This window comes from Xiphophorus hellerii, chromosome 17 (assembly GCF_003331165.1).
Source record: "Xiphophorus hellerii strain 12219 chromosome 17, Xiphophorus_hellerii-4.1, whole genome shotgun sequence".
In the NCBI taxonomy this organism is placed as follows: Eukaryota; Metazoa; Chordata; class Actinopteri; order Cyprinodontiformes; family Poeciliidae; genus Xiphophorus; species Xiphophorus hellerii.
In genome coordinates, this window is record NC_045688.1 from 13,869,293 (window position 1) to 13,939,776 (window position 70,484).

Consider the following 70,484-nt stretch of genomic DNA (forward strand, 5'->3'; position numbering starts at 1 on the left):
AATTATTTTTGTTCCACAATGAGCCTCCACTTAGATATCTCACACATTTCTAAGGAAAAAAGGTTGACTTAATTGGCAAAAGCTTCCAGAATGAGTTCAATGCTTTCGGTGTTATATTTCAACGACGCAAATACATTTTGATCTAAATTGTGAAAATCATTTTGTTTTGGCCCATCACATGAAAATGTCAAAGAATGCAAGTTGTAGAGACACTTACAAGGCAAACAGACCAAACACAGCTATACGTAATTCCTATTGCCTGAGCCAGATGGAACCAACGGTTGGAGATTTTAAACAATCTGCGTCACCAACACTTTGAAGTTACACGAGAGTGGGTAAGGTCAGATGATTCTTAAGTGAGATGAGGACAAAATTTCTTCACTAAGCCAGGAACAAATAAGATAAATTTCATTCAAGAGAGATGCAGCAACTAGACCCCCCATGACCAGCAGTCAGAGGTCTGACTCTTACATCTAACCGTGAACAACATAAAGGAGCCATTGTTTAGAGTGCAATTACCATCCGAGATGATTGTAAAACTCACAAGCAGCCACAAACAAGGTGAGAGAGAGGGACGACAAGAAAACATTGTCTGAGCGTTAGTGCCTGCTCAACAACACCATTGTATTGGCTTTCGTTTGATGGGTCCAGGTAGGGGGAGGTAGACGGACAAAGAGGGAAAATCCACTTCTAACAGCAATTTACCATGTCATGCGCTTGACAAAATCCACATTGTTCAACATTTAGACAGCTCTTAGAGATGAACTACAGAGAAAAAGAGAGAGAGTAGATTGACAAGGAATTGAGTTTGATGTTCTAATGGGTCTCAAAGGTGGCCATAGCTACTGGTGGGGTGGCAGAAAGTAACGCCGAACACGCAGTTTAGATCCAAATCCAGAGGGCTGATAACCTCCCTCACTAAACCTGTTGTTTAACTTAGCAAAACTACGAGGAGAAATGGGGAAAAAATTGACAGAAACCATGGCGTAAGGGAAGAACATGAGTCACCGAAGATTAAGAGATGTGTACGTGGCAGAGGTCTCGTCTGTTCTCAGTTACCCCAACCTCCAAGCCCTTTCCTCCGCAGCTTGTAAATGGTAGCATTCTGCCAACAATGTGGGGTTGTGAGGGACAGTGGGCTTGACTGCCTGGCAGGGGAAAGAGGCGAGATGAACCCGATTAACAGTCACATCTTGTTCTCTTGTGATCTCTAGTTGCGTAAGCCTCATCTTAGCAAAATGACAATTCGCAACCATTAGCCACAAGTCATGTTTATTGATTTGTTTCAGTGTTAGCCATGTATTAATCAGATTAGATATACATTTCCTTTTATGAAATACTCTAATGTACTGGTAATAGACATGTTCTGTACAAAAGTAAATATAAAACGACTGCTGTATTTAACACATATTCTTGAAAAAAAGATTCACGCTTACTAAGTTACAACAATAAACTTGTTCAGATTTTATATACTAGACAAGTAAAACTAAGAAATGGATGAAGGAAAATGATAGGTGGCGTTCAATGTTTGATTTTAGGGTATGTCTGTAGCAGCTTTGCTGCCAGATAAGGACACCTGATGTTTAGCAGTAAATAGTAAAATGGTGGTTGGAGAATGATGTACATGTTCAATTTAGGTCTTATTTGAAAAACTTCTTCTACAAGATTACTGACTGCCTACATCCCCATGTCTGGCCGACCATGGAAGCAGACACCAGGATGCTAAGAAGTTTTACAACACCCTAAAATGCAATTATAGGACTTTGAGGCATAGAGTTGGAAGACCTGACTAGCTCACAATCAGAGGACCCACCATGAGTTGTACTGTGTCTCACAAGGTGTTTAAAATGTGAAACCATCTGGAAGAAAAACTCAAACTTAAGCAGAACTGGACCCTGCAACCTGAGAGTGAATCAAAACATGCCAGTAAATCCACCAACAACTGACTCAGAAGGATGAAATGGAAAGTCCTGGACCGAGTCAAAGCCCAGATCTTGATGTAACTGAGAGGACATGGGTTGACCTGAAACGGGAAACCAATCAAACATCTCTGAGCTGAATGTAAGGAGTGTGTTCTAACCTTTTCTTCAGCTAAGAACTTATTTTATATCTGCAGTTTAATCAGTAAAACAAAATTAGTTTAGGTTGCCTACTTGCAAGTAAATTAATATGTATTTGTCAATGATGTCTGAATATTTAATGAGGTATCCAAACCTTTCATGTGATTGTAACAAATAGTCGACTCAGTTTAAATCCAGTTGTTCTTGGAAGGCTTTGTAGGATGGTTTGAGACTATTAATGGAAGAAAAAAATGAGAGATCAAGTATAGAGTTTTGGAGAAGTTTAAGTGAGGTTGTTCAATCCATTCTTCAAAATAAGAAAAGGACAGTGGCACAACTGCAAACCAACACAATGGAGCTGCATTAATTGTGGTGGAATCGTGCCTTTCTTCAGCGGGGAGCTAAATCCTGGAAGAAACTATGTTTGATGCTTTCAAATTAAAATTGATTTTAATCCAAAGAAACACCAACAAAATCCATTGAAGTTTGTGATTGTAGTGTGATAAAATGTGAAAAATATCAGGGGATATTAATAGTTTTGCAAAACACACTGACAAAATTAAAGCCATACATCCCAAATGTGTTACCACAACTGACATAAATGAAAACTGAAGGTGTGAAAAATAGAAGTTTATGTCACACATAAGAAAAACCAGCCAATAGACTGATGCTCTATCAGCCACGCAAAGCATCGGTGTCTTAACATCGTCAAAAATCGTCTTGGTTCTCGCTTTAAAGTTTGCGGCTTGAAAACAGGCCTTTGTTATGCAACTGCTGCTCTGGTAGTAGTCCATCTGGGAGTTCTGTCCTGGCACGTACAAACATGTGTGATAGCGTGTCGGTGTGTAGGCGGGAGAACAAGATGGAAAGAGTCAAAAGATTGTGTGTAGCCCTTTGTATTCGGCGTCAGTTAAATTCACGTGCGATTTAAGGTTTGCCGTTTACGGTTCTCCACCTGATGGCTTCGGAGGTTGTGCATCAGCCGTCATGGCTGCCAATATGTTCATATTCCTCACTACGTGCGGGGGTTTGTGTATGTCTGCGCGTGGGGGCCGCAGCAAGCTGGTGAGTGGGCCGCTTCGCCGCCTTTTCCTCCTCTCCGCAATCGGAGACGCTTCCACCGCGTTTCTCAACCGGAGCCATTCACAGCCGTGGCTAAATAGCCCCAGAAACAGGATGTGCGCCAAGTTGTAGCTGCTAGTGCTTGGCTACGGGAAACCTGACCAGCTTCCAGCATTATGTAAAACCTGCCAGATCAAGCTGTGTAGTCATTTGGTCACACGCTTAATTTACATTTTCTGCAACAGAATGAAAAGCACCGGAAGCTCTTTTTCTCTTTCTCTCTGCTTTTTTTTTCTTCTTCTTCCTCCTTGCTTGTGTAGGGACAAAAGTTTGGAAGGAGGCTAATTTCCTGATCAAATCTGCACATCAAAGACTGACTGAATGTTATGTCACCATCACTTAACCGATTCTTGGTTAGATTTTAGACCAGAAAGAATCTGCAACAAGGAAAGAAGGTTTTTATTGGACAATAAGTGTTAAAAGAATCCACCTTGCTGTGTTCATACCCCAGATTACAGGATCACTGTCCTGCTGGAAGCTGAACCTCAGTGCCATGTTTTTGTAGCTTCTAGCAGGTTTACTTTCAACTCTGTCCAGCTTACCTCTCCTTACTGAAGAAAGGCATCAGAGTCTGATAATGCCACTGCCATGTTTCGCCATGCCGACAGTCAAGTGGATATGAAGTGGTTATTTTTCCACCTCAAAATCGTTAAGCCAAAAAGTCCAGCTGAGGTCCCATCTGGCCAGAGGACTTTGTTATGCATCAGTCTTTCCAAAAATGCGTTTATTTGTGAATTATTAGTCTGTAAATTACTGATTACTGACTAATAAGTCTACCATAAAGTTTGTGACGTTTGTGCGATGATGTTCCCACCTGAGCCAACGTTCTCTGCTCCTCCTCCAGAGTTACCGTGGTGATCTTAGTTGCTTCTCAGATAGGTGATGGACTGAACAGTACTCTGTGAGATGTAAAAGTTAAAAGATATTGTATACGCTAAGATATTGTTTTATACTCTAATCCTGCTTTAAGCCACTCGCTGATGCCGTTTGTTCTGTGATGTCCTCAAACAATTTTCTGAGGTCCTCACAGAACAGCTGTATTTATACACAGATTACACTGCAAACAGGTGGATTTCATACAAACAAGGGGACTTCTGAAGGCATTCTTTTGAACTTGATTGATTTGCGTCATTTTCCTTTTTAGTTGGCACTGTCCGGTGTTGGTTTATCACATAAAATTCCAAAAGATACATAAGATTTCTGTCTATAATGTCACAATAAATGAAAAGGGTATTTTTAGTAACTAAACATATCTAAAATTACACATACACTTCTACTTTACCCAGAAACAAGGCCTATGTGACTAATGATCATTACCCAAAGGCCATATAAGAACTACAGTGAAGTTGTTTGCAATGCTACACCGAGGATCAGCCTCTTTAACACCATAATAAAAGATTCAAGTCCTCAGGAGAAGAGGCCCATGCAGCTGAGGACTGTAAAACAAGACAGACCACCCCTGCTGGCTGATTCCCGTCCACAGCTGTCTCTGGCCTCTTGACTTCTCGTGGGTCCACATGTTTTCTGGCCAGCAGCTCGCCATGTGTGGGCAGCCGTCTGAAACCTGACGGATCACCTCTTGCATGGAGGGTGACACCTAGTGTTCAAAGATTAAAAGACATACAGTAGATCATCGAAGTCAGAGAAAAGCCACTTACTGGTGGTTTTATATGATTGAAGGAACAGTCCTCACTTTTTTTTTTTTACATTAAATTGCATTTGGTGCAATAGCATAATCTCACTCAAAAAACAGCCTTAAATTTGAGTTAATTTAATTAGTGAGAACATTAAGTTTAAGTAAGAAAGTAAATTGTTATAAGACAATTGCTTAACTTGCCTGTGTGAAACTATGTGAGCACTAGCTAAAAACTTAAAAACCACTGAGGCAGTGTCAAACAAAGCTGGATGATGAGGAGACAAGTGGATCTCTGGGAGGATGGTAACAGAAAAACAGCAAAGTTCCCTAGTGGAGAACTGGAGTTAAGCCAAAGGAACACAAAGTCTCCTTTATAACAATTTATTTATATGGCTTCATATGGAGATGTGTGAGATATTGAAGGGTGGTATACTTAACTTGATTAACAAAGACAAAAAAATACCATGTTGAATCAAAGTCTTTTGGCTAATTTATGATTTCCTGATTTTTTTAAAGATTTGACCTGCTGATTCCAGCTCTAGTTGATTTTGATTTCATTTCAGTGACAGAAGAGGGTAGAAGAACAGTGGTCACTACGTCTTTGCATTAGGAGCAGTGGCGACATCACATGCTTTAAAATAGGCTTTATAGGGTAAACTCGGATTCAGACCAATGTTTGCTGTCACTACTGGTGATCAGAGGTGGGGACTCGAGTCACATGACTTGGACTCGAGTCAGACTCGAGTCGTTAAAATCACGACTTGAGACTTGACTTGAAAAAATGCTCAAAGACTCGGACTTGACTTTGACTTTCATGCCATTGACTTGGGACTTGACTCGACTTGAAGCTGTTTACTTGAAAAGACTTGATATTTTTTACTCAAAGTCTTAAAATTTAAAACACATTATTTATAAAGTGGCGTCATTAATTAATTTCACTCATTCCGTATCAATATGCGCAGACCGTCACTATGTTTTTCCTCTCTCCTTATGTATGTATGTGTACGTAGCTGCAGCACAACCAATCAAATTAACAGGATTCGGACGTTTAAAAAAAACGCGGCAAAGCTACAGAGCTCAGGGAACGAAATACGAAATAACCGCTCGAATATGCTTCCGCGAGTAATTTCTTTTGGCTACGTAGGTTATGAACTTTCGACTAAAAAACGAACTGCAACTTGTAAAACATGCAAGAAGAGAATATCGGATGGAGATGCCACGACGTCCAACTTTGTCCGGCATTTGAAGCTTCACAGAGATCGGTAGGTGGCACTTTTCTTTTGCTGTTAGATAGTTGACTTTAGCTAACTTCGTGTTAGCATGTGTACTCCGGGTTAAATTGGTGATGATTTACCATAAATCCGGTCCTTCAAATGCCTCCACAAATAATGTGCACCGTGTTAGCTCAGGAAGCCGGTGGATAGTGAGCGGGGCTCCGGAACAGAAAGCAGATTCTGGACCTGAACACAGGGAACAGAGTCTCTCTGTCCCATCATGATGATGAGCCGGGTCTAGTATCATCTAAGGATGGTTGGTGTATTTGAAGACATCTACGTTGGGAAATTATATTGACAATATATTGTTTACTGCAGTCAGTGCATTAAGTCAACTGTTTTTGACTTAATGCACTGACCGGCGTGACTGTCACATGTCGCACAGAACCCATTTCCAAGTAGTATAGCTTTGCTGGGAAAAAAAAAAAAAAGACCAAATACAGTGACTGTCCCAAATAAATTTTGTGTTTAGAATATCTGTCCCATATTTACGGAGGACTGAAACTAACATACTTAGAAATAAAAGCAGAAAAATGAATGCACCAGACCTTCCTGAGTTTACTTGTGATAACTTCATTTATACTTATTTCATTTTTTGAAAACTATGATTGTTGTAGTGTTGATGTTTATTTATGAATAGAAGGAGTAAACTGAAGTCAAATGTAATTCATGAAAGGCTGTAATTTATTTTCTGACATCTGTTTACTTCTGACAGATTTGAAGAATACCAGATGAATAAGAGGATCACAAATGAACCTCAAATACATATTTTAAAAAGAACAAATGGTCTAATATTTGAATTTTATGTATAATTGCAAATTATTAAAAAAATAAAAATAAAAACGACTCGAAATGACTTGAAATTAAAGGTTCCTGACTTGAGACTTGACTCGACTTTTGCGTGTCTTTACTTGAGACTTGACTCAGACTTGAGGACAGAGACTTGAGACTTACTTGAGACTTGCAACACAGTGACTTGGTCACACCTCTGCTGGTGATACTACAAAGATTCTTTCATATCTTTGTAGTATGTGTGTTGGCTTTGATGTGCTCCCGCTGTGAAAGGTTTGTGTATATTGGGATCAGTGGTGTGGAACTCACAGAGTTCTGCTGTATAATGACCAAGTAAATTACTTTTCTTTTGTATCTATGATTTTTTTTCCCACATTAAAGGATCATTTATCTATTTGGAAATAAATTTTCAGTGATCATTATCATTGCTCTCAGATAATTATTAGCCTAAATAATCAGGCACCATATGATGGCTAACCAACCATGTTTATTTTAGCTAAAACAAAAAACATTCTGTCCTATAGTCAGCTTTTCAGTGCATCACTAGATTCCATTAGAATCTTTAAAGTTACGTATTTAAGATATGTTGGATTCAGTCTTTAATCTGTTTTTGATTCTTTTATGTAAACCTGCAAATCTGAAAAGGCATTTCAGAAGCACTTTAGCACTTAACTTGAAAACCGTGAATGTGAATAACAGGATGCGTCGGGTACGCTTCAGTGCGGGGAGGTGCTGTGGGGAATGCCAGCGGACCTGCAGCTCTACATGGCAGATATATGCCCAGAAGTGCTGAGCTGTCAGAGAGGTGACAGGCAAGGCTTAGCTGACCCAGCAGTGCTCACTCTGACTGCAGAATCATCAGCACAGACTTCAATACGGACCACACTCTTTTTTTTTTTCCTTCAAAGCCGACCCGCTGAGACGCTCGGAAGAGACAGAAAATGCCTAACTGGTGCTCAGGAAGAAGGCTGCACTTCGAAACGAGGCTTCATAAGAAAAACAGCAGATTTTGTTTTTCCCCGAAGACTGTTGAACTGAACGCGAATCACCCTTTGTGCTGACCGAGAGTAGCCCTTTCCGTTGCATAACCGCCATCAGTGTGGTGGTCAGCGAGGATAAGCTGCTGAGCCCTCCTGTGATCGCTGCTCTCTCTTCTCTGGGGTCCCCGTCCAGAAAAAACAAAGCCATATGCAGCGATAGCGGCCAGGAAATGAGTTCCACGCCGAGCGACACAGAAGCCCGCGAAGGGCACGTTGTTTGCTGCTCGCAATAGACTGCGCTTCGCTTTCATGTGGCTTTTGAAGGTTCATAAGAGAACTGCGTCCCCTCTTATTATGTTGCGATGGAACACGTCCACTAAACAATTCAATAAAACGAGGATCAGAGTGAGCCACGTTTAGGAAGCTGGAGGAAGATGAGAGAATGTTTTGGAGCTCCAGCTGTAGTCTGTTGTATTCTGAGAGTACAGCTGACTGGGTCATGAAGTTGGCGTTTGAGCACATGCTGCTTAACACAACAAAACAGTTATTACAAATTGGATTGGAAGAGAGTAACTTTAAATACACGTGAATTATCTCCAGAGTTAGTCAACAGCTTGACCTTTTGGCCTACGTGTAAAACACAATGTGAGGAGGAAAAGCAGCACTACTTGTCAGCTTCAATAAGTCAGTGAAACACAGAGGTGGAAGCAGCAGACCGTGGGGATACCTTTCGTGGATGGAGCCAAATGGGAGACGATAGCAAAAGAAAACCTGTTAGAGGCTGCAAAAGACACAAACATTCACCTTCCAGCAGTTTTGCTGTACTTTGTGTTGGCCTATCACATTAAATCCATAATAAAGAACATTGTGATTAGAACATTGAAAAATGTCAAAGAAATTGTGAAAAAAGTTAGCATTTTCTCTTGCTTTGAGCATTTTTGTATTTATCAGAATAAAAATAACAATAAATTGATGCGTTAGAGAATATAGTAAGACTAAATTTATATAATTGTAATGACAGTGGAAACAATTGTGTCTTTTTGCTTTAAAAAAAAGGTTTGCCATCAAGACTTTTAAAGTAGCTGGAAATTATATTTTTACATAGCTGTGTTGGAATTTTGACTCATGCTTCTTTGCTTCTTTTAGCCACATTTGGATTTAAAACCATACTAAAACCTGTTATTGGGTTGTTTAGAGGAGCAATTGTTTTTCACCTTTGTTCTGCTATATACGTTTGAGCTTAAGGCCACAAACTGAAGAAACAAACCGTCAAGATCTAGACACCGCCACCGTAATGTTTGACAGTAGGCATGACGTTTTCTACTGAAACGCTGTTAGTTTTATGTCAGATTTAACAGGACATAAACCTTCCAAAAATGATTCGTTTTTCTTGTCAGTCAGTAGAATATTTCTTCAAAGTTGTGGAGATCATCAAGATGATTTTTAAACCGTCCTTTCTGTGTTCTTTAGTCAGCAGGGGTTCTGGTCTTCTCCACCAACGAGGTTATTTGTGCCCAGTTTCTTTCTCATTGTTGAATCATTAATGCTGACCTAAGTTGAAGGAAGTAGGCCTGCAGTGCTGGAGATACTCTGGATTGTTTTTCAACCTCATGTATGTAATGTGAATGCACTTTTGAAGTAATTTTGGTAGGCTAGCCTTCTCTTGGAAGGTCCACCACCGCTCAATGTTTTCTCCATTTGTTGATAGTAGCTCTCAAGTCAGTTTTTAACTATTTTGTTGACTTTTAGATATTCCTGATTTTGTTTTGCATCTGCTTTTGAATTTATTTATTTTTTAAGATAGAGGCAGGATGCGTATCTTTGTGAGGCCTACTTTGTACTGTAAGACAAGTTCTGTTTCAGTGATTTCATAATTACTCAAACAGTAATCAAACCTGGGTTAGTTAACAAGGCACCAGTTATGTACTCGCATGACACAATTTAGTTTGAGAGCTTTTTTTCCTTTAATAAGAGAAATCGTCATCTTTTGTATTTATTCCGGTAATTTTTGTCTGATGTGTAAAGGATGTTTAGTAATCTAAAACATTAAATTGTGCCAAAAAGAAAAAACAAAAGAAATCTGTAAGGGACAAATGCATAACTGTTAAAAAGCCATAGAAGTTATTCCAAGTTATTACAGAAAAAGTTGCGGTTTATGAAAGGAAAAAAAATAAAATCAAAACAAATAAAATAAAGAACAAATTCATGAGAAAAACATGTTTTTGTAACAGTAAGCATAAACTCTTGCTCTTCCACCCTCAGCAATGCAGTTTATCGCCAAGACTTGTGTCATCTGTGACTCCTTCTCTCCCCTACTCATCAACTCCTTGTTCCCTTCCGTCCTGTTTACACCCTCCAGTGTCAACACCACCTGAGCGCCATGGCAACAACACACTGCTATATGGAGAAAGGAACAGAGCTCTCCGCCTCCACCGGGGTTTTACAGCTGGTTTTGGACAAAAAAAAAGGTCTGGAAATCACTTTGAAGTTGGGTCCAGCAGTGCAGGAGAAAAATGCCTTTGATGTGGGTAACCAGAAAGTGTCTTATAAATGCTGCAGGTGTTACAATAGGTGAACAATGCAAAATCCTGCTAATTCATCGCAAACCCAATACTGCATAGATCATGCTTCCAGACGCACAACCCCTGATGCAGCTTTTTTCATATATATATATATTTTTTTTCTTTACATTTATTTCCAGTAGAAATATTGCTCAAAGCGTTTTTGACAAGGATAAGAACATACCCGACGTTGCTATTTCAACCAACTGCTGAACATCTGGCTCCGACTGTCTGTGACTTTATTGGTGTGCTTATGGGATCTCCGTGTTAGGTTCTCTAGCCATCCAAGGATGACTTATCTGAAGGGGGAATGTCTAACATTTTACTACCTGCACACATGCAACATTTGAGCGTTAGTTACACGGTGCCGCAACAGAGAAACCACGTGCCTGGGCCCAAAAACGGTTGTACAGGACTCCCTGTACTTTATAATGGAAGTATAATGCAGGTTATTAAGGAATTCCACCATGACAAAAGGTACTCTATAAAGAATATTTATGAAAACTATTACTCATTAAAGAATTCCAAATTGATGAAGCAGAATTTTCCTTACCTGTCCAGGGTGAATCCCAGCTCTTATCCATTGACCCTGCAAGGATGAAGGAATAACAAAAAAACTCAATGGATCTTCCTGCAGATTCAAACAAGGAATTGGTGAGGCACCATTCCTACTTTTGCAGTTTGAGCAGCAAGGGGACTTTAAAGCATTAAAACCATCTTAGTACAATACAAGAATATGTTGAGGTAAAACATCAATTGGCTAGGCATTTGATGTTCTCCAGCCATTTGCAAAACAGCTTTCTACCAAAGATGAACTGTTTGGACATAACACAGGGACTGAGGCATGCATCTGGACTCTAAAGCTCCCTGATAAATAAAAAAAAAGGGGATCTCATAGTGGTTTTAGGAAAGAAGCCCAATCAACATGGCTCAAAGGATTTACTGCTAAGCATCTTGGTCTGAGGCACTCCAGGAGAACCCCAGATGTTTTTCCCCCCACATACCAAAAGGACAGAGCTGTCTGGAAGTAAAAGAGGTACCTGCTCAGTTTTAAGCATTTGTTTATAAATCTAGTGTTAAAAGGTGTGTTTGAAGGATTGCCAAAGGGAGCCTGAGCTGACTAATGGTAAAAAGGTGTATCTTGGGTGTAGATAGTCACGGTTTTTAAACCACAAATATTTCCTGTCAAATTTTTTAAATTTAAAAAAAAAACAGTTAAAATTCCTTTTGAAAGGGTTCTTTTCAGAGAAAGTAGAGTAATGTAACTCTGCCTCGCTTATTTCAGCTTGTTGTCTCCGGCATTTCTCCTTTTGGCCATGAGCTATATCTGATGACCACTGGAGTTTCATTTTGATTCTCCTCTTTCTTCACCGTGACAGACCAGAGCAGTGACCACGTTACTCCAGGCAAGGTCTCAACCCATCTACCCACCATTCTCTCTGGTAAACAAGACAAGTTATTTGAACATTTCCTCTTGCTTCACAGACTGACCCCTACCCTTAGGAAAGCAATCAGCCTCTTTCCTGGTGGTCCATTGCCACATGCTGTTAGAGCATCTGCAACAAGCTAAGGTGAGACCCTGAGGTTCCCAAACCCTCGTCACAAATGCACCTTGAGATGCGGTCCATAAACACCACAATCAGATATAGTCCACCTTGTACTGGGAACAAGTTCCACTTTACGCCAGGAAAGCAGACACAGCACTTCCTTTGACAAGTACCAATTATCCCTTAAAAACAACCCAGGAAAGATGCAGAGTCCCCCACAAACCACCTTGACTGGACTGTTGTAATCTTTCTGCAGATGTGGACAATGCAACCAAAAGTACCATGAACAACTCAGCAATTCCATAAGTGTAAAGATCTGGTTCACTGTTCCAGCGCCAGTTTAGATAGTTATTTCATTAATGCAGTAATAGCTAGAGCAAAAGCAGATAAAATGTCTCAATGTTTTCATTTTTATTTGCATCTCAACAGACAAAGGACTTAAACCTACAGCACTGAGATCAAAGTCTCCTATCCGTCTCCTCTCATTCCTGATGGCTGCAAAAGATCAGAGGCCAATGATTCAGTCGTGACGTATTGCTGTACACGGAAAGCACACTGGGCCTAATCTCATCGCCCTGTTATGCTCAGCACATGTGCCCACCTGCACATGCAGAGACAATTCTAGACCTGGACCCTGGCTTCAGGATCAAACAGATCGTTGTAAGGGCAGTCTCTGTTCAACACTGAGAATAGGAAGGAATACCCCTCTGAAAACGGTCCAGCCACAGTGGATTGTACAAAAGAAAGTAAAACAATACAATTTTCACTCTATTGAAGCATATAAGAACATTACAAACAGAAAGATTGTTTTCATTCTCAGCGCAATGAAACAAGGCAACAAAACACACTGAATAATTAAAAAAGCTGGGATTGGCTCTGTGTTGTTATTGAGTTGAAATGGTCTCAGGTAGAATCTAATTTCTGTACATGCAATCAAAACAGCAGTTATTGAATTCTCTGCTGCTTAAGGGCCCTACTGTGTTTTCTTTTGGTGGGGAAAAAAAAAATCTTGTGACCTAAATAATTCAGATGTAGATTATGTTTCCCTGTTTTTTTTCACTAAAGGTCAACTGAATTTACTCTGGGAAATACCAAATATACAATCCAACCGTGGCAGTCTCTTTAAGGAGAAAAGAAATCTAGATCAAGTGCTTTTGATTCTGCTGTTTTCTGCTAAGATGCAGCACAGATGGAACTGCAAACTTCATTGCATTACTCAAGATCTGCTGTGATGAGGGTTTATATTTTTGTTAAATTTAGGCAGTTTGGGCATCAATAGGATGCATAATAAATAAATCCTAAACATATTTCAACAAGTTGTTAGTTTAAGGATGCACATTTATGCAACCAGGTTATTGCACTTCGCTATTATTACTTTTGTACTTTTTCTTCTCCTTATGAAAATTTAGGAATCTGTTCAACTGAGGGTGATATGGGGGTCATTTGAGCTCCAGGGGTCACACAAGTTGCGAGTCAGTGAGTTAGATGTCTTTCACAAACAAAGCAGATTTTCAATTTCCCCCTCCTCACCCCAAGGCAAATGGCTCCAGCTGTTCCACCCTCTTCTAATGCTTTCACTTCCTGTCAATGTCTACATCTTATAAGAAAAGAGGCCAGAATCAGGAGGGTTGGTGTCACTTTTTTGCACCTTGAACTAAAGATTCCACAAGAAGCCATGGGTCTTGAGCTCCAGCCCACGGCGTCTAGTTTGTCCGGCCTAATCGTTGGCGGCTGGGAGTCCAGCTGGCCGAAAACAAGGCGAAGCCGACCGCATCAGAGAGGGCAGCAAGTTTAAGGAGTGCCTGACATCAGAGGCTGTGCAGACCGCTGACAGACAACAAAAGCACATGGTGCCACATCTGGCTTCTAGTTTAACATGCAGTTTCCCTTAGAGCATCTCGGCACTGTGATTATCCCCATCCCACCGGCCTATAATGGAACAATGAAGACTTTCGGCTAAGGATAGCTCTGGGAAAAAAGCTGGTTTGAGATGAAACCCTTGATGACTGAGGAAGAAGAGCAGTAGATTTAGATGCCCAAAAAATGCCACTGAACAGGAAGTGGTGAAAAACACTTTATACAGAATTTGGTGCCATCACCCTTGCGTCCCTGTGTTTTCCATCTCTGGAAGCGTCCTAGTAGTCGTCCTGCTACAGCTGGACCATGTGCTTCACAGCTGAGGTTTACTTACAGCGGAAAACCACCAAGGTTAAAAGAAAGTATCGGGGTGCCCCTCCAACCACAGAGCGAGCGAGCATGCATGCATGTGCAAAACTGAATCTAGGTCGCTTTACCGCACGGAAGGGGAGGCCAGCATTCAGAATAAACAATCCCCAACAAAAGGAAAGCCTGGTGGTTAAAGGAGCGGTCTTCAAACGGGTCACAAGTTCAAAGCACTGAAAATCAGAAAGTCATGAAGGAGCATCGTTTTCTTTTCCCAGAGAGTGAAACATTCGTTGCATCATTTTCAAGTTATTCATAAGGTAAATGAATTTAAGATGTGGGCCAAGAGTAATTTGCCAAGTCAGAAGTGTACATACACAAAAAGCAATTTTAGGCAATTTGGGGAAGTCCACAAGGTGATGTCAAAGCTTTAGAAGATTCTGATAGGTTAATTCACAACATCTGAGGTTGGTAAACATGGCCCCCGTGGACATAGCTTAAGGAACTACTTAAATACAATGCCACCTTGTGTGACATGATGGAAAAATAAAATCTAAATAGATCAGTCAAGATATTAAAAAGACAATGCTGTACCTCTACAAGACTGGTTCATTTGCCTCCTGGCTCTTATTGGTTGTTTCTAGTTAGCACTGGGAGAAGGCATAAGTGAGGAAAAAGCAAATCTGCTTTGACTGTCATTAAGCATCAGGTTCCTGCAACAGACTTTCCCACTAAAGCTGTTACTGCGGTAGGCTCAGTGGAGTACATCTCATCTCCAGAACATAAAACATTATATCAAACATGCATCTGATGAAGGCTAAATTCACCTAAAAGGGTGGCATCAGTATTAGGTACACTGACTCATGTATTAGTCAGGATGCTGACTCACGCTGATGCTCTCTTCTTGCCAAGTACCTCATATCATCCATCTCCTAAAGCAAACACTTTCTCCTTTGAGTTATGGATAAAATATTTAATAACACGAGATAGTTCTAACAGTGTAATCCATGCCTCCGCAGTGATGAGCCCAGCATGCTGAGTGCGAGGGTCAGAGTAGGGCAACTCTGCATCTCTGCTGCCGGCTCAGACAGGTCTCAACTGGCTGCTCCTTCCACCTTCGGCAAGATCCGGCAAATCAAAACAACTTACATCATCCCAAAGATAGCGGAGAGGGTTGATCAGGAGGAGAGACTGAAGGGTGGGCAGTTGTTGGTAAGAAACACGACTACCTCCACTTGTGCCCACCTCAAGGAAAGTAATTTAGATTAAGACTAATCTCTTAAATAATTCAGCTTTAAGAGTAGGGAAATGTACTTTTATTACCGCAGGTTGTAAAGGAAACTCCGGATCAATCTAGGAGGAAATACTGTATTATTGAGGATACTGAGTGCACAGTAAAGATGATTTAAAACACCAACACAGCATCCCTCGCTTTCTGGATCCATTCCAGACATGTGAGCGATGAAGATCGAAATTTCAACGGCCAACACTGCCATCGTGTGGCAATCCCGAGTCACTGCAACACGATTGCATTTAAAAATGTCTCCTACGTTGTCGGGCAGTTTTTCCTCAAAGCTTTACAAATGTAGGCGTGACATGTTTCTTTTGGGTTGCTAAAAAAATAATAAAATTTTTGAAAACTGTCAAATCAAATGGTTAATTCAAATAAGTCCGAATAAAATGTCTATAAATCAATTTGTGTTCAAAATACGAAACGTATTTTTTACATTACAAAGCTACCCAACTTTAACAAAACTCAGACCTTGTATTTCAGTTTCATAGCATTCCGAAACACATTTAAATTCCTGAGATCTTTGTTTTACAGCAGCTGACTTGCCGTTTTGACTACCCAGCGTTTGCGTTGTAAAACTAACGTTTTACTTAATCATTTAAATTAATGAATATGAGGCTACCCATTGTATTGTGTCCAACCTTTCACTTGTGTAATTGCTTTCTATGCATACATTTATGCAACTAGTTACCAATTGGCTCCTTTACTATGAGCCTCTGAAAGGGAACTTAACACTGCCATCATGTGGTGATTTCAAATTACTGCAACAAAGTTACCATTTTCCTTCTTTGATTTTCCAATAATTTACTGCTTCAGTTAAACTTGCTCCATTCTAAAAGTTATAAAATAAAACAGAAAGTATTTGATTAGTTAACATAGAATCACATTGAATTCAACATTATTCACGTTTATTGAAACAACTTTATTAAAACAAATGAACAGTGGCATAAAATGTCCTGTTTCTGTCCAATTCCACTGCTGGAAAACACTGGTGGGTTTTGAAAACATGTGGTATATTGATTGCGGTCAAGTTTAAAAAAAAAACAAAAAAAAAAGTCATGAGGTTCAGTTCGTTCATATACGGGTCCAAGTTTCAACATCAGAGCTCCCCATGTGGCCCTGGAGTCGTCTCCGATGCTTCAGACTCCTCCTTTTCATCTACAGACAAAGGAAGGAAAAAGGAAAAAGGTGAGAGTAATGCTACCAATGGTGAAATGTTTGAGTATTTAACGTAGTGACCCTCACCGCTCTGTTGGACACACTCGCCATCTTCCTCCTCATAGCCACTGGAGCAGATGCAGATGAAGCTGCCTTTATTGTTGACACACTCCTGGTTCTCCTTCACACACGCAGGCTCCGACTGTGAACATTCATCAATATCTAGAAAGCAAGGATAGCAATAAGCAAAAGATATCTGCAAAAATGACTCTGTACACATGGCAATAGTCGTTTTCCTTGATAATTTACAATCTACTGAAATATTTCCATCCTACCAGTGCAGGTTCCTTCTACATCCTTGTATCCTTCAGCACAAGCCTGGCACTCATCAGGACCACCTCCAGTGCAGCCGGTGCACGCCTCGTCACAACCTGTGTGAGTGCAAGACGATCAAAACTAATTAATTCAATGTTCAGCTGCTGCAAAAAGGTTGAAAATATTGTGACTATTTCATTATTTCTGAATTTTTTTCCCCCTTTAATCCAAGGAAACTAATCGCAACCTTACCATTGCAGGAGTAGGAACCTTCAGCATTAAGGCAGTATTGATCCTCTTTGCACGGTGAGGGCTCTTTGGCACACTCGTTCACATCTGCAAATCATTTGGCCGACAACACAAATGTATCAGTTTCAAAATGTGCAACCCTACACCAAGTCTTTCTTTATAATTAAATCCCACACAGGGTCTGCAGAACAGGATGGTATTCCTCCTACCGACACAAGCTTCTTGGTCATCCTTCTCCCAGCCCTCCTTGCACTCGTCACAGTCCTGATTGGTTGCGCCGGTGCAGGTCTTGCACGACGTGTCGCACTCTGTGGCAGGATGTAAACCCTGAATCATTGACCAATTCACTGAACCGTGTCGCTTCCTATACAAGTTTGCCTAAAGTTTACCTGTACACAAAGAGAAGGTGTAGTTTCTGACTTGGTTGAAATACCCGTCGACGCAGTCTAAGCAGAACTCCCCCTTATAGGCGTGGTCGCAGCTGCACTTCCCGTTGCCTCCGCGGGTCCCGTCGCCGTCACACACCCCGTTTCCATGACACGGCCTCTCCGAGCCCCCTAGACAAGCTTCAGAAGCAAAATTATTATTATCATTGGTACGTCAAATATTACAGCCAGATCTGTTTTCCCTCTGGTTTCATTAGAATAGTTCCTTACCATTGCAATCAGGTCCAAATGTTCCCTTTGGACAACAGACCTTGATGGTGTCTATGCAAAACCATTTATGCAGATCTGGATGTTTGGTTTTCCTGCATTGCAGAAGGGGTGAAATGGGAAGAGGTGGACTTCAATGAATGTAGAAACTTACTGCAAAAACTTGCTAAGTTCAACTGGTTTTTCAATATTTTGGGGAATAGCTAGTTTGTTAAACCTGATCGTGAAATAATTCAGGTCCAAAAAGGTCCCAGATTAGATAACTGCTTATGTTTAAACACTTTTCTGAACATCAGCTCATGCTCATTTACAGTTCCTCTGTCAATCTCACTGGACACCCACTTTTTAAACCACCAGGTCTCAAACTGCTCCTCGTGTTCCTCCACCATACGGTTGCACTCAAAGCTGCTGCTATCGCACAGATCCTCCAAGATCTCCATCAGGCGAATCTCACTGCAGGAAGACAGACATAGTTATATCCACACAGGAGCATAGAGGAAAAGGAAGCTGGGAGGTACGACACAGGAGGCGACAAGTAAAAGTAAAGGTTCTCTTTTTGGTGCAACCTTGTTGTTTAATGATCTGCTATCTAAAAACGTAGATATGCTTCCACTGCCGAGGTCAAACTGCTCTGTATCAGGTTGACCTGGTGTTAGCAGAGGACAGGACAATCTGGATTCGTCTCACCTTGTCTCATACTTGGACAGTTTTCTCTCCTCCCATGCTGTGTTGCCTCCTCCGAAGTTCTGCTTTGCTGTTCTATCATAGCCCTGAAAAAAGAAGAAAATCACAAACCCAAGTTATTTATACCAAGTGGAAAGAAGTAGAGGTTTTGCACCTTGACCAATAAGGTCGACTTATCAGATGTGCCTTGCAGGACTGGTGGTTATTTAGGAATGCCAGATTTAAAAGGAGTGAGCACAAAATGCCCGCCACATATTTCAAGTAAAAAGCAGCAATTAAATGCATTAAAGCGTGGATGCATTTCCTTTCACCTGACAGTCATGCCTAAAATAGCATTTTGTTCCTTGAGATTGATTAGTTTAGCAAGGCAGTGCAAGCAAGACGGGTGTTTTGAAAAGATCTCTGACCTTGTTGAAGTTCTCAGTAATTTGCTGGCAGGTGCTGCAGGCGCTTTTGAAATCTCTCTTGGTGTCGCCGGCTTGAAAAAGCAAAATAAGAATAATGGAGCAGGAGATGAGTCGCAGCTGTGGAAGGCAGGGGGACAGCATCTCTCACCCAAACAGACTCAATCACGCTATCATGACAGTAGCACTCTTCACTAACTGGTTTACACCCAGCTATAAAGTTCTGTAACGGTCGGATATATTTAAATGAGCTATTCCTAACATCAAACCTAAGATAATTGTATCTATGCAAAGCGCAGCTAAGTAGTATTTACATGCCGGTTGTAGAAAAAAAGAGATGCTTTTCTAGTTTTCCGCGTCAGCCTCTAAGGCTGATTGTGGCTTGTAGTAATTGGTTGAAAGGCCTGTCAATCATTAAAACAACCAATCACAGGCCGCCACGAGCGGGACATAAAACCTAGCCACACGTGGAAAATTTAGGAAACCGATTTGTTTTATTCAAAAACATATTTTTTAATTTGAGAAAACCTCTTTATTGCAATACCAAACAGGCATCGACACGTTTTTGGATGAAACTAATAATATTATGCGACTTCAAAGCGTTTTGAGAGCGTTCACTTCCGGTGTTGACCGGAAGTAAAATCGTCGGCTCTCCAGCTGTCATGGCGGAAAAGAAGAATGTTTTGGAGAAGCCGTTGCTGCTTTTGTTAATGTTTCTGAGTTTCCTGCATTTATTCATTTGTCCTTTCACGAAAGTCGAAGAAAGCTTTAATTTACAGGCGACGCACGACATTCTGTACCACAGACTTGATTTTGACAAGGTAAGCAGACTTTCAATGATGTAGACTGTAAATCACACGCATGCGCACAGAAGAGACAAACCAAAACGCCTAGTTGCTTAAATGTCAACAGTTCACGCCACTATTTTGGCTGTTATTAAAGTACAAATAAAATATATATTCATATTAAAATAAATACTTTTTAAAAATGAAATTTCTGTACATTTCTTGTTATGATGTCACTTTGAAATGCCTTGCTGCTGAAATGTGCTATGCAAATAAAATTTGATTGATTGATTAAAACTTACATTTTATTTATGTTTACCTGATTTGTAGGTGTAATAGAACTTGTGCAAGATGGATAACATTTTTCTGACACATTTTGTTATGATGTTGTTATAGTAATATTTTCCACTATAATATCTGTTCATTATAGTTCAGTAAGCAATATTTGAGATATTAAGGTTTTGATTGATAAGGATCATATTCATGAAATATGTACAAAGGTACAGTATATCTGTGGCCTTATATCCAGTATTCTGGTATATTAAGGTTTTAAAAAGTTATCATTTCAAAACTGTAAAATATTCATACAGCTTCTGAAGTTCTCTCACTGAGAGCGAAAATAAAACTAGATAGAATCATTTGAGTTTGCCCCCCTCCTCCACCTATTGCTGCACCCAGGTAGCTGAAAGAAGTCTACACATTTCACGCTATTACAGCAGAAACTTTAAACTCATTTGGAATTGCATCCAGATATGAAAAACAAGAACACTCAACTGTGAAAACTTAAAGACGAACAACACAGTTATTACAACATAAATCGATTTGGCTTCTAACCTGCTTAATAAGCTTCTTTGCTCTTTAGCTAAATAACTACTTCCCACTCAGCAGGAAGGTTAGAAAAGAAGTATTTAAAATATATTCTTATACTGTAGTTTTGAGCTGGCTAAAACCGGCATTGTGAGGTCAAAGCTTCACAAAAAACTGAAGTTCAGAAATTGGCCACAAAATTGTGATTGGTGTATCTCTAAATAGTAATGTTAATAAAAGAAAAACCTTAGCAAGAAATAGCAAACTTGCATCTAGTAAATTACACGTGGCAATATTGATGTATGTGACAGTACTGATTTTATAAGGAATTTAAATATTCAAACAAGATTTTTGTTTAAAATTGGTGTAACAAATGTCTGTTTTCATGGTTTGATGTTTTGAAGTTGGAAAATGCACATTTTCTAGTCCGTTAGCATGTATATTTTTAAAAAGTTAATTGTTTTCACGATGTTTTGAGTGCGCTGGAAACTAGAAAATATCGCTTCTCTCTCAGTATGACCATCACGAATTCCCTGGAGTTGTGCCGCGTACTTTTCTCGGACCCCTGTTGCTCTCCACGCTCTGCTCCCCGCTCGTTTCTTTATCATCTCTGCTGGAGGCACCGAAATTCTACACTCAGCTTATAGGTAAGTAAACAAACAGACAATGACTGCTTTAACCTGAATGTGAGGATTTCTAACGTACGTTCTACTCAGTCCGGGCTTCGCTGGGGTTTTGCGTGATCGGCGCTCTGTGGCATATGCAGAGAGAAGTGCGGAGGCAGTTTGGCTCCACAGTTGCGTGTCTTTTCTGTCTGACCTGTGCCTCCCAGTTCCACCTCATGTTCTACAGCACCAGGACGCTCCCCAATGTCTTTGCGCTGCCAATAGGTACGCTACACTAACGACACATCTTTACCGAAGGAATCTCTTGATACATTTCTTTCTTTATGGTTGCAAAATTCCTCCCAAAGTGCTTGTAGCGTTCACCTCTTGGATGGCTCAGAAACACGGCTGGTTCATCAGCCTCTCCGCTTTGGTCATCATCGTGATCCGGTCCGAGCTCTGCATCTTGCTGGGCCTCATGCTGCTGATGGCGCTGCTGAGCAGGAGGCTGGGCCTGCTGCAGCTGATTTACTACGCTGCTCCTGCTGGACTCTTGTCCCTAGGTGAGAGCAGAATTTACAATATCTAATGAGGTGGGCAGAATGTTTGGCATCTCTTAAGATAGACTGAAAAAAACTAATTATTATTTTTTGTTTTAGCCTTAATAATTGCATAAAATGAAACCAGAAATATGTTTGCTTTATTTTTTGCTGCAGCTCTGACGGTGGCTGTCGACACCTTCTTTTGGAGGAAGCTTTTGTGGCCTGAGGGGCAGGTGTTGTGGTACAATGCCATTCTTAATAAAAGCTCCAACTGGGGAATATCCTTTTAAAGGGAACCTATAATGCAAACGTCATATTTGGCATTTTTGTACTTCCATTTGGGTTTCTACTGCTTCTAAAAACAATCCAAGTGCTTAACAAAAACCCACGTAGCCGTTTTTTGGCAGTAAGTTCTTTTTTTGTTTTTCTAGAAAATGAGCCGTTTCAAAAACTTACGGAATATAATGTCACAAACCAGCCGGCACTGCATCTTGCAGTGCTTCACCTAGCAACCCCGGCAAAGTCTAGCCTCTTACCTAGAAACTCTAGGTAAGAGTTGCTAGCCTCATACCTAAAAACTATAGGTAAAAGGCTAGGTTCAAACGGATCGGCTTGAACCTAGCAGCGCAAGCTGATCTCCAGCACGTTTGGTCAGCTGGTTTTACCTCTGTATGCGCTGTACAATGGCAGCTGGAAAAGACAAGTGTTTTGTGTGTTGAGTTACCATCCAGAAACCACTTGCTGAATTTTTGTTTGTGGTGCTGGAGTTCCACTTCTGCTTTTCAAAGAAGTACAATTGTATAATTGAGTGTCTGTTTGTAGCCATTTTCATGTGCAAGTGCAAACGTTGAGTTGAGGGGGCGTGGCCAACAGCAGTTTGGATGGGTTTAAAGTGACAGAGACCTCAAAAAACAGCTCATTATCGAAGAATGATTTTGTGCAACAACTGCAATGAACATTTGTATAGGGAAAAAAGTACAACTGTCTTCAGGTTTTTTTTTGTTGTTTTAAAATGGAAATCCTAATGATTTCCCCAAATATTTCTTTTCTGTCTACTCCCAAGTTCGCCTTAACTCCTCTCTCCATTAAACCTCGCCCTTCCTGTGGTATTTTTACTCCGTCGTGCCTCGAGCCCTGGGCTGCTCGCTGCTCTTCGTGCCTCTCGGCCTCCTGGACAGGCGGATTAGGCTGCTACTGCTCCCCACAGTTGGCTTCATCCTCATCTACTCGCTGCTGCCTCACAAGGAGCTGCGTTTCATCATTTACACTTTCCCTGTGCTCAATTTGGCTGCTGCACGCGGCTGTTCCTTCATGCAAGTTAAAGTTGATTTAAAAAAAATCTTATATCAAGTTGTATATATATATATATATATATATATTTATCTTATTTCAGTCATTTTTTCCCCCTTCATTTTGCTTCAGATTGTGCAACTATCAGAAATCCTGGATGTACAAACTGGGCTCTGCAGTTGTGGTTGGCCAGCTGTTGATCAACTCATCGTACACTGGTCTTTGCCTGTATGTTTCCCATCACAACTACCCAGGCGGCAAGGGAATCCAGGAACTACACAGGCTGTTGCCGGCCACAGCAGGTCACAACTGCAATTAAGCAAATGTATTTCCTAATATTAACACACATGTCTGGATTTTTAACGCGGTGCGCACATTTTTCCTCAGATGTCTTTGTTCACATTGACAACTTTGCTGCCGAAACGGGAGTGTCACGCTTCTTAGAGCAAAACAAAAACTGGAGGTAAGTGTTGTGTAAATATTGCTCTTCACAGTTATTGACACCCCTGCTAAAGAAATGTAAAAAGCATTCAATTAAACCCATTTGTCATTGTAGTAGGAAAAAATTCACTCTGCTGAAATAAGGAAAAAAATCGGGTCCTGTTGCAGTGCTAGTTGTTTATAAAGCTTTAAGCATTCTCAGACTGTAGCTAGAAGAATTAGGTCCATGTCACCTCATCATTTCCCCAAGGAAACAAGCTATTTAGTTATTTTCTTCTACTATTTCATCACTTATAAAATCACATCTTCTTTGTAAAAATGGCACGCTTCCCCATTCTTCCTGTTTTGGAGAGGGGCTAATAGAAATAAGCCTTTATGTTGTTATATACGTTTCTTACTTCTTCCTACTCCTTTTTGAGAATGTCAAGATTAATGCGGTACAAAAACATGTCTTTTGCATTCCTTGTTCATGTGTGTGATTTTATACTTCTATCATGTTCGAGATAAATTAATAAAGCTTTATATTTATGTCCCAAGGAAACAGGCAAGTAGCTTTCATTTTCTTCCCATTTTCTGACTCAAAATGATGAACACACAAGCTGCTTGAACGGCATGTTTTCTTGTCTTTTCCATTTTGAATATTGGGTTTAGAATCAGGACTGTCACATAATGACACCCTAAAGAAATGAGAAGTTTTGCTACTAAATACAACTTCTATGGCTCTGTACTTTAAAAGGTAAACTCCTCATTAAAAGGTTTCATATTTACTTATTTTAAAGGGAAAAAATCAATTATCTCCAACCACTCCTCTCTCCAGTTTGTTTTTCTCACTGTGAAATTTTGCTACAAGGTCAATCATTTTGATGCTTTTTACAAATCTTTATCAGAGACCAGTGACTTGCGAGTGGGAGGATGGCTACTTTTGTGCCACTACATAAAAATGCTCCTCATTTTGGTTATCTTTCTAATAAATAGTCTTCAATTCTACAGATACGACAAAAGAGAAGACATAAGCACCAGAAGCCCTGAGCTCCAGGTGTACTCACACCTGTTGATGGAGGCGAACGACACCAAGATACAGCAGCTGCACAACACTCATGAGCCTCTGGTCTACATCAAAGGTTTCAACAACATCGCCTTTAGCAAGGCTCACTTCCCACCTGTCAGAGTTCACCTAGCGAGGAAAGCTGTGCTGATGCAGAGCAAGACTTGGGAGGGCACATCGAGAGAAACATGAGCTGAAATATAATTTAGAACCATCAGGTGACCAAAGACGATTAAAAATCATGCTGCTAGGTTGATAGAAAAAAAAATATCTTGGTGTCGCATACCAGCACAGATCGCCTATGATCTTCTGCCCCAGCAAATGCATCCAGTTATTGTTTACACCAGAGAATCATTTATATATATTTTGATTTGTAAATGAATAAAAGCCAAACAGAGAAAATGAAAGCATGTTGTTATCCTTACAGAGATAGTTCAGGAGGTTTTGGAGAGAGGTAGTAAAAATCCAGAGTGGTTGGTGCTGGAGATTAAAGCTAACGGCTTTAATTGGTTTGGGGCCAAGCCAAAACGTTTGTCGCCTTAAATAACATCTTAAAAATGTAATTTGCTTTGAGTAACAGCTAAAATTGCTAACTTTGCATTGGATAATCATTTTCACAGGAATTGCAGGTGCAGCAGCAATAATCTTCCTGTTTGAAACACTAAATGGGACCAAAATATCTAAGATTAACTGCATTATAAAGTAGTGGGTGACCTTGTTTCTTAATGGCTCATATAAGGAACCAGAGAACCGAACGCAGCACGGTCTTTGTCAGTAGCGGAACAGGAACTAAACTTTATCAAGATTAACAAATTTTCCTTCTACAAAAATGTCAATTGAGCAATATCCTACTTTTGTGAATTTTTAATCTTATTTGAAATTTAAGTGGAATGAGCTGACATTTTTTAAGGGTACATCTCTAAATGGAAATACTTCTGAAGGTGCTGATGTAGTGCCGGAAATCAGGAATAATGTAAAAAAAAATAAAAATGCTGCCTTTAAAGTGAGATTTTTGTATTTTTTTTTAAATGGTTACATTCTTGAAAATGCTCTGGAAAAAAGCTGACAGAAACACAAGGCAGCATTCGCTTAAACTCCACATTTCACCCTTTTATAGCAGTTATTGTGAGCATGCCAACTCCAAAGTCTAAAGCAAATAAAACATTTTTAAAAAGATAGCATTTGCATAATCTCCTGTTTTGAGACTGGTGTTTATGATGGTAAAAATCAGCTTTGGGCTTAGCTCCTCTTGAACTAAATGTTCCAGTACATTAACTAAACTGGACCTGTGCTAAATAGAAACAAGAATCACCTACTGCGGGTAAAAAGCTACTTGTAAAAATAAATAAGCAATATAAACTCCCTCCATAAATCCTGAACTATCTCTTTAAATCCTTCACAACTTCACACAAAAGCTAGAATAAAAACAGAGAATACTCTTCAAGAAAAACCTTTATTTACAAATGACCACAAAATTTGCATGTTTCCAGTCTGAATGCTAAACGTTTATCAAATTAGGTTCAGAAGTCATTTAATATAAAAATGTACAGTACACTGTTCATCAATAATAAACCCATAATTTAATCCCCTGGACATAAACTTAAATTGTGCTTAAGAGTCAACTGGTGTATTCCAAAAAAATCCACCTTATTTTGAAAATACAGCCACATTATACATCATCTTATTAAAAGCATTTCAGTGAGTTAAAAAAAAAAAAAAAAGACTTTCTACCGTACCGTAAGCCTCAAATTTACAAAGAAAAATTAAATAGCATTAACTTAAAACATATTTCAGTCACAGCATTTGTTTTTGGGCCAAGTTGTCATTCTGAGAAAAAAATTCCTTGCATCTATGTTTAATTAATTAATAATAATAATAATAATAATAATAATAATAATAATAATAATAAAAAAAACGGATCCTGATGCGATCAGCTCAATTTCTATAATATTTACAGCATTTTGACCTGAAGTAGTTTTGGTTAAGGCACAAGGAGAGAGTAGACAACAGAAAAAACAACAATAACAAAAGATTACAACCAAACACATCATCACTATCCCCCTACAGCTAAAAAAAAAAGAAAAAAAAATCCCTCCCTGATACACTTCTCACTGAGACGTTTCATCACAACAGCTCCAAGTGTTTAACAGTAGTACACAATACAAGAAACCCTCAATCTGGCCTTTGCATTAAGAATCAGTGTATAAATCCCTATCTTACAATTAGCCCCACACAAGCCCACCCATTTCACAGCTATGCAACTTGGTCCTTGATGGAACAGTTTTCAAATTAATATTCAATAATGTTCAGTACTGAAAATAGATCAAGGGGAGGTTGACCTTAAGGAACAGCAGTCCCTCTATGTTGTCCAGCATTGGCCTGGGCTGGTTTACAGCACAGTTGACGCCGGCGGTGCTAAACAGCGTCTCTACTGGGACGATGGTGGGAGGGCAGCCCACGTAACGGGCGGCTACTTTGGCAAGATCGGGCCACAGAAACTTTTTCAGGTTCCAATAGTCGAGGGGGTCACAGCTTTGATCTAAGATGTCTTCCTCCAAATACTCCAGCACTACCATCTCTGCGGACTTTTCCTCCTCCTCCTCCTCCTCTTTTATGTTTTGCCTGAATTCAGGCATCAAGGGCCAGAGGTTGTCTCTGGTTGAGTGAGGATTGTCGGAGGAAACGGGGTCCTCGTCGCAGCCATTGGGGAGGAGAGAGTCAACTGGAACTGAGGTAGAAGAGGACAAGTCCAGCTCCTGGATCAGATCTTGTTTGCAACGCTCTGCTTCTTCCTCTGTGAACAGTGATGTTTTGTATCTCGGGTCCAACATGGTGGCCCAGGTATAACGTGGGTCTTGCAGAGTAGCCGACATCCTGTTCATCATTGCTTCCTTTAGAGACATCAGCATATTGTCGATGCCAACAGTCTCATCAAACAAGAGATCTATTTTCCTGGTGAGAATGTGAATGAGCGGTATGACTTGGCCCAGAGTGGCAGTGCGGTTGCTCAGCTCTCTGCTGGCCACTTCAAAGGGTTTCAGTGCATTGCAGACTGAGAGCATCACCTCCCACTGGTCAAAGCTGATTATTTCCCTGAAATTGCACTCTATCGACAAGTCGTCGATAGCTATCTTCTGCTCAACCAGGCGTTCCAACATGAAGAAGGACGTCATCCACTTAGATGGAACGTCCTGTATCAGCTGGTTTTCTGGCAGCTGGTGAGTCTTTTGGAGCTCGGCCAGTCTTTCTTTTGCATTTGCCGAACGGTGCACACGTTCACAGATCTTTCGCGCTATGCTCAGAAGGTTCTGAACCAATCTCTGGCTTTTTATGGCTTCGCTTACAATGAGGTCTATGGTGTGTCCAAAACACTGCACGGTGACATGGCCATGCTCCTCCAAGGTATTTTTGATGGTGTCGTTATCTGTTACTGTGAACCCTTTCTTCAGCCCTGGTGAGGTGATCCAATTGTCCCATAGGTACTCAAGCTGCTTTGGGATGTCGTGCATATCTTGGTCACAATCTATTTGCGAGACACTTAGGAGAGCTGAACAGTGGAAGTCTTGACCTTGAGGTCGGAGATTTGACTCATATGCTGCCCAGTGAGCGGTAAGGGTCAAGTATTCTCTTGTCTGGCTGCTGACCCAAATACTTGTTGTGAAGTGGACAACGCCGCCTTCGGCCTCTTTTAGGTGGGTCAGCACAACATCTTTCACCTTACTGTACATTTCTGGTATGGCGGTGCTGGTAAAGTAAGAAGAAGGTGGAAGAGAATACTGAGGCTGGAGGAACTCTATCAGTCTAGTCAGTCCAGAATTCTCTACCATAGCTGATGGCTGAAGATCCAGTGCGAGCATTTCAGCAATAAGCTTTGTGGTTTTTTTGGCAACCGGGTGGTGTTCATCAAACCTCTCACAGCTTTGCTCCGGCTGATAAACGGTGGCTTCCATCGGCTCTTGTTTAATGCGAACTTCAGCAGACGGCACAACACCTGAGATAGAACTGTTACTTTCGAGAAAATGTCCGTGGAACCTCTGCATGTGCCTGAAGAGGCAGCTTGTGCCGAGGTTCGTAGTCTTTTTGCCTCTGCTAATTGTGCGGCTACAGTGCAAACAATTCACCTTGGTGGGATCGGTGTCGGAAATGGAGAAATGATTCCACAGTTTTGACGTCCTTTTGCTAAAAACGGGCAGGTTTGGGGGCTTTTTGTCAATGCCAGAGTCGTCAGCTTCTTTGGCCGAGACTGGATCTGTTGAGGTGAGCATGGCATAGGGGTGAGGGAACAATTCCTTCTCGTCTGTGCTTTTTTGGTTTTTCATGACGTCTGGGTGACGTCTCATCAGATGCCTCATCAGGCAACTTGTGCCAAAGTCGCCCCGCTTGCCCCGACTAATGACACAAGGACAGTAACGGCACAGTGCTTTTAACTGGTCAACTGGCGACACTATGAAATGTTGCCACACTTCAGATTTCACCCGTTTCATAAGCTTTTTATTCTGTTGGAAAACTAAATGGTTCTGACTGAGGCTGGGGCCTTCAGAGAGGTATGGTGAGGAAGTCAGTGGTGTATCAGCCCCCTGAGTTTTAAAGAAGTTAAAAGAGGAATCCTGCCCTGAGAGATGCATAAGGTCTCTCTCCTCCTTAATAAACATGCTTTCCTCTAAGCTTTGGGGTAGTTCATCTGATATAGTCTCTGGGGAGGACATAAGAAAGGGTGGCTCTTTTTTAATTTCCAGTGCATCATGTAGTTGTGAGCGGGACAGCAGCGAGGGTGGGTTTGTATAGGGTGGCGGAATGTGGTTGCCATGTCCGTTTTCCTCGATCACAACCTCTTTGTGGGCTCTCCACATGTGACGAATGAGACAGCTTGTCCCGAGATCCTTTCCGTTTTTACCCCTACTGAATTCATTCATGCAGTGGATACACACAGCTTTGGAATTGTCTGCAGGTGACAAGTAGAAATGCTTCCACACGGCCGACCTGCGACGGGAACTGGCGCCTTTAGGGGTTCCCGGAGGGCGCTCGGGTCCTCCGTCTAATAAGTCGTCGTTGTTGTTTTCGCTGGAATGTGAGGATGGAAAGGGTGGAAGGATGCTACTCAGAGGGTCGACATTTGTAAACTGATCTATTTTTTGTTCGACTTTGGGCAGCACTTCTTTGGATGACGGGCTTGAATTTTCAGCTGAGGATGTGGACGGTGATGTGTTCTTTGAGGGAGAAGTAAAAAAGTCTCCGTTTTTTGGTGAGCCTGGGGAGGGAGGTATCAACGATGAGGGAAAAAGAGGCAGGCTGGAGAAGGATGCATCTGTGCCGTCCTGTATAAGCACAGTCGGGTGAGCCCTTCGTACGTGCCTCATTAAACAACTCGTGCTGAGGTCTTTTTCGTTCTTGCCCCGACTGAACTCTTTCATGCAGTATAGACAGATTGCTTTGGTATTGTCCCGTGGCGAAATGAAGAAGTGATTCCACGCTTGAGATTTTTTCCTCGGGTTGCCGTGACCCCTCATCGACGACAAAAGACTTTGAGTGACGGCATCCATGGCAACATCATAAAGGGTGCTTGTGTATCCGCTTAATAAATTACTATAGTCATCACAGTCTCGGGTTAGAAAAGGGCCAATGGCGCCACCAAATGCTAGCCTTTCGTCCTCTTGCATTTCCTCTTCCATCCCATTTGCATCCCCAATATGATCTCTGACACTTTCACTCAGTCCACCACCGTTTGGATACTTCTCAATGTTTATATGTCCGTCATTGAGGGACGATGGCGCAATGTCACACACTTTCTCCAAGTCTAACCGTTTTTCTACCTGAGAAGATAAATGGAAACTAGGGAGGGAATCTTTATCCAGTGTTGAGGAGCAGCTTGGTGACTTTGTATCCGTGAGATCGTGAGGATGAAAGCTGTAGGACTTTAACACATAACCTTCCTGTCCCTCAATTTTCAGGCAGGTCCCTTTCGCCTCTCTTTTTTTACTTTCTGCAGAACTGTCAGAGACACAGAAGAAATCCTCACTCAGGCGAGGAATATGCTCCTCTCCGTCCATGGTGGCAGCCCAATCGTTTCTATGGATCAGTCAGGCTTGCGTTGTTGGGCGTAGTCACTTCGTTTCAGCTGCAGTCATTGATAAGGTGGTTCTCAAGCAGGTGTGGTATTGAGCGTGTTGCTTTCGTTGACCCTGAGTGCCTGCTTGTTTCCCTCCATTTATAGATTAAACATTTTCCACTTCTCTCCACACAACCTACAGAGAAAGGGAAAAAAAGAGATAGAATCAGTGCAAACAGTACAAACTGGATTCCAAAAGCAGGTAATACAAGTGTACCATAATGATGTAATCAAACCTGTATGTTTTGCTTTCTTCCCCCCCCCACTAGATCCTGTACAAGGCAAATAAATGAAACCAGTTTGTGAGATCAAAGCCAAACACTAAAAGCTTCACAGTGTATTAATGTAACAAAATTGTTCTGAGTAAAGGGCAGTTATTTCATTTCTATTATTTATACAAATGGCAATATTTTATATAAAGAAACTCATAACATATGGTGCTGAAATAAGTTCCGTTTCAGCTCTAAGTTGTGCAGGTTTTTGGCTCAGACAGTCATAGGTTTCATTTTTGAACACCAAAATATCTTTTTGCAGATAAGTTGTCTAAATCTTTGTGCAAATTGTGGCATTTTCTTATAAATTTGTTTAATTCTGCCTGAAACTGTCTCCGCGAAACCTTTCGTTGAAGGATGGCTGTTGTAGTTGAAATTTCAAATTGATGGCAACGGCACAGCTTGACGGCTGTACCGTTGCCATCAAGGCAACGGAATTTGATGGGATTTATCTGAACATGTCTGGTATATGCCTTCACTCAGCATTTAGTGTCACTTTAAGAGGATGTTGCTTTAAAATCAGCTGGAAATCTACATGCAGGTTGCCTAATTGAGGAACTAGTCTGACTAATGAACCATGTCGTTTCTGCTTAATTGATTGATTGTCCATGCTTTGGTTCAATATGCCATGCTGGTAACTTACACATTCAGGTACAGAACGGCCGTACTAGCTTTCCTCCGCTAATACGGATCAACCCTTAGAGCCTTTCTACTTGATGTTCTTTCTGAATAATAAAAAAGGAGGACTGCTCACAGCATGTATATCTGGAACATGGATTTGTGGCACATCACTGAGCTAAAACTGGAGCTGGTACTGAATTCAGGAGGGTGCTGCATAGGCGTAAGGAGATGTGACAGATTCTGCTAAATCTGTAGAAAATAAATAGGAAGATGAACACCTTTAAGTCTGTTTCAAGATCAAAATATAAATAAATGTGAACAATAGCTTTAAAGAATAACGTTTTGTTTTAGAGACAGTGGGAATAGTTGTGGCTCTTATGACTCAAGTTACATCGATTAAATCATGTCCGCTTTTGTGTTACATATTTGTCAAAATAACATGAAATGATTTCATACTGGGAACATTTCATATTGATCTACTCCTGATTGCAATGTCGCATTCTTTACTCAAAGCAGAAACAGTTTTTGAATGAATGATAGAAAGCATTAAGCAACTTGATGTATTAATGTCCAAAATGATGAAGAGGACTACTTCAGGTCACATTAGAGTAACTTTGGGTCAACTGTCAAGAAAATAATCCACTTTTTTTTTTATTTTGCCTGTAATATTCTTCCTGGTCATTCACACTAATTAGGTGACACTCTACATCAAGCATTTTTAACTATTTCACACAGTAAAACCTGCAAGAAGTCAACAACTAATTTGTGACTAAACTGATTAGGCAAGCAATCTAAAAAAAAATCAGCAGTTCTCAGCCTTGTCTGTGGTTATGGTTCTGAAGTAAACAATCAAACCAGGAAGCAGAGTTCTAAACTACAGAAGCAAAACCAGAACAAAAAGACATGCACAGTATTGCAGGGAACAGTTCCTATAATGCAACAAAACGTCTGGCAGTGCTGATTTACATAACAAAGAAGCCTGCGTAGACCGTAATCTCTAACGGCATTAGCATTAAACTTATAGGCTGAAATGTACATATTGCTGGTTAATTAACTATTGGCGTATATCTTGTGAAACCCTGCAGTCGTAGACAAAAGCCTTTCAATTCTGCTTTGTTTGTATTTGGGTTGCTGACATCACAGAAGGTCAGGAACCGAGCCGACCAGCTGATTCTGGTAAACCCTGTGCTAGAATAAAAAAAAAAAAGAGAGAAAAAAAAGTAGCACTTTTGAAGTAAGGATTTAATTAAAAGGAAAAAAAAGCGTGCATCCAATGAGGGAAAAAAAAGGAGAATAATAATACAAATATTCAAAAGAATTTGTGATGTATATTTTATAGACATGTTTTTTCATTCCTTATAGAGAAGTAGCCCTTAGATTTTTGTTAATGTTTCCATATGAAAAATGGTGTTTCATTTATGAAAACGTTTGAACTAAACAGCCCAAGTGTCTGCTTGGTTATGGTTTCAACTACCTGTATTCCGGATATCAATTGAATTAAAAGAATTAAGAACCTTTTAAATCAGATTATGGACCATAACAATTAAGTCCTAGTTTTGTATTTTAATTGTAGGACTTAATTAGAATGACCTGTTGAAAGATAATGCAATCTTCGGCCTGAATAACAGGACTGTTAACTCTTCACATTTTCTGAATAAAAAGAAAGCCATAAATTCTCCCCAAATCTCAGACATACTTGATTTTTCACCAAGACACCTGATCTTGATATCATTTATCTTTTTTTAAATATTCTTTAACAGTTCTGACATACAACTATTCTAAACTTCTTCAACGGTAAGAATTGAAACTATATAATTTCTTTGCAGTACGCCAACACGTGAAACCCATTGGTTTGAAGACTTTAGTTGAAACTTTTAAGTGTGATCATAACAATTATCAAGCTTCCACAAATTCAATTGATCCATCTTTTTTCCTCTCTAAACAAAAGCAATAGACTGCAGGTTTTAGTTTTATGAATACGTTAACACGTTTTGTTGTTGTTTTTTTTAAATCAATCACGACTCCGTAGAGAAATCCTTTACAATGTGAAGTTTTCTCATTGATCACCGGCGGCGAGCTTTCCGGGTTAAGCTTTTACGTGCTAGTCAGGAAGATGCGAGAGGACAGCAGAAAATAGTCACGGTCGGCTAGCGATCACCTGCTCACAACAAGCCCCACTTTAGATCAGTGTGCTTCCCTGCCGGCTCTTCGCTTGGCCACAATGAACTCGAGCAGCCACGATCGTCACACTCCTCCAGGCATCACATAATGGAGTAGTGTTAAATATTGTCAGCTATAAGGCTACATCATCAGTAAACACGACGGTGGCTATGTTAGAGCTAATAGTTAGCCAGAAGGCTAATAAATACACAAAAGCCACTCGCAGGTAAAGCCGTTCTGACGCGTGAAATCTCGCTCCAATGTCCACGGCTATGACTCCTCCACACACACACACACACACACACACGCAGAATTGTCACCACACTCTTAGATATGCGCCTCGTTATGGTCGGACCGTACCACGTCTGCTAGCTGGTTAGCTGCCAGCTAGGCCACACACAGGACATGCAAGCTAACCTGGCGAGGCAGAACCCAGCCGAGCACACGAACCGCACGGGATCCGAATCAGGGAAGCTTCTCAACCACGACGTCCCGCCCGCATTAAGCCCCCGATTTCAGAGCCCCGCGTCGCCCCGGCGTACTTACTGTTCACTCTGGCGACGGGATCGCAGGGTTTCGGCTCGTAAACGGTTAATTGTGACACATCTGATTGATCCGGAGCGGGGTTCACTTTGTTGCTTTTGTCTCCTGGTTTGCTAGCAGTTCGCGTTCGGCCGGAGAAGCAGCTCCACGCAACGTCGGACGGAAGGAACGCGCTCAGTGATGTCACCGGGCTCAGAGTCTTCATTGTGGCCAAACGGCCGATGACTTCAAATGTTCGGTGACATCACGATTCCGTTTTCACACTTATCACTTTTTTTTTTTTTTTCCTGCGCTTCCAAAATGAGAATGGGTTCCATTCAGAAACGAGTTCTTTCATTGGTTAATCATTGTTTCACAATCGTTGTTAATTAGTTGTGTCAATCAATTAAAGTTCATCCTCCAAAATCAGTTTGTATGTTGAATGGTCATTACGTGCTTTTAAGGTGTTTTGGTCATTTTGTAGTCCTACTTTAGGATAAGAAGATGCCAGTCCAGGTGTCTCCACATTGGCAGTGTTTCTGTGAAATTTGTAGGTTGCTAGTTGTTTGATTTGGGGGTCAAAGAGTCCAGATGGGACAATTTCAACATTTTTCTGACAATGAAACCAATTTTCTTTGTGGAAGTATGGCTGGAGGCCAACTTACTTCTTCATGAAAGAAAGAAATACAAGACATGACTTCTGATCAAACCAAAGTAACTTCCTGTTGGTTGATGTGAGTTAATAGAATCGCATATCTACATTTTCTTCTTTGATAAGAGTACAGAAAATGACTTTAATTTAATATGCTGTCAAAGCGAACCACCTCATTGGTGGATATGAATCAATGTATTAGAGAATCTGTTCTCTAATGTAGCCTTTATGGAAGAATGAAAACAATAAAAGCTCTTTTTGAAAGAAAGAAGTCCTATTTGTCACAACCCATGTAAGGGACGCAGCAAACGCATGGAAGGTACTCAAACGCACCATGAGACATGGCAGGAGCAGCATTATTCTATGGGGACGTTGGGAACAAGGAGGCTGTTTAGAATTGATGATGAAGGAACATAATTACCAATGAAGTTTGTATGTTATTTTTTAAAAAATAAAATAAAGGATTCTCCTGTGTTGCGTTCATCTTCTAGTTTTCAAATAGGAAAAGAGAAGAATGAGCTTAAATATGACATTCAACAGGTTTTGTCCCAGAAATTGCCCCCCTTCTTCTTTATAACACAATCAACATTTATTTTATTGTAATTAAGCACAATGTGCACATGAACTTTGAAGACCAAAACAACAACAAAAAAACAACAACCTGCAACTCCGTAAAGCAGAGAATCCTCCTGAGATCATGGGCTGCGATGGGTGGCGGCGGTTCGTGTTGCACCTGTCACCTGGGTGGGGCTTTAAACCCGCTACTCTGTCTGTGTAGGTTAGAGATTAACCCAAACCGTGACTTGCTGGTTTTTTAAAAGCCATTTCCGTTTGGCCAAGTCAAAACAAAACACGTCACAGCTTTACTCCCACTGCACCCCTACCCGAAGGCTTTGTGTACGGGAGCTTTGTCTGTGTTTGGCTAGCCTGGACTGACAAAAAAAAAAAAAAAAAAAAAAAGGGGGCAATGCATCGATTGTGTGACAGATGGGGGGGCTCTTTTGTATGAAATCCTCACCAACATGACCTCCAGCGTCATGCGTAGAGTTGTGCGTACGAGTGGGAGTTGTCTGCTGCTGGATAAACGCATTGTTGTGCTGGGGGGATGTTCCGTCCTGTAACGCTGCTGTTCCTGCTGTTTGCCTCTGCAGCCTTTGAATGGCCTACAAAGGGAGGAACTGTGTCTTCTCTGTAGAAATCTGCACAAAAACCAGCACGGGCGCCAAGCAGACCTCGTTCTGTTTTACCAGTAGGTGAAAAGACCAAAGTGTTTCTCCCCCCCCGCCCCGCTGGATGATAACATTGCGCAGGGAATGAGAACCGTTTCTCGGGCCGTTGCTTTGTAAGGCTGCTGGCTAGCTACCTACTAGCAAAACTGCCCGTTTATCCGAGGTATGTGCTTTTCGTTTATCATGCTTTTTTTTGCGCTTTGGAGTCGCGCAGTGCGCCCCGTGGGCTTCATATTAGCCAGATGTTTGACTTGAATTAGGCAACATTGTTTCAAATGGCTTTTGTTTTGTTTTGACGCCATTTGGTCCGTTTCGGGGGGGCGGTTAGCTTCTGATGCTAGTTAGCCTACGTTATTGTTAGCATCTTAGCAAATTCTTCCTGAGGCTAATTAGTGAGTAAAAAGTGTCAACTCCGTGTGCATTTATGTTGTGAAAGCACTCATTGGGCACCACCCATTGCATTTAAATGCCTCAGCTGACTAACTAACGCCCTACTGAGATACTGTTTACAGAATAGCTAATCACCGAGCTTTGAAGTACTAGCATAGCTGATGGGTCGTGTGTTTTGTGCGTTTATTTACATAAAAAGTAATACTAAAAGATAGTTTTTAGCCATTTTATTCTTGGAGTGAGGGGAGCTCCTTAGTGAATATCACAATGTGGAAAACTGCTCAAGTTGATTTAAGTACTTTCCTGGTTTGAGTAAGTTTGAGAAAAGGAAATGGGGGCCATAGTAGAGGAAATGCCCAGACCTCACAGCCTATTCCATTTTCTCAATTTTGCATCTGCCAAATATACATTAACTGATCTAATCTTTGTTGCATTCACCTATTAGTCCATGTCCCTACTTCCAGCCATTCATTCAACTTCAACTCATTCACTCATTAATCCACTTGTGTATCCTTTCACTTTTCTTCAGTATTTGCGTTCTGCAAAGATAAACCTCCGTAGAGGTGTCGGCCACAAACGCATAGTCAAGTTTTGTATTCATTCAGAATAAAATAAAAACACAGACTGAACAGGAATTTACTACAGCGACGGTATTAGTTGCAACTCAAACCATTTCCTCACACCAATCTTTTCCATTCTCAAGACCAGTCATAGAAAACAAGCATAATTTATATTAAAATGTACATTGCAACTACCCTAATAATCTCAAATCTATTGATACTTATTGATACTTTCATTGAACAAACAGTGGAGAAAATAGTAAAACAAGCAATCCCGACAATGTGGACGGTTTTGGGGGTTTTAAACATCATTAACTGGAGTTTATCACGGCAACGTTGAATCAAAGTTTTTATCTTGTTAAGAAATGTATCACAATAATTTAAAAAAACAATATAACTGCCCATCCCTAGCCATTACTGGTATTAGTTTTGCATTGATGATATCCAAACATCAAAAAGCAAATTGGCAGTCAGTTTCAGTTGACGTTATTAGTATAGTTCTTTTAATATCTGAACCTCAGCCATCTGCAATTTTAGCTTTTAGAATAAAATTCACGCAACACGTTTGCATTATGACAGAAATATAAGCCATGGCTCTGTTTTGATCCCTTAAATTGAGCATTTGCATTGCACCTTGCTTCTTCTGCATGTGCTTTTAGCTATTTCATAACCAGCTAGATAAAAGTCCAACTGATTTTGGTAGTAAGTAAAGAGACAAATAAATACAGAATGTTGAATATCATGTACAACTTTCCTTCCACTTCACAATCCTGCACTAATTTGTGTTGGTCAGTCATGGCCTTCCTACAAAACACCTTGAATTTTGTGGTTATTATACCTCAAGCTTTCCATGCTATCAAAAATGACCTTCAGTCTGTCACTCCACAGCATCACGGAGCGTCAAGATGAAGAAGAAAGCTCGGCAGCACCGGACGGCGGTGCCGCAGAGGGCGCAGTCTCCAATCAAGCCCTCTCCCAACAAGCAGATCCTGACCTACGCCCAGGCGCAGCGCATGGTGGAGTTCGAGCTGGACGGCCGCATCCACCGGCTAAGCATATACGACAAGCTGGATGTGATCTCTGACGACGACCCCATGATCCAGGAGATGATGGAGTGCACCAGCAACAAGGAGAACGCCGACAAACCCCAGCAGCAGGTCCGCCAGAGGTCGGCCAGACTAAAAAGCAACCAGGAGAAGAGAAACGCAGCGCTGGGCATCGCCGGTAACGCGGAGGGCGGCGGGCATCACGCCGCGAGTCCTGCCGCGCCGAAGCTCCCCGAGCCGAAATTTCGAGTCGTCGAATACAACCTTCCCGCGGTTCCCAAGCGCCCAGCCTCGTTTTACAAGTACATAGAGAAGACGGAGGAGGAGCTGGACGAGGAGACGGAATACGACATGGACGAGGAGGACTACGCCTGGCTGGAGTTGGTGAACGAAAAACGCAAAAGCGAAGGGATGAGTCAGGTTTCCCACAACGTTTTCGAGTTCCTGATCGACCGCTTCGAGAAAGAGCTTCACCTGGAAAGTCTGGACCAAGCGAGCGAGAAGCAGCCCGCCGTCGACGAGGACGCGGTTTGCTCCATCTGCATGAGCGTCGAGTGCCACAAAAGCAACACCATCCTGTTCTGTGGCATGTGCGGCGTGTCCGTGCACCAGGAGTGCTACGGCGTCCCCTACGTCCCGGAGAGCCACTGGCTCTGCAGACACTGCCTCCAGTCGCCGACCCAGCCGGCAGACTGCATCCTCTGTCCCAACAAGGGGGGAGCAGTGAAGAAGACGGACGACGATCGGTGGGGCCACGTGGTCTGCGCCCTCTGGGTGCCAGAGGTCGGCTTCGCCAACACCACCTTCATCGAACCCATCGACGGCATCGGGCAGATCCCGTCCGCTCGCTGGAAGCTCACCTGCTACATCTGCAAGGAGAAGAGTGTGGGCGCGTGCATCCAGTGCCACAAGGCCAACTGTTACACGGCCTTCCACGTCACCTGCGCCCAAAAGGCCGGCCTCTTCATGAAGATGGAGCCGATCAACGAGGTGACGGACACGGGGGAGCCCATCCTCTCTGTCAAAAAGACCGCCTATTGTGGAGCGCACACGCCCAACGGATGTGTGAGGAGGCCGCTCTCCATCTACGAAGATGCCAAGCGGAAAAACGGACTCTGTAAGAGGGCGAATAAAGGCAGGGGAGATGATAAAGAACATTGCAAAGGAAAGCAGCAGCAAAAGAAGAAAGGCAAGAGCAAGAAGCCTGAACCTGACGAGGAAAGTGAGGCTGCAGCTCCTGCTACTGTGCCTAGTTTTCCTGCTCACAGGTATAATCAAGTGGAGGCTCTGTAAAGCATTTGAACCATGAGTTTTTTTTTATTCTAAAGGTTTGAAAAGAATGGTGTTTTGAGTTTAGTATTAGCTTAGAGAATAAGTTACTTTTATGTGTTTATCCTAATTATGTCCTGCCCTGTTTCCTTCCTATTTTCATTCTTGTACGTTTTCTTTCTTTCTTGTGTCCTTATTTCTTCCTTCCACTCTAATTTTCCTCTTTCCTGTTTTCTTTTTGCCCTTCACATTCCTGCCAGCCTTCCTACCTTGTTGCATACCTACATTCCTTTCTTTGGTCCTTCCTGTTGTCTTTACTTCTGCTCTTCCTTAATCTGTCCCTTCTTTTCCTTCTTCTCTTCCTTTCTTCCTTCCTCCATGCCTCCATTTTTCTTCCTTCCTTTCTTTTTACTTGTGTTTTCATTCCATCTTCCCATGTGTCCTTTTTTCCTATACCTCCTTTTTCTTTCCTTAAAATGAAAGAGGATCATGGGAAGTTGAGTTTACATAAACTCCAGTATTAATCTTGTTATTTGATGATCAAAAAACAAAGCAGTTCTGAATAATTTTCACCTGGTTCTATCTCACTGGTTCTAATATATTTTCTTGTGCCTTGTCAAGGCTCCAGACCATTCTGAACCAGGTGTCCATACAGAAGAAGAGAGTCTTTGTGGAACTGGTCCTAAATTATTGGACCCTGAAAAGGCGATCTAGGAACGGAGTCCCCCTGATCAGGCGCCTTCAGACCTGCCTGCAGTCACAGAAGAACTCACAGCCAGTACGATTCACATGCTCATCTGTTTTGTTTTTTTTTTGCTTTTCCTTATATTATTTAAATCTCATATAATTTCTGCATTCACCTATTGCGTTTTTATTTGTTCTTTTTGTTCCTCAGAGGCACAATGAGGAGGAAAGCAGAGCGCTGAAGGAACAGCTGAAGGAATGGCACCGCCTCCGACACGACCTGGAGAGAGCTCGACTGCTGCTGGAGCTGATTCGCAAGAGGGAGAAGCTAAAGCGGGAAGAGGTAGGAGAGGACACATTGACAAATTTCAGGCCCATTTTCACCCGTTCCCTCATATTTCTGTTTTCCTCATGGCTCTGTTGCAGATTAAGCTACATGAGACCGTCCTGGAGATGAAGCTAACGCCGTTTAGCATCTTGCTCCGGGCTCTGTTGGACCAACTTCAAGGAAAAGACCAGGCCAAGATCTTCACCCAGCCTGTAGATGTCAATGAGGTGACCTACAAGAGAGGCTTGAACATGTTGTTTTTATTTTTAGGGTTCCTTGCATTATGAAAAAGTCTGGGCTTTGATTTGACTTTTACCAAGTTTGGATAATTGGAGAAAAGAAGATGTTTTATTTCTCTTGGCATTTCCCAAAAGACTGTATTCCTCTATCTGTCCCCTCAACTGTTCATTCAACTGTTCATCAATTTTCTGTACGCTTCAGCATCCAGCCAATCCTTTTTCCATTCATCTAATTTTATCCATTAATTTTTTTTTATCTATCCATGTGTTTGTCTATTTATCCATCTTATTGTCTGAGTTTATCCATCCATCCCACTCTGTCTGTCCACTTCTCCATCCATATCTTCCTTTCTTAGTTTTTTTTAGAAGATCTTTCTTTACATCCTGACCACTACGCAAGAAATCGAGTTTTTGTTTTTATTCATACCTTTAAAAATGGGCAATAATTGGACTTGTGACTTCAGAACATTAATTTTCAAGATGTTTAGACTTTTGACATGAAGGAAGTGTAGAAAACTCCGTATGTTGTAAATGTTAAATAATCCTTCATTGTCGTAGATTTCTGAAACTTGCTTAAATCTGAAAATTTGGTGGAAATATGTTACAATAGTTTTGTTCAATTTAATTCACTTTCAGCCTATCAAGATGTTATTTATAAAAAGGTACATTTTTATCTAACTTTTTCTACGTTCCCTGTGTATTCGAAGAGTCCACGTATCCTTAAAAAGTCTTAGATCCTTTTATCTAAAATTAAGGCCTTAAATTAATTAAAAGGTAAGTTGGGCTAATCACAGGCCTTAAATTTTGTCTTGTGTTTCAGTCATACACTCATACAAAGATTCCACGTAGCTCCTTAATAAATTTTAAGCGAGCCACATTTAAACTGTGACAAAAAAGAAAACATTTGTCGTAAACCTCGGCATCAAATTGTTTGATTTGTTAAACTAATATGCAGCGACTCGCTACGTAAACATCCCAACTGGTGGTGGGATCAATTAAATTTTCTGTAAGAAGTAATAAAAGCATCTCAGTTTTGTGGATTTGAAGATGGATAGAGGACAGTACATTTCTTAAAATAAAGTTACGTTGTCTCTTTTAAGTTTGTGGAACCCTGCAGCTGCTGGCTTCAGTCTCGCACTGAGCCGTGATTCAGGTCATAAATCGCAGCCGCCCACCTGGTGGAGCCCGGGTTACGCAATGCGGTTTCCTGCAAAGTGGAATTTGACACTTGAGAAGTTTGCTTGCCAAGCCCGGCTAGCTCAGTCGGTAGAGCATGAGACTCTTAATCTCAGGGTCGTGGGTTCGAGCCCCACGTTGGGCGCTGCATTTTGTTTCAAGCATGAAAGTCTTTAAATTTCCTTCCGTTGTCTAATATTAACCTCCAGTGACATTGTGTCAATGACAAAATACTTCCTGCAGGTTCCAGACTACCTCGACCACATCAAACGCCCGATGGACTTCTCCACCATCCGGCAGCGCATCGACGCCCAGGCCTACACCAACCTGGACCAGTTCGAGGCCGACTTCAACCTCATCGTCGACAACTGCATGAAATACAACTCCAAGGACACCTACTTCTACCGGGCCGCCGTTCGCCTCCGAGACCAGGGCGGCGTCCTGCTCAGGAAGGCCCGGCGGGACGTGGAGCAGATGGGCTTCGACGCCGAGAGCGGCATGCACTTGTCGGAAGCCCCCGAAGTCAAAGCGCCGCCGTCGTTTTCTTGGGAAGACGGTGAGAATCTTCGTCTTCAAAGGTTCAGTCTGAAACGGTTGGTCGATCTTCTACTGAATCTCTCTTTTTTTTTTTTTTTTTATTCCTGTACCCTCAGTGGACCGTCTGCTGGTGCCGGCCAACCGGGAGCACCTTCCCCTGGACAAGCAGCTGCAGCTGCTCCTGGAGAAGTTCGACCTGACCTGCGCCATGAAGACCAGCCCGTCCCGCAGCAAGCGCCTCAAGCTGCTTAAGAAGACCATCAACGACATGCGAAACGAAATCAGCCTGAAGAAACTTCTGCCCTCTCACCATCACAGTTCCGCCTTCGCAGCCGCTCCGTCCCCTCCGGAGCTGGACAAATCCACAGAGGACAGGCAGAAACCCAACGGGCATTTTCAAGATGACGAAGGTACGTATGCATTCTCTGTTTTACTCAGTTTTTGTTCCTGAAAGGCAGAGACAACATTGTTATTGATATGTGGCAGCTTTATTGATTAATTGTCGCAGTGATGGATGTTTCTTTAAAGCAACAAAAGGCAGGTTGAAGGAGAAATTTGTCCTTCTAGGGAGTGGAGGTGTGGCACATTTTGATAACACATAAAGACGGTTTTATGTAAACTGCACCTCAAAGACCATCTGGTTGAGAGTGACCGGTTGAAGTCAGAGTGACCGGATGACTTCAACAACCTCCTTGGTCACTTGATTGAACATGCGGCTTTGTTTCAACAGGTTTTTGTCGATAGGTTCCAAACTGTTTTGTCCTTGTAGAGGAGAATAGAAGTTTTCATTTCCAACCAGTTTTTCTCTGCAGTACATTTTTACAATCTTTTTCAAGCAGATTCTGCTTTAGACCTGGGTTTGAACTTTGAGCCGTTCCAACACATTAAAATTCCCAAGATTTTTATCCTGTTGTGTTCACACTGAGCTGGACTCTATTGGCCAATTAGACTCCTGGAAGCATTTGATTAAATTGGATTTTCAGTCCTTCCAGGAGGTTGTGATGTTTTTCTTTTTGTGATTCTTGGTGCCTAAAATTAGCAGATTTCTTTTCACCTTTTTCAAAAAGTTACGGTCAAACTTGCAATTTTTTTTAAAGCTTTGTTTTTGCCACAACGTGGTCTTACAAAAAAGCTGAAATTGCCACACATGACGTCCCCAAAAAATACTTTTAATAGTTAATATTTGAAGTGCAAGCAACATTTTCACCTTCTTGAAATAGAACCTTGAATACAAATGTGTTCTGAGGAGTTGTCAGAGTGCAAAAGAAGAATTCCAGTTTGGTCATTCAAGTTGGCATGAACCGTATGCAAAGTGTATGCAAGTCTTACAAAACAACCAAAACGATTTTTGGAAAAGGTACAATGTTACTGTTTAGCTTCATGCATGCATCTCACAGATTCAGGTTTCACGAGAGATCATGAAACAGGAAGTTAAATCAGAAGGGGACTAACGGGATTGGCTCATTCCTCCCAAAGTGTTTCAAACACAGGATTATGTCAAGTGCTTAACACCGGACTCTGAATTCTCTCCCACAAATCAAAATATAATTATTTGAGCAACCTTCTTGTGTGGTTCATGGAGTTTTGCTTCAAATGTTACAGATTTTGTTGTACTTGTGATCCTATGGTGATGAATGTGTGTTTACGGCCTGTTTAGTTTGAGCAGGCTGTAAAAATGGAAACATTAAAGGAGAGCAGTTGTGTAAAAAATACAAAAAAAACCTATTCTTTCATTTGTATTCATAAAAAGCCGTCAAAAGATTTAGAGAAATACACCAGCTGTGATAAAACAAAACCCGCCGGCTTTGATTTGTGTGCTGTAAAGGGACGGCTTCGCTTTAAACTCGAGTTGTTCAAAGGCTTGCTGATTCAAAACAACTTCTATGAAGTTGTCCTTCCTGACTGAGCCACACTGAAACGTTCAGGTTACCACGCCAACGATGGTGGCGCTGAAGCGGAGAAAAGGCGCAACCGCTTTCTGAACTTGGAAATTTGCATTGTGAAAAGTGTGAAATTTTGACATGGAAAATTGTGTTGGAACTACAATATTTTGAAATTACCCGAAAGGAGAATGAAATCACAAAAACTAAATGGACGTAAAGCTGATTGGACTTGGTATTAGACAACATAAACGTTCACTTTCCAGGTTTTGACTGTTTTGTGCTGACAGGTTAAAGATTGCTAGCTGAAAAATTAAGATCCCATCATATCGTCTTCTTCACGTTACCTAGAATTGAGCAGAATGCATCTTTTCTTTTCTGGGACAGAGAAGATGGTCAGATTTTATAAAAAGAAAATGGATGGAGATTAGGCATGGACTATTTGGCTTAAAAATAAAATTTCATACCAGATTCTGTTTCAGAATATTTTTTTCTTGCTTTCTTTTCTAAAACTGAAATTACAAGTGACAAGACAAAAATGATCCCTTCTGTGAGTCGTACGATGGAGTATCGGGGCCAGGCTGCGAGAATTTTTGTCGAATTACAAAAAGCAGTCACCATGCTAGCAAAACAAAGACGCATGTTTACAAGAACGTATTAAAATTACAAGAATAAACTTATTTTTAAAAGAAAAAACTGTGCGTTATAAAGATCTGACTAACATCTGTGTGATTTAAAAAAAAAAATAGACTCTGACTTTGTCATTTGCTCAATCATTTCGATGTCCTGTATGTGGCAATAATTTGACGCTGATGTGTTAGAAGATTAAGTATTTCCTCATCTGTAAAGCTTATGCCAAAGTATAGCGTCACAAAATGCTCAACTTTCCTTATTTTTTATTTTTTTTGCTACTTGTCTTGTCATGTTGAAGTTCTCACAAAATAGCTACTTCATTTTCCTAATGCTACGACTTTATTCTGGTAATTTTCTGACGGCAGTCTTGGAATATTATAACTTTATTTTTGTATATTAAAACGCCTGACCTCACTCTTAGTAATGAAAACTCAAGGAGTGCAATGGTGGGGGAAAAAAATAACCAGCTTTTCAAAAAACAAAAAAAAACAAAACTTTTTTTTTTCACAAGCCAAAAGTTCATTTAATCAATTAGAATGGATTGATGGAGATGAGGTGATTCTGCCTCCACTCAGCTGTGCTTCCATGATGTCCCCTCCACAGGAGACAAGTCTCTTCCTCCTAAACTGGAGCCGCCGGACGCTCTACCCCCACTCCTCCGCTCGGATGCCAATTCTGAACCCCCCACCCTCAAACCGATCGACGACGCCCCGGACGGCGCGGAACAGACTCGCGGCAAGCGACCGAGGTTGGACGGGGACGCGGCGGAGCTGCTCTCCTCGGCTCCACGCCTCAACGGCCACTCCCTCCAGAGCGCCCTGTGGGACGGCGACGTGAGCGTGCTGGCCACGCCCACCTTCGCGGAGCCCACGGGCGCGGCCAACCACCGGACGGCCGTCGTCTTCCGCAAGTCGAAGGCGGCCGGAGCGCACGGGCCGCCCGAGGGCAAAGACAAGGAGGACGACGGGGCCGACGGCGGGTCAGGCGAGCAGGACGGGGAAAATAAGGACGGCTCTCAGCTCGGCGCCAAATCTTTCCTCTCGGTTGTCATACCGCGGCTGGAGACGCTGCTTCATAGCAAGAAGAGGAAGCGCAGTGGCAGCAGATGCAGAGAGGTGGAGGAAGAGGAGACTGAACACACAGAGGAGGGGGCGTCTCCCGGGAAAAGACTAGATACTGGTAAAAACATCCTTTGGAACTATTATTGGTGAACAATTCAGTAAGGAATCTGTTGGACCACAGGCCAAAACTTTCTTCTTGGCTAACCAGAATGTTACCATCTAGTTGTCAGATATAGAGAGTGCTGTTCTGTCTTCTGGCTCCTCGCAGGCCTGTCGAGAGGTTTCCTGGGGATGGACGAGGAGAAAGAAGTAGAAAAAACACGGCGGCCCAGCAGAGCGGTGGAGCCGCGACGGCGCTGTGCCTCCGAGTCCTCCATATCTTCATGCAGCAGTCTGCAGGGAAGCGCCAGGTCAGACGGCCAGAAACACAGATGAGAGACGAACCTTTGAGGCTCACCCTTATGTTTTAGTTACAGCTGTTTATCCAAAGGTTTTGTCCAAGTAAGGTTGTTTTCATGTGTGTGTTTGTGTGTGTCCATTTTGCTCACAGCACCATTCTCAGTCTTCCAAAATGTGGAAAGGGGAAACCAGCTTTAGTCCGAAGAAACACTGTGGATGATAAGAGTGAACTCATTGCCTGCATTGAATCGGGGAACTTTGCCAAAGCTGCTAGAATTGCTGCAGGTAAATAAATACTAGTCAAAGGCAGCTTGATAAAGTTTCTGAAGTGTACCTTTAATGCATGGTTGCTTTTTTTTCTGAGAAGCTAATATAAATTATAAAATTATGATGAATGATACCATGAATGTTTCTTATTCATTGGATTGATACCCCTTGAACTTTTTTATGTAGTTTTGTCATGTTAGGACTACAAATGAGCACAAACTCCAGATTTGAGACATTATTTGAAAACAAAAAGTTGTGTTTCGTCAGGTTAAAATCTAAAAAAAATGCTGTGCTGTGTTCAGTTCTCCTGGCTCAACACTGATGGATTTTTGTGAAATAAAAAAAACAGGCTCAGAATCAGTCGAATGAATACATTTTTAGGACTTTCCGCAACCTCCTAATTTGACTTAGCTGTTTGCTTTGACTATGCCGTCTTTTGTTTTTAGCTAAATATGCTTTGCTCTAACCCATTTCAGTGGAGCTCTGGGTGTAGTCATTGTCAGAAAAAGAAGTTGGCCGATTTATAGCCTCGGGGTACCCCACACAAAAATAGAAGGAAGGAGTAAAGATCACTGCTGTGCACCAAGTTTCCCTCAAATAATGCAAAATAAACCAAGCAAAGAGCCTTTTCATTGTGCTTCAAAGTTATGCACGACTTTGTTTTTAGTATTCCATAAAAAAAACCACAGGAGGTTTTACTTCTAATGTGACAAAAGGAAAATTTCAAGGGGAACGGATGTTTTTGCGAGACCAAGGCGCTTATTGGACTAAATAGATTAGCAGCATCCCTGATGTCTGCAGATATCTCTAAATTATCTTAATCTTCTTCAGACTTAATGTGATCAAACCTGCAGACATCTGGTTTCCATTCATGGCTAAAAAAACCCAAAAACATATTTGGAAACGAGGATCCGCTACAAGCCAGGGTCTTTTGAGTGTTGGCAGTGACCGTTTATTTATTTATTTCCCTGCCTGCCACCGTCGGCATCAAACCAGTCCGCATCTGGGCGCACGCCCTACCGTCATCTTACCTTCGTCTCAATCTCTCATTTTTCAAATTAAGTACTTAAACACTCCTGGCTAATTTAAGCGTTCGCTCCTCGCTGTACCTAATTTTCCCACTAACAGTTTTGAGAACACGTCTCTCTGTGTCTTAACTTCTCTGGTGTCGTTCCCGCTTCCGTAGAGGTCGGCAACAGCAACATCTGGATGCCGGCTAGTGCTGCAACAGTTGCCCTGGAACCTTTGAAGCTAGTCTGGGCCAAATGCAGTGGCTACCCTTCCTACCCTGCTTTGGTGAGTTTTATTTTTTTATTGCTATTATCCTATTTAAATGTCACCTTCATGTTCAGGACTCACTGAAGCCAAATTGCAACAGTCTTCCTGAAAGTTGGAAGAAATTGAGACTGTTTGTCCACTAGATGGCACTCCAAATCAACTATTTGATGTTTGCCTTGAAAGAAATCCAATTGGGTTTCTTTTTTTAATGTAATCTTTATTAACAAATGACAATCACACAAAATCAACAAGTAATCCCATTGGTTTAAGCTAGCGGTGTGCATAGGATTGTTTGTGTTAACAGTTTCGGCTGTGTCTCCCAATCCCCCCCATACCCTCCACTGCTGCGTGGCAGATCATCGACCCCCACATGCCACGCGTCGGCTGCCAGCACAACGGGGTGTCCATCCCCATCCCCCCCATGGACGTGCTCCGAATCGGAGAGCAGATGCAGTACAAGGCCGAGGAGAAGCTCCACCTCGTCCTCTTCTTCGACAACAAGCGCAGCTGGTGAGTGCCGCCCCGTTCGTCTGAGTGATTTAGGCCGACGCCGGCTCCTACAAGGGTAAACCTGTCAACCTCCCCGTCAGCTGATCGTTATTCTCCTCTGGCTGCGGAGCATCAGTTGTCAGGAGAAAACAAATGGCTCTCGCCTCGAGAGGCACTTGATATGTTCACCTCGGCTCCCATTAAAATACTGCGAAAGGACGCCGGGCAATTTCAGACGTGCAGCACGCGCCACAATTACCGGCGAGCGTCGGTAGAGGTTGTGTAGAACGCCTTCAGAGTAAATTCGTCTTCTGCTGGAATCTCTCGCTGGAAAAAATGGAGGAAAATACAACGTATTTATCTATCTATATTCAGTTTTTAATTTCTGCTTTTAGCAATCTTCTATTGTTTATTTTTGTTGCCAAAGCTTTCTAGATGGAGCGAAGTTTCTCTTGCGCTCTTCAACTCTCCCTACATCTTTTCTGTAGAATGAAGTAAAAAAACTCACTGCAGAAAACCCAAATTCAGTTTTCTTGCAGAGGTTTTATTTAAAATAATAACAGCAATAAAAATATTTTTCCGGAATAATACACGTCTCTCACTGTTGCAGAGGGTTTTTAATCCCCGTGTCAGATTGAATCTATGACGACGCATTAGCGCCATTGTAGAAAGAAAAGACAGTAAATTTCCACCAAAAAAGCTAACTCAGAAATTTTGAGATTGATCCCAGACGTTTTCTAGAAGAAACAAGAGCATTTCTGAACTCCAAAAAGTTGAAAATTTTCAAGAAGAAAGCTCAGAAATGTTGAGGTAAATCTCAATTTCTTTTTTAGAAAAAAGTTGTTTCTTGGGGGTTTCAAATTTTTATCTTTTGAAGCTCAGAAATTTCTCCTTTTTTCTCTTTTTTTTTTCCAGAAAGATTCTGAAATTGATCTCAAATTTTCAGTTTTTTTGTTTTGTTTTGTTTTGTTTTTTTGGTGAAGATTTACTCTACCTACATTGGCCCCAGTACGCCATCGTTGGAATCCTTGTAGAGTTTAACTAACTCCAAATGTTTACACTTGTGATGGTAGGAGAACTTTGTATTTTACTTTCTGACATAACTCTGACATTTTTAATCAGGGTAAGATTATTACCAACATAATTTTCTTGAATTATGTTAAGTATGACAAACGTACGTGTCTCTATACAATAATTTATAATAAGCAAGACATTGTTCAGTTGAAAAATTGTAAGCAAGATTTCTGCACCCAAACCAGCTTTTGTTTAATTTATTACATTTGGCTAAATACAGCAAAATAATTTGAAAGAAATTGACCAAAACCCTGTTCTTATAGCAGATTAAATTTGTTCAACGTAGCCTAAGAGAATTTGAAAACTTGATTTACTTTCTGTTAATACAGCAAACGTGCAAAATCTATTTTTACAATTTGGATCAAACAAAAAGAATCAGACAACTTTGCTTTGTTTTGAGGTTTCGTTTTTCTTCCTCTTCATGGCCCGAGAGTACGTTTGGGCCACATGACAGAACGTTTGGACTCTCCTGATTTATACCGTACTGAAACAGAAAGTCGCGGGTTACAAATTGAATATTCTCAGACACTCAGTCATTGCTGCAAATGTGATTTGGTGGAGGAAAAAAAAATAATAATTGTGAGCATTGGGATCTCCAGGCAGTGGCTTCCCAGGTCCAAGATGGTTCCTCTTGGCGTCGACAAAACCATCGACAAGATCAAGCTGATGGAAGGCCGCACCTCCAGCATCCGCAAAGCGGTCCAGATCGCCTTCAGCCGCGCCATGAACCACCTGAGCCTGGTGCAGGACGAGCAAGTCAGCGACCTCAGCGACGTCGACTGAGGATAAGACCACTAACCAAAAAACTCCCCCCCCCCCCTCCACACACACACACACACACGCACACCCACACCCACATACACACACACACACACACACACACACACACTCGCTCCTCATTCCCCTCCTTCTGTCTCTGCGGGAGACTTTGATGTTTACTGGGCACCTGCTGTAACAGGTGGTGTCAGAAATGAATGTGTCCGTATTTCCTCTCCACCCTTTCTTTCAGCCTTGTGACTGTGCTGAGGTGGAGGCGTCCCCCCACCTCCTCCTCCACTCTCAATCCAAGCACCTCCTCTGCCATCGCTGATGTAGTTTGTTTTGGTTGCCTTACAGAATCCCGTTAATTTGAATAAAAACCTATTAAGCTTACGTCATTCCCACAGGTTTTACGTCTGTTGCTTTCGTTTGTATTTAAACTGTAAATAACCTGTACATTTGCCTGACACTAACTTATTTTTTATTTGTTGAACATGCCATTGGTACTGTACAGTTGTTGTTTTTTAAAAAATATTTAGTAAGTTTTGCTTGAATGATCGAAAAGAATAGAAAGTTAGGGCTCAAGTGTCTTGTTTAAAAAAAAAAAAAAAGAAGAAAAAGAACAAAAAACTCTAAAAGCCTTGTTTTTTGTCTAAGTTATTATATTGTAAACTTCCATTTTATTTTATTTTCTTGTATGAAAATAATTTTGGTATATTTTTGTTCATATAAATACAGTATTTATATTTGAATACATTGTATGCTGTCTGTTTGTCTCTGTCGGGGGGCCAAAAGCTCAGTTCAGTTCGCAAATAAGTTGTTAAATAAGCATTGGGCAGACGCGACAGTAAAACAAACGAAGCCTACATTTTGATATGTTAATATTTTAATAATGAAGTCATTCTGAAAATGTGTAGGAATGAGTTTTCATTCGATAACAAATCAATTTCTTGTCGCGGAAGATCATAAATCGATTTGACCCGTCAACGTCGAGGCCTGTTTCATGAGACTTAATTTAATCCCACGACGAACTGATCCGTGATCCGTTTATGTTTTAAGGCATGAAGCATATCTGTGGACACAAATGCGTATTTCACAAATTATTGTGCATTGGATTGCACCACTTTGGACTCTCGGTGTGCGTCTAAAGCTCGCAGTCTGTCGTGAACACGGAACATTTTGTTCTGAAGAAACCAAAAATGTTGCTACCCAGATGATTTTTTTTTTTTTTTTTTTTTTTTTGTCGTGTGATTTTTTTTTTTCTTTTTCTGAGAAATTGTTGCCAAAAAATAAGAAGAAAATGTCAACTGTTTTTTTTTTAAAGGAAAAAAAATTGACTGTTGCTTTGCTGTTGTAAAAGAATGTGCCTCTGTTAACTTATTGTAAAGTACTTGCATTACTTTATATGTGAAGAAAGACATGCAGAGTGATTGTGAAGTGACACATTCTATGGTGAATATCTGCCTTTTTTTTAATGTAACCCTTTTCTAACTTTTGTAGCTGTAGACTTGAAAGACAATTCTTCTGTTTGTTTTTTTTAATTTTTTTATATGAACGTCTATTTTTTCTGGGTAGCACCGGGTAGTTTTGATATACTTCATTTTGTACTTTACTGTAGTGTTATTTTTTAATGGGAGGGGCATACAGAATATTGCTGGGACTTTTTTTGTAGTAAAAGAACAATAAAAATACAAAATAAACAAAGTGAAAGTGATTTTTGATGTCCATTTCAGTACGTTTGATACTTTGCGTGCTTAAAAGTAAACACCCACGGTTGCGTTTGTGTTTCTGATATTAATTTCCATCTCAAAAGCTTATTTTCTGTCTCTTCTGACAAACTAAATAGATTTGTAACTGATATAGGAGTGATAAAAACGTAGTTACGCGTAAATATGTTTGCATTCTTAGCTCAAATGCAGAAACGCTGAAGGCTAAATTTAAATCCCAGTTGTTGCACAATACATAAAACTTGGATAAGAGTGAAAATATTTGAAATAAATGCATGACTTCTGTTTTAATGTGCAGCTGTTGGCAAGTTTACTATAACTTCGACAACCCCCCCGAAAAGAACAAGTTACGCAGAGATTCATGCTGTTTGGTTTAAATACATCAAAAGTTTGTTTTACAGATCCAGGAAGTCAAAATTGCAAGACGGCTGCATTAAGACAAGAACCAAGGAAAGTTAAATTTGTTCTGGAACGCAATAAAACTGAACTATAAAGTCTGAATTTTGTTAAAAGTTCCTGTGAAGTCGCATTGTAATGTAAAAACACATGCTTCACCTTTTGAGAATTTGGAACCAAAAAAAGGCATATTTCGCAGGGCAAATTGAGCCAAAAACATGACTTGTGTTGGATAAAAAAAAAAAAAATAGAGGTCTCATAACACAATATTTTGTTTTGGAAACATATTAATTCAGCTTAGATTTTCAATTAATAAAGGAGCTGCTGGAATCTTTGTTTATAGCCTTTTCCCTTTTGTAATATAACTCTAGATAGTGAAATCATCTTTTTTTACTGTCACGGATGACTGCGCTTTTGAATTTAACCATGGTTTTTGGTCATAAGTCTCATTTCTAAGGTATTACGAAGTGTCTTGGAGGACTTTCAAGAGATTTTGTGCTGGAATATCACCGTCCTTCATCAATTGTTCTCATCTCTGGTTGAAAATGAGTCATTATGCTAAGAACTACGTAGGTTAAAGACTTCTGTGGCTTTGGGGGTGATTAATAATAGATGCCATATTTTAATGTTACACTTGTACACACAACAAAATGGAGTTAAGTTTGGGTGGTGGTGGGGGAAGTTTATCAACTTTTTTTCTGTTATAGCTAACAAAATTATGTTTACAGTCATTTTATCTTTCCAGAAATTGGTTTATACTTTTAAAAACATCCCTTTTTAAAATTTTTTTTTTTTTTTTAACAAAGTAACAAATGAAAAATGCAACTTTTTTTCATAGCACGATTGCTAGTAATTACCAATTCAGACAATTTTTTTTAGAAACTTATAAAACGACCTGGAGATATTCTCAGATTTATGTTATTTTGATATATTGAAAAATCTGCTGCCGCACACCTGATTTAGATAAATGGCTGATTAACGAGCACTTTACGGCATGCTGGAGGAGAAACAATGACCTGTGTCAGGTGTGCTGGAGCAGACACACCTAAAATAAGAAGGAGTCTATTTAGAGCAGCAAGAAGCCAACAGGTAGCTAATTGTGAATTCATTTAAATTGAAACTGTGTTGGTTATTATTATTTTTTTGTTAGCTTATGCATTTATAATTAAGATATGTGAATTTTGACCGGGAAAAAGTTTGTTTACAGCGCAAATCAACATGTGAAGAATATAGAAACATAAAACGCATTTAAAAAAAAAAAAAAAACAGACAAAGTTGAATAAATGTGTTATCTGGACTGCAATGAATCATAATTGTGAAGTTTGAATTAAGAAACTGCGCGAGGTTCTTATTGTTTTGGCTAACAAAGACACATTTGCCATTAGCTTATCTCTTCGAACAGAAGAGGCTGCAATTACGGTGCTGTCCTGAGGGGGTCGCTGTGGTACTACATAAAAAATGCTTCCCACCTCGTTCACCAACCCAGCAGACCTGCATGTCTACCTGCTCTTTTCAGCCAGAGCCACTTTTTTTCTTCTTCTTCTTCCAATTGGGGAATTAAAAATCAGCATATAAACTGTACTGAAACGGCAAAGAGTCAAATTGGGAAGAATGCGAATTGTTGCTATATCAAGTTGGAAGACACGGTTTTCTGGTTTTGATTGTGGCCCTCCTTCACACCGGCCAGAAACTTTGTTTATGCCAGAGGCTGGCACGTCTCCTCCTTCACAGAGTGAGCGCACAGCCGTCCTCTGTAACTGCTTTACGTGTTTATATGCTAATGATCAGGTGAAACTGAACGGGACTGGACACGGTGCTGCTGTGTGGGCAGGCTTTGGACCCCGCAGGGCCCCGCTCCTGGAGTTAACTCCACAACCCCGCTCACCACCGTCGATGACGCGCGACCTCACAAGCCGAAGCCGGGTTCGCCTCTGATGCAAATTCTGCAGCCATCTGTTAAAATAGGCATTTTTTACTTAAGCCCGACGCAGCTTTAGTCATTTGGCGCTTCTGACATTCAGCGAGGTAAGCCCGCTTTATGAGGATTAAATGAGCCGGTAATGGGGGCGGGGGCCCCGTGATATGGAGAGCCACCTTCAAGACACGTTTAAAAGACATCTCCCATCTTCATAAACAACTGGAGCTAATGTGGTCGCACAAACAGCAGCAGAGGAGTATGTCTCCATCCCTCTCTCGTCTGTCTTCAACAGATACTAATTGTGTGGGGAGGTAAACACCGCAGTTGAGCGGAGAGGACGGCGAGTCAAGCGTGAATATCAATCTCCCCACATCAGTGTCATCAGATGACTTTGACTGAGCTGAGGTGGGCTCATTAGGGTGCGGCGGGCGCCAATAACATCCAGGTGGAGAGCTGCAGTGTTGTGGAAACCTGCGGTTTGCAGATGTGGGTGGGTGTGTGTGTGTGTGTGCGGGTGTGTGTGTGTGTGTGAGACACGGTTCTGGATGTATAATCCAGCCCACCTTTGGCAGAGGTGTCGCCAGAGTTCAGGGGAGGAAGTGTCATGCTCCCACGCAGGGCCGCTGTCAGTATGAGGCACGAGCAGCCACACAAGTTCATGCTGTAATGTGTGCCGGGGTGTGTGTGTGTGGTTTTCTTTTTTGACGTTTGCTTGACTGCGCTCGCGAAAAGTTTCCCCACCTCTTCGGCTTTTCTTGGCTTTCGTCACGCTTACAGCCACAAACTTTAGCGGATTTTTTCTTCTGCATTTTATGTGACCCGAGTAAGACCAAAGTGGGGCAAAGTTGTAAATTGGAAGGAAATGAACAGAAATTAGTCTGGCGACTGAGTTCGTTGCCCATTCATTAAAAAAAAGGAAAATAAAAAAAAAAGCCTTCAGCTCAGTTGGGTGGTAAGCATCTTTTTGTAAATTCGTTTTTAATTAAGGTTTGTCACAAATTCTCACCACAAGTGGAGCCATTCTGACACATGAATATGGTTTGATGTAGCGATGACTTTCGAACAAACTCTGGAAAAAACATGGAATTCACCTTTTTTTTTTCTAGATATGGAGAAATGTTTATGTATTTATAAAACTACCACCTGTCCTATTACTTAAGTAGGTCATTGCATTGATTGAAGGTGACAAGTGCATGTAAACACTCTGGTTTTCAGGACTTTTTTTTTTATGTAAAAATGATCAAAACTATAATTTTCCATACACTTTACAGAGGAGCGCCCATCGTCAGCTAACCTGGACCGCTCTGTGGCAGCGGAAACACCCAGAGAAAATGGCAGGAACACCAGGAGAGGTCAGATCAATACTTTCAGTACATTGGAGGAGAACAAAAGGAAGCAGTGGTCAGCCTGGCATCATGATGAGCTCAGCCTGGATGATAATGGCGGATGACTGCAGGTAAGGAAAGATTCCTAAAAATATCCTGCCAAAGCTGTTGCAGTACCAACCTCTGTTACCTCTTCCAATAAGATCAGTTTAACAGAAGCACTCAATCTTTGTTAGATATTTGAATATATTTGTTGCTGTATATTTAAATACTTGCAGTACTTTCTTTGAATTAGCCCAGTGTTGAGATGAGACTGCAAGGTAAGAATGTGTGTTGATTTTTATCGGTCAGGGAACGTCTACAAGAAAGTATTTACTGTTGAACCTGCTCATAACTAACATGTCTAACTAAACCGCATACAGTAGTTAGAAATAGGTTTTTCTTGCAACAGCTATTTAAAATACAGCAGATCTGAGACGTCAGAGCTGCTTTCAAGTATAGCCTGAAATAAAGTTATATTGACTTAAACAGTTTGAAAAAAAGCCTAAATATTGTAGATATCTAATTCCTAAAGTTTTTGCTTTCCTTTTAACTTGAAAAGCCTCAGATTTGAGACGAAAGTCCTTAAACATACCGTTAGGTTTGATTTTAATTACTGGTTCTTTTTTGCAAAACAGCCTCAAGCTCAGTCAGGTTGGTTTGAGAAAAGTTGTTTTTTTTGCTTTGTTTGGGATTTTGTTTCTGGAGGGTCAACCCTGCATTTAGCTTCACCCAGTTTCCCCATCATCTCTGAGCAACTTTGTTTGTCCCACCAAGGAAAAGCTTCTGAACAGCATAATGCTATCAACACAGTTTTATGGTAGAGAGAGAAATTTGGTTGAAGTGGGTTTATTTAAAATGTACACACTTTTTATCTTTGTTTTGTTCCCAACTTTGAATTTGTGAAAGCATTTCCCAAACCATGCTTCCACTATGTGCACTAGTTTGTGTAGGTCTAACATAAAATCAAAAACACTGGAGTTTGAGGTTGAAATATGATAACATGTTAAAAGGTTAGGTTGGAAATAATACCTCAGGACAGTGAGTGAAAAGGTTCCTCATTTTCTAACAATTTTCTAACAAGACATTTTGATTACAGTGAATAAAACTGAATACGGATGTGATTTTTAGGGGCAGAAAATATTTCCTTAAAATTAATACGAGTCCGTTGGAAAATTTGCAAAAGATGTCTGGAAGCTAATGAGAAAGAAATGGAGCTTTAAAAAGGTAACTCCCACACCACAATGCTGCCATCGCCGTGTTTTAGGTGGTAGTGGTGTGTTCAGGGTGAAGTTCAGTGATAGGTTTCAACCTTTATAGAGATTTTCTTTTTTTTGCATGAATGTTTAATAGCAATGTCTGACTGTTCCTTCCACTACACAACTGCACACTGATGCTGTAGCACATAAAATGCTGACAATCAAAGAAAAATGGGAAAATTTTATGGGGGTGCTGATACATTTGGAAGGTTTATTTGGACTGAATCACCAGGTGTTTTTCTCTTAGAGTCTGAAGCTTCAAAGAGCTTCCTCTGAGCACCAAAACTCACACACAAAAAAGAAATGCAGCACCTAGACTTGTGTGACTGAAGTTTTATGAGCGTGTGAGGTGACTTGTAAAGGAAACAGACTCTGAACCGTGCAACCATTCTTCTGCATTAAACATTTCGCGAACCCTCCACTTTCCATTTTGGGACCTGCACAAAAATATTCTCCAGCACCACTTCTCTCCTTCAAGCTTTCTTCTTTTGCTCTTTTTCTACTTCTTCTTTTTTTTGTTCTTCCTCCCCTCTCTCGTCGGCGGGTCCTGATAGGCCCAATCTCCAGTGGCCATGTCGAAAACACCGGGCCAGAATAGCATGGGCTCAAGGTGGATAAATATTTATGGGGTGCGTTTACTCCGCACCGCAGAAGAGAAGTAGAAATAGCGTGTTTCCAAGGTGAGCAAAACAAACAACTTCAAAGGAATTTAAATGCACTCCATGTAAATTTTCCCCCAGCAGTCGCATGTTTTCTGCAGAGATTACAGTTATACTGTTAATGAAGGATCTGTGCTTGGTGCCAGTTGACCTGATTATTGTCTGTAGCCCAGAGGTATTGACAGACAAGGCAGATAATGTGAGTAAAAATCAAACGCACACAAATATGAGTTCTGCATTCCTATTTTATTTTTATTTTTTTTACTATACATTCATTCCTTTAAGGCTTGAGTTAAAAAAAAAACTAATTGATCTACACAGTTACGGCCAAATAGTGAAAAACAAATAAACGACAATCCCTGCAGATTGTAATTCATTTGCAGATCGTCTGTGGAGGTAAAAACATGCGAGATCTCTCTTCAGTCTCGGTTCCGTGATCTCTCAAAATTCGGCAGCTCCGATGCCAGACGGTTCTCTTCGTCACATGCTGCCCCCCTCTCCCCCCCAAATCAAACCCAGTCAGGCGATCGGCTAATTATCCACTAATGTCATGATTCAGCTGGCTCGGGAAACGTGATGATGGCGACGGCGTGTGTCGGGGGCCAGGCAGGCTGGTTGTTTGGGAGTGAGAGACGGAGGGAGGGGATCAGCAGGGCTCAGAGCAAGGCCCTTTGATGTGGAAGATAATTACTTGTGTAGTTAAGATAATTAGCACAAGTCCAGAATAAAAGTAAATAGGCTAACTGTCGCTTCCACTGCAGCTGCAATGAAGTCAAGCTGCGAGTGGAACAGCATGTAATTTTCCTGTCTGCTGAAAGTGAAGAGAGATTAAGCATATGCATTTATTTGGCTGAGCGCGGCGTATACTCGTAGTACACAGTGGGGATGAAAGATCGGGGCCGCGGGTCGTGCCTTTGAAAAGTTTTCGCAACCTTTTTTTGGAAAATATTTGCCACGCTACAACAGTGGGTTTACAGTGATCAAATCAAGCAATATAAAACACAAAATCTGATAATTGTTTTTTTAAAATTAATTCATTTTTTTTAAAGGTAAGAAGCTGGTAACTTTTGGCAACGAACAAATGCGAACACCTCCACGTTTATTCCCACATAAATGGCTAAAATTACACAAAGAGAAATCACATCAGGTGCACATGAGAACATTGCTAGTAAGCATTTTTCCGGAGGTTTGCTCTGTTTAAACCTCAGACGTTTAGTTTGCTGCGCTCCCGACTGTTGGAAGTAGAGTAAACTCCACAGTGGGAGGCAAAAAGCCGTCTGAGGCCTTCAGAAAGCAGGTTGTAGCAACTTTTTGACACTAGAAAGGGATCAAAAGAGGTCAAAAAATGACTTGAAATAACTTTATATGGTGCAGATTTATAATTCAATAATATGAAAATGATGACCTTTAAGCATGCATAAAACATCCTTTACATCAATTCCACATATTTGTTTTTACTGTTCTGGTGTAATATTCAAATCATGCATGTTTTCATTAAATGTAAGTAGAAAAATATCATAATTAACACAAAGACTTAAACAACCAGTGTGCGTATAATTTATCTATATAATGTGTTTCACTCAGTGAATTGATTTACTGAGTTAAATGTGCTTTTCATTTGGATCGAATATGACTACAAATGAGCCATTCCCAGCCAAGGTCTGGACATTCAAGCTAGTTCACTCCAAAGCAGACCGCAACATGCTAAAATAAGTCTCCAAAAAACCTCAGACGTCGTCACCGGTTTGGCTCTTGTTAGTGTTTATGTCAGAGTACATGTTTGTTCGTTCATAAAGGGATTACACATGCTTTACTTTCATGTGTACACAGAGGAAACCTTTTCTCAATGAGAAAAACAGCGGTGACACTCGAAACATAAGTAGGTAAATAAATGAAATTTACAGATAGAAAATTTATTACAAAGACAGTTACATTAAAATATATGTAACTAAATGATTCAAATAATAAGAAGTAAAATATCTTAAAAGCTGCTAAGGCTTTTTTTGAATAAGAAAGCATTGAATTGTCTTTGAAAAGAGACATTTTCGGAGGAGCAATACAGCTGAATGTCATCTGCATGAAGGTGATGGGATATATTGTATTTTCAATACTCAGTAAAAGTCATCCCTTTAACAATTACCGTCCATCAAGCAGGTTACTCGTATTCTCTCCAATAGCTTCATTGACTTCTGTTAACCTTTAAAATACTCACCATTCAAAATGGGATCCAGTAAAAACCCAGCAAGTTATACTGAATACTTATTATTTTTGATCTTAACATAAAAACTGCACTTAAAGCAAAGAGCATAAATGGCATATATGAACAATAACTCATCTCTGCAAAATGTAAATCAGAGTTGAATATTTTACACAGAGAAATTTTAAATTAAAGATAATTTTGAAGATGAATAGTGTATTCTGTTTTAGCTTTGGTGTTATAGTTGTGTATATGTCATGGTATATTTTGTAAATGTTACCTTTGTGGTTGAGAGGTGCCTTATGCAGACATCTGTGCAGCCTGAGGATGTAAATTGTGACCTGTTTAGTGAATATAAATGGTCTTGAATTGAAAAATGAGCGATAGAGTCGAGTACAGGGGACCCCCCAGGATGATGCAGGTTCTTGAATGTGCCAAACCAGATTTAAGGAAGGTTCATCCCCGCTTTCGTGCAAAAAGAGACTCCCCTGCTGCTCTCATCACCATTCTGCTGCTTTCCAAGGGCACTATTGTGATTGACGGGGCTTAATGTGTATCTTGCCAGAATTGAATTTGATCCTGGGGGCTCTGCCACGGGCCTCCTATGTTAGATTTAAACCCCCACCCTCCTCTACCTCTATCTTTTTCCTATTTTTTTCCCTCCCACTCCGTCAAACAAACAGAAACAGAATTACCTCGTCTGGAAAAGCTCCTGCATGCTCGCTTGCTGCATTCTTGGGAGATCATGTGCGGATCTGTGTCACAGAGTGATTGTGCTGCTTGTATTTTATGTTTTGCTTTGTTTTTTCCAGGGGTTGTAGGAGGAAAAGGATTTGTGCATTTATTCAGAATGACAAAATGTGACTTTATTTTTGTGACGCATGCTATATTTATTTATTTTGGTACGTACAGATGCGCATTTTGGCATATGTGCTTCCATGCCCATGCACCTGTTTATGCCTGAGGCATGGGGGGGGGGAGGGAGGAGTATTTTTTCCATGCACCTGCTGTCTCAGAGCTGTAATTTCCTCTGCAGAGTTTAGCTGAATAATCGCGCTTCCCCCTGCTGGCGCTTCGCAGTTCAAAGCACTGACGAGATGAAACAAAACAATGACTTGTCAGAAACGCCAAACAACGCTCAGGTTGAGCTGGAAGGGGCAGCTCCTAGTTACGTAACACTCTAAATTCTGCCCACCCTGCACACATCAAGGCCTAATCGCATCTGTAATTGTCAGCAATATGCTCGTGGGGGGGGGAGACGTCACACAGGGCACTTCAGTTTAAGGATTCAAATCTCCATAAAGAAGCGATATCAGCAAGCAGTAGATTGCTGCGTTTTGCACCAGTTAGACGTTTTCCTCTCCCAAAGCGGTGGGCGAATCGACAAGGCCTCATCCTCCTCTTGTCTCCCACGGATCTGTGACAACCACATCCTTATTGTTTGTAAAAAGCCTGCCATTCATGTATATCCATTTGGCTGAAGACTGATATCACCGCTGTAGCACCCCAACCCCACTTCCCCCCTTTCCCTTCATCTTTACCTTCCAGTGAGGCTGAGGAATCGCTCTCGGTCCAAGACAGATTACTACTTCAGCTAAGAGGGAATCAATGGTTTTCTGTCTTGGTTTCTTGTGGAGGCACCGTTGAAGTGGCATCTGTTTTTCATTCATACACAGTACGATGTGTTGCTTTTAATCTGCCTTTGTAAGCTTTTACTTTTAACAAACCCATATCTTCGACAAATGCTTCACAGATATTTTTCTAAACGTTTAACAAAAAAAATGCATGTCCACACGTCACGATGTGGCCCCACAGAAAATGATGTAGTAGATATGCCGGGCCAGTCGGTGGCGCTGTAACACTGTAAGAGAACAAAACAAAAACACACAGAATGGCGCCCTGTTTGTGAGAGTGCGGGAAAGAGAGACATATTGTTTTGATGTCATCATTTTTTTTTTTAAAAATGGCCGCAGGGAAACGTGAAACGTTCTGAAATGTATCTATTCCAGAACCCAGTTTCATAAATGATTGTGTCTGGTCTCCCAAGTCGCTGATTCCTCAGAGATTTGGGTCCATATTGAAATCCATGATGCAAATATCTTGTTCCACCTCTATTGGATTGAGATTGAGGGACCTTTGAGGTCATTGAAGTACAATGACCCCTCCGTCACGTCTAGGAAACCGGTTTGAGATGATCTGGGCTTTTGTGCATTATTCTGCTGTAAGTATCCATCCAAAGATGCACAAACAATGCTCAGCTGGTAAGAAAACTTCTCCTATACCACTACTCTATCACCATCAGCCTCAGTGCAAGGTGGGATGGATTTATGCGTCCATGCTCATAAGGCCAAATTCTGACAAGACTACTAAGAATAATTGGACCAATCTGTTATTGTCCAGCCGTGGTAAGCCAGTGTGAATTAGTGTGAATTGTTCTCTCAATTGTCTGTGATCTTCTGCTTCAGTGTTTGATGTATTGTGTGTTTGGAGAGGGCATTCTGCATAGTAACAAGTGGATATTTGCCCCTCTCTTGACTTCCCATCATTCTGAACCAGTCTTGGTCATTTTCCTCTGACATCAATGAGGCGTGTCCATCAAAGTAACTTTCTCTGACTGGATATTTTCTGTCTTTTCACTGGATCATTTCCCGGTGGAGCAGTGATTTCTGAGATACTCGGCCCAACAATCCTAACGCATTAAAAATCACTCATTTGCTTTTTCTGTTCTCATTTTGAGCGTCAGCAAGCCTGAATGCTTTTAGCTGCCTCCATGTGATTGGCTGAATCTCTATTTGTCTTAAAAGCAATTGAACAAATGCTTTTTTTTTTTTACCCCTAGTTTACTCTCTTAAATGTTGTATTATCTCTTCCAAACTGCTACATTAGCTGAGAATAACTTATGTAGGAACCTGTAGCTACCACTGGAGATTTATTTGATGCATCTGACCTTCTAAATGTTACTATTCAGCTGGGTCTTTTTGCATTCCCAAGTGTCTGGATATACTTTTAAATGTTTAATCCTACACATAAGAACTTTTTCAAGTTCCTTCTCCTCTCTCCGTCTCAGCTCTGTTGCGGCTATTGATTGTAAAACAAAGGGAACGGACGAAGGCTGACCCCCACATTACGAGCGTGCGGCGTATAATTACCTGTGCCGCTCTGTGATTGTATCCCTTAAGAGAACTCCACCCCAGACTCCCTCCTGCTCCTTCAACCTCCACCTTTACCTTCAGCAGCAGCATCACCCTTCCTTTTAAGAAACCCTGCAGCCGAGCCAGTGGGGCAAAAGCATCTCAGCTAAATGAAACATGTCAGGTTTCTAATGGAGTTTGTTTACTTCGCTGTGTTTACCTATTAATGTCATCTATGATTTCATCTGCATACAGGTCCTGTGTTGAACGAGAGTATGTGTGTGTGTGTGTGTGTGTGTGTGCGCATGCAGGCCTGCCTGCCTGGAGGCTCACTTTAATTAATTAAAACCTAAAAATAAGGCTCTTACCACCATAACCTGCAAGAAGCGGGTTGTACATTGCAACTGTCCTGGATATCTTTTTGAAAAAGCCTTCAGTAGGACCAATGTGCAAATTAGCCAAAGCAGTTAGTGGAAATATTGATCACATAAGGATAAAAGGGGAGCAGTTTTGCATGTTGTAGCTCATTAAGTAGAATTGCTTGCATGAAAAATAATTAGTATTGATTAAACGACTGCAGCCACTTTATACAAGAAAAATAAGTTAAACTTTTGTTTTAAGGTGGCTTTGTTGAAGAATTTATAGAGTTTTAGTGGTTGAATAAATGAATTAGTTATTTTTTAAAGCATCAAAGAGGAGACTTTTTTTTCTTTTTTTTTTGGTTTTGATGTATTTATCAGTCGGCAGCAAAGAAAAGCTGTTGTATGAAAGACGGGACATGACACTGTCTTACCAGCATCTTCACAATGTCTTTTGTGCGATCTGCACATTTTGGACCAAAATACAGAACCCGTCTCCTTCCTGAGCGGTATAATAGTCGGACATTCCCTTCACGACTGTATTTGCATGTAATTGTTTGAACAGGTGAAGGCGGCACCTTCAACCATCTGGAAAGTGTTCCCAGGCATGAACTAGACTTGTGCAGCTCCACAATTCTCTTCCTGATATCTTGGATGATTTTTAAATTTTAAGTTTTTGACTTTCCAATCATGTCAAAGAAAAATGCCGGTATGACCATAAAATGCATCAAATTAACTCAAATACCGTTAATCTAATATTGGAGAATTGTTGATTGAAACCCAAAATGTTTGACTGAAGTCATTCAGTATAAAAGACAATTATCCCTGATAATGGCCAGATGTACGTAAACTTATGAATTTGAAGAAAGTTACAAAAGAAACCTCTTAAAATGTTGTCGTAAAGTTTTCTGGTATTAAGCAAATGGAAATAATTTTGGTAACTCTAATCTAAAACGAGACGTTTGGTCAGATTTCACTTCAGTGAGAAAAAAAAACTAGTATGTCTTTTTATTTCTGTATGTGAATATCTGGATTTGACTGTCTCTGTGTTAGAATGGCCCAGTCAAAGCCCTGACCTAAAACTAGTTGAGAGTTCATGCCACATATTCTCAAAGACACCATCTATCCAATCTGACTAAGCTTGGAACAATTCAGCAAAGAATATCTAGATTTGTGTGTGCAAATAATGTACAGATGTCACATTCTAGATGTTTATTTAAAAAAAATGGTGTATCCTTCGTCTCCTTTTATTTATAATAAATTATTTGTGCTAGTTCATCCCCAAAAAACGCCTCCGAAATAAACAAGTTTGTGATGGTAACGTAGCAAAATGTGAACAAGTCGGAATACTTATGCAAGACACAGTAATTTGCACAACAATGGAATAAATTCTTACTGAAGCACATAATTGCAATCTATCTGCTCCGTTATGTGTGTTAGATGCACAAAAAGATTCTAATTCTGAAACTGTGATTCACAACCTCGAGTACTTGGGCTCCGTGGGGTGCATCTGTTGTTGCCAGAGGGAATGTTGAGAGATGGTAGAGTTGTCCAAAAGCTGTGGGGGGAAAAAATACAGCAGCTAACATTTGATTCACTCAAATGGGTCACGAGGAAATAAGTGGGAAAATAAGCCCCATCATACGAGACCGTACATCACCAGGCGCCAAAAAAACAAATACTCTTGGCAAAGAAAGCGGAAGACAAGTATATTTATTCGAAAAGCTCTTATTTTTTCTTCTTTTTTTTGATTTTTTAGCGGAATGAGGAAACAAAAAGGAAGGCCCACCATCCAAATGCTTAGGCACATCAAGAGATTCTTATAACTCTCATAAAGCTTTAATCAAGGTCTTAGTCTTAATGAGCTAGCTAGGGAGAAGAGTGTGTTATTGCTGCTAAAGGTCATGTAATGCAAACTGTAGAGCTAAATGAACACAGCCCATTTTCCCAACAATTAGCAAGGGTGATCGTCTCCAAGCAGTTGCCCCGTACCACCAAAATAAAAATAATTGCCGCAGAGGTCAACACAAGAAGCCTATAAGTTGATGGTTAGAGGTTTTTAGGTAGCACCTGATGACCAATACAACTTGAAAGGAAAAACTTTATAATTGAGTTTGAAAGACACATAAAACCTTTTATTTTTTATGGAACATAGTGTTTTATTGTTTGGAACCAGCAGTACAAATGTGATCTGATAAGGAGCCTTCAAAATCTGCACATGGGTCAAAACAGATTGGATTTGTACATTTATCACACAGTTTAATCAAAAAGTTAAACCAGAATTTTTGAAATGTACAGGAACCGTCTTCAGGCATAGAGTTGGATTGACAGTGGTTTGATTTTGGGTTGCATTCAGCGATGCATGGAGAGATTTTGCTCTGGAAAACATTTTTTAAAAATAGAATATAGAGTTTGAATGCAAATTAAAATGTACAAGCAGCTTGAAAAGTTTAGCCTCAGACCTCACACTCCACTGGTCTAAAATGTCAAAATGTGCATCTGAATTTCCCATGTTGGACGGCAGCCATTACACATTTGCCAGTCGATACCAGAGCACAGAAGACAGTTTGATTGTTGGATGACATTTACTTACCGTAAGACTACTGTACCTTTTATGTTAATACTAAACCCCAGATGATATCATGTCTTATAAGCTTAATTTTACTATATTTATGTTGTTGTTGGGAACAGAATGGCCAGGGCATTGTTACCCCCTCAAGAAGTTTGACAAAAAGAAGTTTCTATTGAACAATTCATGTTTTGTTTTTTTTATATTAAGGTTGCGAATGGCAGGATAAAAAGTCTTAACATATTTGAAACTGGAAGAATGTTTGCTAAAAGATTCATCACTGTTATGTCAACAGTCAGATGTCAGAAAGTCTGCGGGCTCAAACGTGGCTTCTGCTGATTTCAGAATAACAACCACAAGGTGAATAAGCAGAGTAGAAAAGTCTGCCAGCTCAAATAGCGGCTAAAAGCTGCGACACAATGCCTCTTATAGCCAACATCCAACACTTGGTTTTTAGTTATCATTTTTATTTCTAACACGGCCGTTGCAAACTGCTGGCAGTCGGCATTTATACCCGATCCAATGAACACATTTGCCCTGTCACATTGTGAAACATGGAAAATCCCCCAGAAACACATTTCAGACGGAGACATTTTTATTGTTCAGTTTGTAATTTTGTAACTGCCATGGGTTTAAAAAAAAAAATCCATTTACCAGGGGTCCTTTATAGCAGCCAGAGGAACGGAAAATGTGTTCCCCTCCCTCCCTTATCACCGCTTCTCACAAACAACAGCATGAGATTTAGCACAATAGTTAGCACATTGTAACACCACACATGTCAGCGGTGATTAAATATGGGGAAATACAATGAGAGCTTTCTCATATCACGGTTGCATTCCTGTTATTGAGCTGTATCATCCAATTTCAACAAATTATGTCTCAGTTATCTCTGAGCCTAAGCAATGTTGTTTTCCTCCTTCCCCTTCTGTTTCATACTTATGCAAAAAAGAGGTGAGAAGAAAAACAGGTTCCTGATAGACTTTAGTTGTCTGTTTATATTGTGGGGAGATTAGGAGACCTGAACAATTGCTGCTTTGTTTATGTTATTGATTTTTGATTTGAATGCCTTGTGAAGCCAGAATTGGCTGGTTCTTAAAATTTTCTCCATTACATTTTGAGATGCTTGTTTTCTTCATGGTCTAGAAAGAGACTGTTTGCATTTTTGGAAATTAAGGGAATTTTAATATGTCGGGCTACAGTGCTAAAATCGCCAACTGTATACATCCAACTAGCTGTAAGTCTTAAGGTGGGTTTTCAGACTATTATACCTGGGAAAGCAGTAAAACATCCAGTGTTCAATGGATTTGTACCAACTTGGTGGAAAGTCCAACCGTTTAGACGAGGCTTAAGTAGTCACAGCTATTGGGGGAGAGATTGTTGTGCTAGCTAAACGGCATTAAACTGAATAAATGGCTCATACAGATCTTTATTTTTTATGATTTCAACATTTTTAAACTGAGGTTAAAAGAATCAAATGTTTTACTTGTAGGAGGCCACTATCTTTATATCTTTGGTAAAAATCCAGATTAGTTTTTTTAAAAACATTGCAGTGCTATACAGTGTAGTTCTGTCATTGGGCAAGACACTTCACCCGCCTCTAATTGCCCCAGAGCAGCTGTGGCATCTAGTAGCTTACCACCATCAGGATGTGAATGTATGTGTGAATGGGTGAAAAACTGAATGTTGTGTGAAGCGTTAGGTGTCATCTGGACTTTATAAAGCGCTATTCAAGTATCAAGTACCCATACCATTTTATTCAAACACCAATCATTGCATTTGGATGGGATTTACAGAAAGCCAGGTGGTTAGTTACAAAGGAAGTAGCAGTAGGAAGTGATGTGTAGTTGCTCTGACTGAAAGTGTTTTACTTTTTCTGCTTTAAGAAGATCATTGGTGGTGCACTGCCTCCTCAATTTCATGTTTTTTCATAGGTTAACATCAGAATTTCACCATCATCAAATACTTTTACTACTATTATTTTTTCCCCGGCCCAATATGCAAGACACAAACAGGTCTGGTCTTTGGAGATGCCAGGTTTTGACAAATTTGCTGTGAAATTTGTCAAATGAATGCCAGTACCAGGAATGAGAGGCAACATTTGCTAGGTAGAACTATTTTAGGAGCAGCTCTACCTTTCCATCTAGTTTCAGAATTGTAATTAAGGCAAAAGTTTGCCCAGATTTGGCATTTGCAAATATTTTCATGAAGATGCCCCCCAAACAAAACAAAGGTTTCTTATTTTTCTTTTATTTGCTGTAAGTGCTTTATCAGAGTTTCATTCTGTCCCTCTCATCCTTGATGCTGAGGCTGTCCTGGGTCAGGGCGAGTTCTTTGAGCTTCCATCCATCTACCGTTTGACAAAGCCTGGCTGACTTCCAACCCTTTAGCACAGCCATCAAATGCCAGCTACCAAAGTGGCCATATGTACTCCTCCTCCTCAAGATACCAGAGGTAAAAAGGTCTGAAGTGCAACAACTTGATGCATCACCCACTAGGTACAAATTAATGAACAACACAAGGGCCAGAGTGAAACACTCGCACTGAATTACTTTATCTTGCAAAAACAAAAATCAATTAAAACCCTGATAAATATCTGATGCAACAGCTTTTATGTTGCAAAGGGAAAATGAAGCGATTGGGCACAAAGAGTGTGGTTTTCAAGTGATTATTTGCATCAGAGAGCCAACTAGATAGAGGTATGCAGAAGGTCAGATTAAATGGAGCAAAAAAAAAAAAAACCAGACCCAAACATCTTTCTCTATTGTTTACCTGAAAAACAAGTTAAATCAACAAGCAGGAGCTGATGGAAATTGGATAAAACCGTCAGGGCTGACCCAAGAGAGGATTCCATTTTCATTACGTTTGGACAATGTCGTAATTCAAGCCCCCGTTTGGGCCCTGCTTTTAGAAAACAACAAAAGAGAAGAAGGCGCGTCGGCCCGGGAGGTATTTCTCATTTTTCCCAGGCATTCACATGAAATAGGAAGGGGCAGGCAAAAGGGAGGAGGATAAAGTGGGAAAAAAAGAGGTTAGTTAAGGGGATCAAGTCACCACCTGTGATCTGAAGTAAAACTAAACCCTCTCATTCCCCATCCTCTCCTCCGTCCCTCATCCTTTTGTTTTTTCTTTTCTTTTTAAGGTCCTCCGAGGATATTGCCGCCATATTCTTTCAGTGGTAAAAATGTCCCCAGGCACAAAGCTATTTCAGATCCTTTACCAGCAGGCCCATGGTGATAGAAAAGGCGTAATTTGTTTTGACTTTGCCTCTCTCGCAAACCAATCTCCTGGTGTTATTTAAGTCTGCACTCTTGTCTCGCTCTCAGCAGCGTGTGGCGGCAAACAACAAATCTCAGGTTGCCATGGATCTCTGCTATTTATAAAGCGTTTGTGTGGCTTTGTGCAACTATTTCCCCCCTTCTTCTTTGTTTCCATAATTCATTTTAAATTCTGTTCCAATGGCCATGGTCGCGCACACCAAAACGAAAAAATAAAAACAGAAGCTTTGAATTAGACTTTTATGAAGTATTGCTGCCTTATTCCCAGTGTACTCATATCTATGCTTGTACAATCTGAGGAGGCAGAAAAGAAGTCTGCACAAGTCCTCAAAAAACAACCCACAGATGGTCTTAAAATAGAATAGCTTCATTGTGCCAGAGCAAACAGGGATCCAGCCGTTTGCCTGTTGATTATTTCCCTCTGGTGACTGCTGAAATGCACTCTTCAACCACAATGCAAGGGTAGAGATTAGACCTACAAAAGCAAGTACATCCCTTACACATTTTTGTAAATATTTTATCATATCTTTTCATGGGACTGCACCGAAGATATGGCTTTTAAACAACGTAAAGAAGTCGGTGTTCTGCTTGTGTAACAGTGTCAACACACAACCATCAATGTCTAACCCATTGGCAACAATAATGAGAACAGCCCCGAGTTAAAATTTGTAAATTTTACCCAATTAGCCATTTTTCTTCCCTAGTGTTATGTGGTGCGTAAGTGCGCTCTCACACTCTCTCAGTCCGGTCATTGGAAGTTCAACATAGCACCTCATGGCAAAGTAGCCCCTGAGGATCAGAAGAAAAATAATTAATAAAAATGGCAAAGGCTATAAGAACATCAACACCCTGAAACTGAGCCGTAGCACTGTGACCGAGACTATATAGCCGTTTTACGAAATGGATTCCAACAAAAACAGACCAAAGAAGTTGAGCGATTATGCGCCGCATCATCTCCAGAGGTTGCCTTATTATTTTTTTTTAAATAGATGAATGAGTGCCGGTATCTTTGCTGCAGAGGTTGAAGGGATAAAGTTCAGTCTACAAACAATTTGCTGAAGACAAGCAAATGTCTTCAGTTTTTCAAACCCATTGAAAAAGGAGACTCTGAAGAGGCTCTGCCACCTCTGGCAGACATTTCTGTAATAAAGTTGGCCAAGCACTCTGTTTAAGTCACTCCATTCTCCACAAAGACCTGTCTTCTCTGGAAGCTCGTTTTTCTGCGAGTACACCTTCCCTCTAAATCGGTGTATAGATACCACATACTCCACCTTCTTGTACGTCAATCCCTGGGGCAAGGACAAGAGCTCGTCTAAGTACAGCATTGCCACAGTGATTTTCCACCACCACTTCATTGGTCAATTCTCCAGAGGTCTTGGACTGCATCAGAATGTGAAGGAAAGGAGTTTCTCCTGTTAGGCAAGAAGAAGACAAGACCAGCACAAAGAAACAGATTTTCCCAACAAACTTATAAAGTGAACTGATCAGAAAGTGGTTATGTTGCACTTGTATGTTCAGACTGACATGTTTTTAGCTTGACAAGTGGAAGAATTTCTCTTTACCCCTAATATCTTCATCATGTCAGGGACACCAAA

At 40.8% G+C, this 70,484-nt stretch overlaps 4 protein-coding genes, 1 long non-coding RNA gene and 1 other non-coding gene across 7 annotated transcripts; 4 read left to right on the forward strand and 2 right to left on the reverse strand.

The window, feature by feature from the left end:
• Positions 1–2,121: 2,121 nt before the first annotated feature.
• LOC116736401 (uncharacterized) lies at positions 2,122–12,845 on the forward strand. The gene is made up of 2 exons (XR_004342550.1): positions 2,122–3,125; positions 10,224–12,845. It is a non-coding gene; the product is annotated as an uncharacterized LOC116736401 (long non-coding RNA).
• A 3,467-nt stretch (positions 12,846–16,312) lies between these two features.
• Positions 16,313–19,223, reverse strand: creld2 (CRELD disulfide isomerase 2). Its single transcript, XM_032588828.1, has 10 exons — positions 18,893–19,223; positions 18,489–18,571; positions 18,144–18,254; positions 17,805–17,896; positions 17,538–17,714; positions 17,358–17,456; positions 17,152–17,235; positions 16,920–17,015; positions 16,672–16,806; positions 16,313–16,584 (listed from the first exon to the last, which is right to left on the reverse strand). Exons 1-10 carry the CDS (start codon positions 19,031–19,033, stop codon positions 16,526–16,528), a joined length of 1,077 nt encoding a protein of 358 aa, XP_032444719.1. The 5' UTR covers positions 19,034–19,223; the 3' UTR covers positions 16,313–16,525.
• Positions 19,224–19,402: 179 nt separating this feature from the next.
• Positions 19,403–26,483, forward strand: alg12 (ALG12 alpha-1,6-mannosyltransferase). Its single transcript, XM_032588827.1, has 9 exons — positions 19,403–19,710; positions 20,996–21,128; positions 21,198–21,371; positions 21,455–21,649; positions 21,803–21,906; positions 22,718–22,941; positions 23,051–23,220; positions 23,306–23,381; positions 24,350–26,483. Exons 1-9 carry the CDS (start codon positions 19,552–19,554, stop codon positions 24,594–24,596), a joined length of 1,482 nt encoding a protein of 493 aa, XP_032444718.1. The 5' UTR covers positions 19,403–19,551; the 3' UTR covers positions 24,597–26,483.
• On the reverse strand, positions 25,839–34,382 carry zbed4 (zinc finger, BED-type containing 4). Of its 2 annotated transcripts, none has more exons than XM_032588824.1 (2): positions 34,110–34,382; positions 25,839–30,646 (listed from the first exon to the last, which is right to left on the reverse strand). In XM_032588824.1, exon 2 carries the CDS (start codon positions 30,449–30,451, stop codon positions 26,711–26,713), a length of 3,741 nt encoding a protein of 1,246 aa, XP_032444715.1. In that variant the 5' UTR covers positions 30,452–30,646; positions 34,110–34,382; the 3' UTR covers positions 25,839–26,710. The 2 variants fall into 2 exon arrangements, with proteins under 2 accessions (XP_032444715.1, XP_032444716.1); XM_032588825.1 differs by lacking the exon at positions 34,110–34,382 and adding an exon at positions 33,582–34,076.
• Positions 34,383–35,698: 1,316 nt separating this feature from the next.
• brd1a (bromodomain containing 1a) lies at positions 35,699–51,749 on the forward strand. The gene is made up of 14 exons (XM_032588826.1): positions 35,699–36,129; positions 37,805–39,230; positions 39,853–40,009; positions 40,127–40,258; positions 40,342–40,470; positions 41,902–42,214; positions 42,312–42,605; positions 45,312–45,887; positions 46,038–46,179; positions 46,320–46,453; positions 47,622–47,731; positions 48,069–48,223; positions 49,876–50,096; positions 50,136–51,749. Exons 2-13 carry the CDS (start codon positions 37,822–37,824, stop codon positions 50,057–50,059), a joined length of 3,735 nt encoding a protein of 1,244 aa, XP_032444717.1. The 5' UTR covers positions 35,699–36,129; positions 37,805–37,821; the 3' UTR covers positions 50,060–50,096; positions 50,136–51,749.
• trnak-cuu (transfer RNA lysine (anticodon CUU)) lies at positions 41,731–41,803 on the forward strand. Its single transcript has one exon. It is a non-coding gene; the product is annotated as a tRNA-Lys (tRNA).
• Positions 51,750–70,484: the final 18,735 nt, after the last annotated feature.

What these genes read in the sequence shown, in the direction of transcription:
- zbed4 (XM_032588824.1), bottom strand. Translation starts at nt 30,451, where the DNA reads ATGGACGGAGAGGAGCATATTCCTCGCCTGAGTGAGGATTTCTTCTGT.
- brd1a (XM_032588826.1), top strand. Translation starts at nt 37,822, where the DNA reads ATGAAGAAGAAAGCTCGGCAGCACCGGACGGCGGTGCCGCAGAGGGCG. An exon ending in GTCGTTTTCTTGGGAAGACG is followed by an intron (nt 42,215 to 42,311) that starts GTGAGAATCTTC and finishes CTGTACCCTCAG; the next exon opens with TGGACCGTCTGCTGGTGCCG. An exon ending in AGCTGCTAGAATTGCTGCAG is followed by an intron (nt 46,454 to 47,621) that starts GTAAATAAATAC and finishes CCGCTTCCGTAG; the next exon opens with AGGTCGGCAACAGCAACATC.
- creld2 (XM_032588828.1), bottom strand. Translation starts at nt 19,033, where the DNA reads ATGCTGTCCCCCTGCCTTCCACAGCTGCGACTCATCTCCTGCTCCATT. An exon ending in TGTAGAAGGAACCTGCACTG is followed by an intron (nt 16,807 to 16,919) that starts GTAGGATGGAAA and finishes CTTGCTTTCTAG; the next exon opens with ATATTGATGAATGTTCACAG. An exon ending in CGAGTGTGTCCAACAGAGCG is followed by an intron (nt 16,585 to 16,671) that starts GTGAGGGTCACT and finishes CTTTGTCTGTAG; the next exon opens with ATGAAAAGGAGGAGTCTGAA.
- alg12 (XM_032588827.1), top strand. Translation starts at nt 19,552, where the DNA reads ATGGCGGAAAAGAAGAATGTTTTGGAGAAGCCGTTGCTGCTTTTGTTA. An exon ending in GCTGTTGCCGGCCACAGCAG is followed by an intron (nt 23,221 to 23,305) that starts GTCACAACTGCA and finishes ATTTTTCCTCAG; the next exon opens with ATGTCTTTGTTCACATTGAC. An exon ending in GAGCAAAACAAAAACTGGAG is followed by an intron (nt 23,382 to 24,349) that starts GTAAGTGTTGTG and finishes TCAATTCTACAG; the next exon opens with ATACGACAAAAGAGAAGACA.